At 40.0% G+C, this 72,089-nt stretch overlaps 5 protein-coding genes across 7 annotated transcripts; 2 read left to right on the top strand and 3 right to left on the bottom strand.

Annotated features, from left to right (window-relative positions):
- Nucleotides 1-27,185: 27,185 nt before the first annotated feature.
- Nucleotides 27,186-28,276, bottom strand: LOC108081852 (uncharacterized). The gene has a single exon (XM_017177093.3). It carries the CDS (start codon nucleotides 28,201-28,203, stop codon nucleotides 27,277-27,279), a length of 927 nt encoding a protein of 308 aa, XP_017032582.1. The 5' UTR covers nucleotides 28,204-28,276; the 3' UTR covers nucleotides 27,186-27,276.
- Nucleotides 28,277-29,285: 1,009 nt separating this feature from the next.
- LOC108081863 (uncharacterized) lies at nucleotides 29,286-30,251 on the top strand. Its single transcript, XM_017177103.3, has 4 exons — nucleotides 29,286-29,425; nucleotides 29,487-29,681; nucleotides 29,735-29,887; nucleotides 29,940-30,251. Exons 1-4 carry the CDS (start codon nucleotides 29,384-29,386, stop codon nucleotides 30,228-30,230), a joined length of 681 nt encoding a protein of 226 aa, XP_017032592.1. The 5' UTR covers nucleotides 29,286-29,383; the 3' UTR covers nucleotides 30,231-30,251.
- A 7,805-nt stretch (nucleotides 30,252-38,056) lies between these two features.
- LOC108081841 (uncharacterized) lies at nucleotides 38,057-40,005 on the bottom strand. Its single transcript, XM_017177082.3, has one exon. It carries the CDS (start codon nucleotides 39,909-39,911, stop codon nucleotides 38,091-38,093), a length of 1,821 nt encoding a protein of 606 aa, XP_017032571.2. The 5' UTR covers nucleotides 39,912-40,005; the 3' UTR covers nucleotides 38,057-38,090.
- A 3,497-nt stretch (nucleotides 40,006-43,502) lies between these two features.
- On the bottom strand, nucleotides 43,503-44,416 carry LOC108081854 (uncharacterized). The gene has a single exon (XM_017177095.3). The coding sequence runs from the start codon at nucleotides 44,285-44,287 to the stop codon at nucleotides 43,556-43,558; it is 732 nt and encodes a 243-aa protein (XP_017032584.1). The 5' UTR covers nucleotides 44,288-44,416; the 3' UTR covers nucleotides 43,503-43,555.
- A 7,601-nt stretch (nucleotides 44,417-52,017) lies between these two features.
- Nucleotides 52,018-54,555, top strand: LOC108081858 (uncharacterized). 3 transcript variants are annotated; one of them, XR_011444555.1, is made up of 4 exons: nucleotides 52,018-52,395; nucleotides 52,453-53,537; nucleotides 54,128-54,356; nucleotides 54,412-54,555. XR_011444555.1 is itself a non-coding variant. In XM_017177097.3 (2 exons), the coding sequence occupies exons 1-2, from the start codon at nucleotides 52,018-52,020 to the stop codon at nucleotides 53,949-53,951; spliced, it is 1,560 nt and encodes a 519-aa protein (XP_017032586.2). In that variant the 3' UTR covers nucleotides 53,952-53,996. The 3 variants fall into 3 exon arrangements, 1 of the variants encoding a protein (XP_017032586.2); XR_011444554.1 differs by having other exon boundaries at nucleotides 52,018-53,537; nucleotides 54,412-54,554; XM_017177097.3 differs by lacking the exons at nucleotides 54,128-54,356; nucleotides 54,412-54,555 and adding an exon at nucleotides 53,912-53,996 and having other exon boundaries at nucleotides 52,018-53,537.
- Nucleotides 54,556-72,089: the final 17,534 nt, after the last annotated feature.

The raw sequence follows: 72,089 nt of genomic DNA, 5'->3' as shown, positions 1-72,089 counted from the left end.
GTACTCCGTCAGCATATACTTCACTCCGTTTCCCGTTCCCCGCTCCTGTGTACACATTTCTCTTTGGCCCCGGATTCCTTAAATATTTCCTTGTCCTGTGATGAAGGGTCTTGTCGCCTTTACCCGGTCGGAGTTCGTCACTAGTGAGATTTCGGTTTGACGAACTCCGTCCTCCGCTGCCTGCAGAAACTTCTCAAGCCGCAGGTTCCGTCGGGGCAAAAAAAAAGTTTTTAAATTTTCAGTTAATTGAAATGTTGATTTTTCAGCTGCGGGTCCAACAAATGCCAAAAATTTGACAACAGTCTAAGCATAAATTTGGGGCGATGGAGAGACATCAATGAAACTTAACTATTAACTTACTCGGACGTATTTTTAAAGCTATAGAGGAAGGACACCTTTACCAAAATTATACAATTATAAACAATTAATATTAAAGAATTCTATATAATCTAATCGAAGCTTGTTACCTTCTATGAAATAGCTTCTATAGAAGCTTATAAGCTTATTCAGTATTGAAAGAGCCTTCACAGATCCTAAAAGTTAATGGTATTTAGAAGCCAAAAAGCCTTTCTTAATTACAGTTTCTACAATAAAGGATTCTTGTATTGTCTTAAGTTCTGCTTGATAGACTCCCCCTTATGTGACCTACTTCGCTTATTGGGAAGTGGGTTAGGAAGGAGTGTGTCTGTATTTATTGGACAACGTTGACATTTTGTCCGGTTTCTGGACATCAAGTGTACCGTTACTTTTATATTACACATCAGTGTCAACAGCATCATCCCAGACGAAAGGAAGAATAGGGAAAGGTCTGAAGCATTCAATCTCTTAGTCATTCCATCCGCGGAGGAAGTGGGCAAGGGACAGCCGAGTTGACCTGGCCAACAAGGACCTGCCCCTGCCCAAGGTCTGCTCGACTCGTTCCGCGGGTCGGGCGAATGAGACGTCTGCAACAAAACTAAATACACTTCAAAAGAATAAGTTGACAGCTGACGATGACTTGTCAGAGACAGGTCTCTATCCTTTATGCACATAATGCGGCCTCGGTCCGAACCCAAGCCCACACACTGGCGCACACTGCTGTCTCTAACCGTTGACGGACGTCGGACAAAGGACATGGGACAACGGGCCCTGAACTTTCCCCCACACACTCACACCTCGGGGATAATGATTTTTCAGTCAAGTGAAAATAATTTTTAAAGTAAACAGACAATTCCAACTCTTTGTTGCCGTCGTCCACTCCAGAGTTGCATAAATTTTCAGCAGGGCGCGACGACCGGCGCCGTCTTCGCTTTGGCAGCGGGCAAAGGACTAGGGTTAGAGAGTGGCCTGAGCTTCGGCACTGCCTTCTGCCTTCTCCAGTCGACCAAATAATTGATGTCCTTACAGAAGGTATAAAGATACGGGAAGAAAGGGTAGTCCGCACAAAATCATAAGAAAATGGCGAACGATTAGAGGGCTGGAAGTGCTGAATTTGTGAATTACTTTTACATTAAGGGTTAATTTAGAAGAATTACATTGGATTTAATTAAATTATTTGCAGATTCTTTAAAAATTCCCTTATTATATATTAAAAACCGTTCAGATCAGATGTCTTACAGCTTCAAAGATATATTCTTGTAAAGGCTTATACGCATTAGTGCGACGTAGTTTTAGCGACAATTGACCTCACTTGAAATACTCGAGCCATTCGTGAACTACTCTTCTACCCAACAGCCCAGATGAAATCGGCTTGAACTTATTGGACTTGAATTTCCCGTCCTTGGCCATTTAATGCAATGCAACATGCCAATCCGGGGTTCTGGACTCAAGTTCAAGCACTAAATAGATGGGCGTCTGAATCGGAATGGGTAGTACGTCAATCTGTCCAACTCGTTCACTCATTTGGCCAGACAGGATGTCAGGCCGTCACTCACTCACTCAATTCAAACCATGGCAAACTGAACCATTGGAAACCATTCCATTCTGCCCGGTTACGATTTAGTTTCAGTTTCGGACGAGTCGCTGTCAATTTAAAATAGAAAATTTATAGAGCAGACAAAATGATGGACAGCCATCGGTAGTTACTCCAAGGCACAACGTCTACACAGGAGCATGTCCTGGCGCACAGTGGGCAAATTAAAGTAATTGTGGTTTTGAGAGAAAAGTAGCTTTAGTTTAAGAGATATCCATATAAAATTATTAAATGAAAATAGGTTCCATCACCCGCCATCAGAGCATACAATCCCTTTCATTCCAAGTCCATTTTGAGTATTTTTGACTGTTTTTATTCGAATTCTTTAAATTTTTTAACATTATCTCTGAATTTAAATACAGGGGCTCCGCGCTTTTTCACATATCGCGGTTGAATTCATAGTCAATAAACCTGAAATCTAGAACACATGAAATGGTGTAAACTAACACAACATTTGGTCGCTTATCATATGAATATATTTCCGGATTCTCACGGTTCCTGTCTCTTTAGTTAAAATACAGCATTACCTATTAAGTTTCAAAAAAATACATTTCTAATCTTAAAACCGCCACATAGAGAGGTAATCAAAGTTATCTTCAGATATATTAACTACCCAATTAATAATTACCATTTTTCATCTATTCCTTTCTGATAGTGTTCGTGTTAGAGAATTATATTCAGATCACTTGCTATGTGTATTTTTAAATTGTAATTTTATGCACGAATTTTCTCATTTCTACCACTGTGCTTGGCCAAGTACTGGGCGTAGCTCTTGGGCGGCGACTGACTGACTGAGTGAGTGACTGGCTGGCAAATTGATGGACAGATTGACGGACAGATGAGATTAAATAACTTGTAGAATTATATATAGGAATAAGCAGCTCTGCAGACCCCACAAGTCGAGTCGAGGAGGACAACAACCGCACGTACCAACCGAAGGCTTCCTGGAGGAGGAAAAATAGGGAGCCATGGGGACAACTGCGTGCAAAATGCAATTCAAAAAGTTTTTCCGATCGACCTTCTTTCCAGCGATTTGTCAGGGCGAACTAAGTTTCCGACTGCTGTCGGTGCTCGCCTGTTTCGTCAATCAAAATTACGTGTCCTTTCTTATTCTCCTTTCGTCTTCACTTAGCGCCCATCATAAATCTAAGGGTGCCGGGATAACATACTTTGTCCTGCAGTAAAATGCGTAACGGATGGGATAGGCACGTGTTTCTGACCACCAAATGGTTTCCTCACGAAAAACAAAAGTTTCGAATCAAACGTGTGAGATGACAAGATGAATTTGGTGCTCTTAGTCACTAAGAAACAAACAGGGAACATTTGTCAGCTCTGGACTGATCGTTAAATATTAATATATAAACTTTATATATCAATAAAGAATGTCTGCATTTGACCCCTTTACGAAAATATATATATATATATATAATATATTAATTTTTAGCATCACAAATCATAAAGATTGTAATAAAAAGCCATAGCTTGCACTCGCCTCAGGCGGTTAGTAGAGTATCTACCTTGGTTTTGAACAACGATCAAAAATTTAACTTTTTCTGATTTTAAATATTTTTAAAAATATTTATATCTAAACTAGTTTGTACTACGTTTGGCATGGCAGTAAAAGCAATTTGTCTTTAAATTAATTGCTGAATTGCTTTAATTGCCGGGTATTTCATAGTCGAGCACTTGGCAGATGATTCAGAAAATTGCGACTCTACTATCACACAAATGTTACCGAATGGAAAAAACCATATATTTTTAGATATATTTATTTGAAATTAAAGGATAATGTTAGCTACATATCTGTCAAACATAACATATAACAAAGTGGTGACCCCGTTGATGATGATGATGGGGCGATGGCTACGCATCGATTGTCAAATGACAGTGTAAAATTTTATTACTCAATAACTTCACCGTTATGAGGACTTAATTTATGAGTCGCAACAACAAAGACAAAAGCGCCAGTGACAATGCAACAACAAATGGAAAAAGCAACTGCTGCAGTTTTTGCTACCATGTCCAGGACCTCTCACTTCGTGTCAGTGTCCGTGGCACGGTGTGTGTGATAATGTCCTGTTTAAATGCAATAATTTCAACTGCAATTTTCCGCGGGCCACAACAGAGCTCCGTCCCGTGCCCCGATTACCGTTACCCGTTACTGTTCCGGGTCCTGCAGGACAGTTCCACTGTAAACCATTCCCCTGCAGTTGTGCGCCCGTCCGGTCGTGTGACGACCAAATGACTGCCAGCTTGCATTTATTTATTGCTGACTGACGTGGCCCTGGTTCCCTGGTTGACCTTTGCCAGTGATGTCCGCCTTTTTGGCTTTTCTATCTCAGTTTTCTGACGTTTTTTTTTTAAATGTACCTCATGTGTAGATATAAATTAATTAAATTAATTCTTTAGCGAGTTTTTAAATTTAAATGCTAGTAAAATGCTTTTTAAACTTTGAAAAGATCACGCACTGTGTTCCTTGAATTTTTCAAAAATATAACATATATATGAAGAATAAGGTTCTTACGAATCTTGCTTACTATGTGTATTGCAAAAAATATTATTTTTCAATTTCTCACGCAGCTCAGCATTAAACTTTAGACTAGAATCAGTTTAAAATTATATTATAAGCATTGGTAGAATTTTATTTATATAATATTATTTAGAAAACACAAGTTTCCAAACCTTATACCACGTTATTTTCAATCGTATTTTTTTATACACTTATAAATTACCAATTTTAACATTTAATAGATATTTTATTGTTGATTTGATATAATACAACTATAATATAATAAATATAATATAATATAATTCTTTGTAGATACGTTTTGAAATACCAAAGCAAAGATAAAGCTACATAAAATGGAACTGTAGGAACATAGTAGGATAACCATGTTGCATAAGTGTTAGCAATCTATTCCGAATAGACACATATGTATATCGATAGTAAGCGAGGGAGATCGATAGAAGGATATCGGGGATCTGCGATCTCTACTTGAAAATTCAGGTGTGAAAATAAAATAAAGAACTACAATATAAAAGCCCTATAATACTTTATTTTTAAACGGAAACTACTAATTATATGACTACTAATCTATATGGTTTTAATACATAAAGTTTTTTATTTTTAGAGCTTTGAGTTCCTGAGATTTAAAATTTAATAACGATCAAGATTAAGTAAATGTGTAAATGGAACAACCACTATAGGTCTAATAATTTTTTACGCTCTCCTCTAAAAATAAAAAATATATAAAAATTTAAATCTATTTTTCACATATTCTTATTTTACTTACTTTGACATTTACATGTGATTGTGGTCTTACCTGGCAGCACTGGCTCTGTCTCGATTCGCGGCTGCGGCCCAGGCAGGTGAAGAAGGGTGGAAGGTCCGCGTTCGCGTCACTCTGTCTAGTTGGAGTCATAAAAACGAAAGTTATGGCAACGCTGGCTGGATTTATGGGCATTTTGCAGAATTATTGTTATTTATTTTATTGATGTCTCGGCTTTATGCAATTGCAAAAATATTTTGCTGCATACATTTGAGAGGCCAAGTGAGGAGCAGACCGACCTCAAAGGGGCAGTGCCACTGTGCCGGGGGGTGGAAGTGTGGAAGACAGGGGTTTTGCATCGTCAACGTGAAATGCACATTTGTGCTTTTCACATTTTTCGCTGTCAGCGCAATTTATGTCCCTGACAGCGATAGGCATTTCCTTTGAAGTTTCAAGTGCTCGGCATTTAGTCCTTGCTCCGTTGACTCCGAAGCTGTTTCTTGGATGGATTTTCACGAGTGATTGCACCAAGCGTCAATTGTGCGACGAGGTTCCCTCTTCCGCAGAGGCTCGCAAATCGTGAGTGTTTTAACGGAAGCATGTCATAAATAGCGCCGCATGTGTCCCCATTTTCACCCGATGTCCAACCTTGGCTTGGCTTGGTCATTTTCCAGAGTGTATAATGTGAAAGGAACTCTTAAAAAACTTGCCTTATTTAGAATAATATTAAAATATTTTACAAGCTAGTATGGATTATACAATTATACAATCGTCCTGCTGACTCCTTCAACTCTGTGCTGTTTCCAAGCAATTGGCACATCAAAGGACCAGTAAAAACCCAAATTGATGGATAACAAATTGCAGCCCGATTTGGGAAAGGGGTGATTGCCACGAGGTGGCAAGAGGAGGGTCGCTGGCAGAGATTCCTAATTCCGAAACAAGCAGTGACACATTCGCCTGCCACTTCGAAGGGGGCGAGGGAAAGGGCATGTGGAAATCTGGACGAGCTGGCAATAACTTGCAACTGATAAATGATGCCCCGGGATATGTAGAATTTTTCTCTATTTCGGTCAATCGAATCGCGGACGGGTCCGGGGTGCAAAATGAATGTGCGGGAATTCCATCGGTTGACATTATTGTGTCCTCTGCGACAAGCAAAATATGTGGCCAAGATGTCACTGCCAGCGAAGAGCAAAAAGGAACCAGAGTCCGAGTTGGTCGAGATTTGAAACCCGACCAATATATGTACGTATGTATGGGCAAGGGCGCTCTTACTATATATCGTTTTTGCTCGCCTCTTGATTTTTGCATGTTTTCTGTGGCACTTCTATCGCCTTGACAGCTCGGCGGACTGTCGCCCGTCCTCACTTTGTCTTATATTGTTTGGCCATCCTCCGCTTTTCTCATTTCTCCGGCTGTGACAAGCTGCGAGATTAGGCAGCGGACAGTCCGCGCCACACATTTGAATTTTATTGGCTTGTCTACCAAAAGGGGAGTCCTTGAAAGAAGGAAGTCGAGGAATCTGACTTCCTTTATTGTTAAATTTTTAGTTATTTGAAACATGGAAGAGCAGGCAAAGAGTAGAGAATGTAATCAGCAAGTAAATACTTGATTCAAATTAATTTCCAGACATATCCTCATTTCGATATCCATTAATTGACTGGCAGATCTCTGCAAGAGTCCAAACTCTCTCACGCTGTTGAGCCGCACTAGCAAATGAAGCTGGAAATTATCTGAAAATTGCATTGAGAGATCTCCTCAGAGGCAAAAGGTTTGCCAGGTCGCCTGACAGTGGGTCTCAGTTTCTGCCAACCACCGCAAGGTTTTTTCTTGCCACTTTGTACAACGAAACTTTTGTCACCCGCATTTGCTTGTTTTTCCCCTTTCTGTAGTGTTTTTTTTTTTTTTTTTTTTTTTTTTTTTTTTTGTAACGCGACAATGTCTGCGGGGGAACAAGCTGCAACGTAGGCGTTGCAAAGCCACCGGTTCCTGCCACCGGTGCAAGTGCTGTTCGAATGCAAGTCGAAGCAGCGGCTGCAAATTCGGAGCTTGTATTTCGCTGGCTTATTTATCTTTTTTCCTTAAATTGTTAACAAATTTGGGGGCTGTCATGTCGGTAAGCGGGGAACAACAAAAACAGTGAGTGGATGATATATGTATGTCTCTATAAGAGGTCGCATAGAACCGGAGGAGTGCGGTAAATCAATGAATTAATTTAACCTTTGTCGAGCCAATCAGTACCATTTAATTCTGAGCATTGATACGCTATTATTTAGTTGTCATCATTATATATTCTGGTTGAATTTAAACAAAAACTGCCTTATAGGAATACAATCTTATAAAATTATAATTCAAGAGTATCATAAGTTGTTTAGTCTAACCTTTTAAGTGCTCAAAACGAATAATTGGTAAACTTATAATCTCAAATACAAAAGCAAATACAAACAAGAAAGACTAGCCCAAGGAATCATTATGGAAACTCACCACCAAAGCTTACCGAAAGAACAACTTTTTAATCAAGTTCACACTGTTTGCTGTGAGTCAATTAACTCGAATGATTGAAATCGTTTTCGGTGGAGAAATGCCACTTAAATTGCTTCTAATAAGCACAGCGTTCGAGGCCATACCTTCGGGCGAGATAACCACAACGACAACATCGGAGCCAGCACCCAGAAAGCAACCCCAGGGCCGAGGCATGGAAATTTCGCATCACAGTCATTGTCATTGTCGTCATTGCTGCCGGCTCAGAGTTCCACTGAGTCCACTCCTCCGCACTACACTCCAATCCACTCCACCCTGTATTCTCCATTCAAATCGAGTCGGGATCTGGCTCGGCTGGGGCGTCGCACCCATCAAAGTGTTGTCACTGTCAGTGCAAATGTCAGAGACACATCAGGGATTAACGCGGCGGCGAAGGAAGAAGCCGGGAACCCCGGAACACGGGAACCCCGGAAGCCGGATTTAAGGGTTTATGCGCGGTTGACAAATACGCCGTACCAAAAACCGGGGGGCGGGGAGGGGACGGCGAGCATGGACAGTGGCAGAGGTAGAGGCAGAGGCACCTGCTGCCCATGCGACAGCCCATCACACTGTGAGAAATAAATGGGGAGATAAAAGAGGAAAGTACAATAAGAATGAAGTGAAATATTTTCTTGCTAAAAGCCATTTGCTTGACATTTGCTCGATTTACAAGAATTTTGGGTTTTTTTACTTAAAATAATATGAAAAGAAAAATATAAAATGAATATTATATAATTAAAATATAATTAAAATAAATGTACACTTAAAATTCATTGTGAATAGTGACTAGTGCTACAGTTATAAGTGTAAACTTTCTGCGCAAGGATAATAAATTAATACAATTAAAATTAAAAGAGATGGATCAACCCATAAATTAAACAAATTTTTTAATTATCTTATTTTGCCGTGGAAGGATTGTAAATTTTCCTCTTTCTGAGCATCTTTGACTGGAAAAATACCAAATTTTGGCAACAATAAGCATTCCAATTCCCATTCAAAAAGTGCCCCACCTAATTACCCATTTTCTCACAGTGTTGTCCTGTAGGCAAACAAAATGATGTCAACCGCAATGCAACAACAACAATAATGAGGGCAAACATCAACAACAGACAACTCCGGCGACGTCAAAGGATTGTGGGTCCGAAGGCGCCCCGGAAGTAAGGTGGTGCGTGGCAGAGGTGGATGGGCACCAAGTCTAGTGCCCATTTCGTCATTACTTCAACCGCATTTACATGTGTCAGGACAGGCAGAAGAAGAAGCGGTAGGAAAAGCAGAGAGCAGCAAACCTTTGAAGCATCAAGCCGAGGGGCGACAGCGGGATGGCAACCCCTGTCTGACCAGCGAGAATCCACATCCACCCCGCCTAGTCCTTGTCCATCAAAGTCGATGGAAGTGCTTTCAAGTTGTGAAAAGCCGGGAAGTTTCTTCTCTTGCGATGGCCATGTGACCCGTGGGCTCAGAGCTGGCACCAAACACCCACCGCACCACCCACTCATTACGAATGTCCTGTGGCATTGTCGACATGTCCTACGCATTATAAACGAATTACTGTCGTCTCAGCAGCCATGCCCCTGCCTTCCCTTAGTGAGGCCCGGACCTCGACGGGGGCTGCAGGTCGGCGTTTTGAGTTTTAGCCAAGCCAAGTTGGTTAATCGCCGGTAAATTTAATTAGACACTGGTGTGGGTAAATTACGGTAAATAAATGTCTGACAATATGCAAACCGTAAACGGACGAGTGGGGCCTTGTGGGCACGGTGCACCGGAGAGCATTGTGTGGCGGCGGCCCATCATGTGCCTCGACTTTTAATCTATTCGGAAAGGTAAACATGCCAAAGTGGCGCAACGCAAACGCAAAATGCGAAATGAAAATTGTCTAATAAACATTATTTTTGAACTGGATGAGGAGTTATGCGTCTGTGGAGCGAGTGTTTATATGCAAGCACACGTATTTATAGAATGGTGCTTGAGGATACTGAGTCCTTAAGTGATCTGGATGGATGAAGGAGCTTAATAAAATAAAGGTCAAAGTATATGGGGATTACTATATGGTGTTTAAATAACCTACAAAGTGTATTGTAAGTGTTCAAGGATCTGACTTAAAGATCATTCATTCTGGTTATAAATTTATTTTGATCTTTTAGATTTATGCTTTCTTATGCATATGTAATTTTCCATTCAAAGCAATTCGTTTGCATAGAACTTTTTGCAATTGAACACAAAAAATGGCGCCAACACAGAAAATTAAAATGAGTTCCATTCAGCAGTTCCCTGCCAACCCATTTGAGATAAATAGCCAAACACGAATCCAGTGGCAGATGCGCTTTACAAGATTGAAGATGGCAGGCCAGATCGCAAGGAGGCAGCGGTACAGGGGGAAAACCGATATCATGTAGCGAATTATGAGTTCCCCTCCCACCGAGCTAGTGTTGCGAGTTTAGCTATCTACGATCGATATATTTGGGAAGGAGGAAACTTAAAACCAGTTATCTGCAGGTTTTCAAAGGCTCTAGCAGAATTAGCTGCAGAATTAGTTTAATTGAGTGGAGCATTAATATTAAAATATGGCATATAAAGCAGTTCTTTAAATGTTAAGGGGTAATGATGTGAACCTCGGACATCGGAAAAATCATAACCTTTTCCCAAACGGGGATAGAAAGTTCTGATCTTGTTTGATTATCACTGGAATACCCGGTATTCAAACGTTTCTTTGAGGGACACGTCTTAGCCTTCAGCGAGCATCTTCCCACAACAAGAAATCATTACTACCAAAACAATTAAACAATATTAAAAAAAAAACTTACATTTTTGTTAGCTATATCCATATCCAATTGTACCATCACTGCAGAGGGGGACTTCACACATGCGCCTGGCTGGCTCGCTTTTTATCGACCATTCGGGCACTCAATAATTGAAAAGGAAGCTGCGATCTGCCAGGCCAGGCCGCTAACACACACCACGCAGTTAGTCGAGAGTCTAGACCCAACCCTATCCCTTTCCCCTGCTCGACCCCAATCTCCAGCGCCTTGTTCCGTCGCCTGTCCAAATGTTTGTCGATAAATTTGCGGATGTGCAAGTGTCTTGTGCGTCGCGCTCTTGGCGGATGGCGGATGCCATCACTCGCGAATCGCAATTTCCAGGCGCCGCGCAACAGAGCGCACAGTGGTTCCAGTACAAGAAAGTAATTTGCTCTTTTAAAATACCTATTTACTGTTTAGCTTATCAAAACTAATTTTAGCTTGGGCGCAATTTATTCAATTATTCGGATTACAAGTTAGCTGTTTAAGTTCATCTTTGTAAGATATTTTCAATTAAGCAAGACAGCTTTATGAAATATGTGTATATCGCAAACGGAGAGTACTATATGCCAACGGTTTCCACTACCACCAATCGTATTTCAACGTTAATGACACCTTGTCCTAGAATCATCATCATCTTTTGCTTCCAGAAGACAAATACGTTTGTTTATGACATTAAAAACGATAGTTTTTTCGGGTTTCAAGCGGACAAAACGTCCGATTCAGGCTCATAAACGATAATAAAGTTAATCACCTGTCATGGGTTTTGTGGCAGAAAATTATATAAATTTTGGAATCCGAATAAGATTTCCATTGCGGACCTTTTACATCATCTCTATTGGGTATAATCCTGAGAATTCGCGATACTCATCCCCTATTCGTTCGTTTGCGCGTCCGTTTTTGAGCATTTAGCGAAATTAATGCTAAAAGTCCGATTCTTTGTCCGTATCTAATATTTTTAGCGAACATTTTTCGGATCCTTCCGCATTAAGCTCTTTGTCTACTGGGGTGTGCTTATATTGTGTGATATATCAGTGGCTGATCTTGGTTTTCTCTGATCATTATTTTGGGAAAAAGATTGTTGCGTAACCACTGTGCACAGTCAAGCCCCTACGCTTCCCCTCAGGCTAGTTGCACCGACATCGTCATCAGTTCGGCTGCATTTCTGCATTTTGCGGTTGCTCGTTTGGGAAATTTGAATTTGATTTTGTAATGGGGTGATGGCAGCGGCAGTGGCAGGAGCAGTAGCAGGAGCAGGGGCGGGCAGGGCAATCTGCGCGGCGTAAAAGTTATTGACAATGGGATGTATCTGTCGGGCTGGTGTCATTAATGGCGAATGCTTTATGATCGCATTGCCTGTGCAATTTTCAACACATTTTGTGCTCGTTTTCAGTTGGGCCGATGATTTTCATGTTTATTGAAGTGTAGATATTTTTATCTATTTTAGAGGCGCAAGTGTTTATTTCGACTGATTACTTGCCGCCCCTCATCGCGGCCTCGCTGTGCACTCGGTGGATATTATTCTCGAGAAAATATTCCCGTTTGCGTTCTTTTAAATGGTTGATAAACTTATGCGTTTCGCCGAGGGTTTATGCAAGTCTGCTACCTTGAGTGCAGATGGAAATGGTGGAGACTCAGAGTTGTGGAATTATTTTGTCAAATAAATAAATTCGCCTTCATGGTGGTGCTTTACCTTACATTGCACCCAAAGCGCCTTTGATATTTAAAAATAAAAAAATACTTTCTGTGCAATTTGTTTTCCATTCTGTAAGCTAAAATTGTTGTATTTGCCTTAATAATAGCTAAATTTGCAACCTTGACTTACACGTACACGATTGCTTTTAAATACAAAGGAATATCCTATATACATAATACATACACAATATTTAAAGATTGTTTGGCTTTGAGAATTGATTTTATAATTTAATTCTTTTTTTTTCATCCAAAAGACCCGAACAAGTCTTTCGTCTGCAGCTTTAAGCCGCTGTCTTTAAGCCAGCCCAAGGTGTTCGGACTCGCGGCCATGTGCATTTCAAAAACTTTTAAAGAACTCGTATTATGAGTGGAAGGGTTCTGACTCCCTGGAACCCTTGGCCACCCCCCACTTCCCAGTGTCCACATGACTTTGTTTGAAGTAAGTTTTCCGGGAGCATCCAGTAAACAATTTACGACGGCGCTGATGATGACGTTGCCAAGGGGGATGACGCTGCTCCAGAGCTGATGATGGCGCTGATGATGAAGACGACTGCGAGCTTGGCGCGGAGCAGCTGTTGTGTCCATCGCACTTAGCACCCAAAACACTTTCCACTTGCCGCGGCGTATATCCTTTGCGCATTTCGAAACTATGTCCGGGTATTTGGAAAATCCTGCGGCGCTTTGTGTGAAAATTCGGACTCGTTTCAACGCCTGCGAAACGTCCCCTGTGGGAGTTGTGCAAAAAGCATAAAAGTCAAATGCACTTGCCACTGCCACTGCCGCCGAGCTTTTTGCCATTTCCTTTGCCGAGGGAATCATTTTTCAACACTTTATGCATTTGCCGTCATAATGAAGTGGCCGTCATACGAGATCGGAGCAAAGCAACCAGCCTCATCATCATCCGGATAAATACAATTTTTCTTTGGACTAAAAGGGTATATGCGTTCTTAGTCCATCCATCCATCGGGGTAATGATACACCAAGGTGAGAAGTATAGTCAGGTTTGATATATTATATAAACTTCTTTTTAGATTGAAAAAATCAAATTATAAATCTTTCAAGATCAAGTCTTGGTTGGTTTTAAGCATACTGCATACTGTATTGTATTATTGGAGACCATTTCAAGTACCATTAGAAATTAATATGATTTATTCATGTATTTTAATTACATAGTTAAGTTGTAACAAAGACATTATAAAAGACTAAAACTTAATACTTTAGTAGCTACATATATCAAAACAAGTTTTGGGACATGATCTATTTCTTCAATGGAAAACCAGACGTATCCTTTAGTCGCAACGCTGGACTTTCGCTTTTTCCCTACTTGGCTCTTCGCTCTTAATTCCTAATTCCTTCTATTGTTTTGCTTTGCCCTTGTCATCCGGCGGCTTCATTTTTATTTTTATTACTCAGTCTTGGCGGCATTAGATCATTGCGGTCGGCTGAACTCCCCAGAGCCTAAAGTCTCAGCGCCTGAGAATTTCTTATTCAATATGACATTCCTTTGGGGTGCCGGGTCTTGGTCCTGGCACAATTTCCACAATTGCTTTGTGTTTATTCAGGTTAATCCTTCATTTTTTCCTTGGCTCTGCATAAATCCGCTTTTTATCTTAAATATTTGCACGCTCTTTGTGTATTTTTATGGCGAGCTGAATTTTGCAGCATTTCGAAATGCAATGTACACAAAACCCCAACTATGTTAAAGTTTGAGGAGGATAACTTGCAATTAGTAAACATTTTACAATGATTTGTGCCATGACACTTATGAAAAGTTAACAGAGGCGGAAAACCTTTTCTTAAATGGAAATCCATTTATGATTGGAGTGCATTTGCTTGATTATGGGTGCGTTTGAGAGAAAGTAAATAAAAAGGGATTAGATAGCACTTAAAATACAAAACAATTGAATTTTAAGCTGAAAATAATCTAAATATCCTCGTAATTATATATACTTATCATAGGACTACTCTGATTTAGTTAGTACCATGAGTGGCAGACCTTTAAAGGCCGCTACAACAACATATCGGAAAACCAAGGAAAAGGCGAAGGAAAAAGTGTCAGCTGCAACAAATAAAAGAATAAGCCATGAGCACGAGACAACTCTGACAGTGACACGGACATCACTTACAAAATAGAACCGTCCACCTCCATCCCGGCTCCGTGGCGGAGACACACTGTGTGTATGAGTAAGTGCAACAACCACAGCTAGTGGGGGAGTGTGTGTATGTGTGTGCTGCTGGACACTCTATTTGTATTTCCTCTGAAAATTTATTGTAAAACTTAAAAGTTTTGATGGAAAAATGAAATAAATAGTGACATCACTAAAAGTAAAGAAATTATAAAGTGTCACCGGGGATGATAAGTGGGGCTGCAGCAACAACAACAGCATTGGCAACGTCAACAGGAGCACTGGCGCACTGGCATGGCCAACAGCAGCCAGCCAAGTTGATGCAAGCAGCGCCAGGACTTTAATAAGGACACTGGACCTGGACAAGCCGGCAGGAAGAGGGAGCGGCAGATAGAAGACGTCGACATCAGGTCCTGCTACAGGGACATGGACAGATGGGCCAAGTGGGGAGAGCGACTCCTAGAATGGGGGTCAAATAAAACCAAGTTGTTATGTGACCGACTGCATCTAACCGGCTATTATTGAATAACTAAATTTGGCAGGACTAGAATTGATTTCATAGAAAATCCAATTTAGCTTCATACAAAAATTGTCACTCTAACATTTAATATTTTGTAGGTTTTATTTTAGCACAGCTTAAGATTTGGCTAACTTAGGTATACTCTTAAAGATTTCCAACTAACTGTTTTATATTTTCATATGAATAGACATAGCTTTTCTAATGACGTTGGATACTACTCCGCTCTCAGTTACGCATGGCTTTTCACGATGCTTTCCAAAAATTAAAGAACTAAATAATTAAATGTTTGGATATTTAAACCCCTTTTTTATTAATTTAAAATCAACAGCTATTTGCTAAAAATATCTATCAAATTTTTTAATGATAAAAAACTCATTAAGCCCCTAAAATGAGTACATCAAACCCGCCTTTATTTGTGTTATTTTTGCACTTTTATTTTTGGAACTTCTCTAGAGAGACACAAAATTGACTCTTTAAGAAGCTAAAACAAATTTGGGAAACTTCAAGAAACTATTCTCATTTTTGTTCGTCCAGTTTGCGATTTTATTTCATTTCTTACATTTTTTATCTTTTGAAAGCTCAACTCTTGAAGCATTTCAGCTTTCACATATCCTCAGAGGACGTTAAAACAAAAAATGCTGGACATTCGCTTAAAGTTTTGCCAGAGCTTGTCCCCCTCTTCCCTGATTCCTGATCCATCCTTTTGTACATTCAGTTGTTGCAACGTTTACTTTCCATCATTATTTAACACAAGGAAGAGGCGACAAACCACATGGGAGGGCCATGACGAACGGCGAAGTCTGCCCGGACGAGGAGGAGAAAGAGGTCCAGGATTGCGGAGGACCAGACTCAGAGGTCGAGGGCCTGACATCTCTATTCTGATGGCCAGGCTTTTAAATGTATATATTTAAATGTTTTCTCGTTAGTAAATAAGATCCTATTATTATATAAGGCTAAGCACAGTTGCCTTTACATTGATTTTAATATAATAATTGGGGCTTACTGCATAAAAGTTCAATACAAATTTGGCTGTAGATCGAGAAAATAAAATTTACGGCCTCATATTAACAAACCTTAAAAAGTATTACAAGTGTAAATCGTATGAATAATATATAATAAGATAACTCTAAAAAACTATCTAATGTAAATATCGATAAGAAACTGTGCACTCGATATTGTTATCGACCGTGCATGATCGAAGAGGAGCGATCACTACCTGGAGAAACTACCTAGAGAGAAGACGTATTGAAAGAATCCTGTTGAAAAAAAGATGACGAAATGTGTTATGAAATACAATTGTAACAAGAAAGGAAGCTAACTTCGGCACGCCGAAGTTTGTATACCCTTGCAGATTAGTTTGATGCAGATTAGTTTGATGTTTATATTATAGATTTAAATGCTGAAAACACTCACAAAACAGAGTTTCATTACATTTTACCTAAACTTATTATGTTTACAGTTTGACAGTTACAGTTTTACATTCCCAGCTTTACATATTTTATACATTTACCGATCGCTTCTATGGCAGCTATATGATATAGTTGCCCGATTTTTATAAATTTGTACCAAAATTCTAGAAAATTTTTAAAAAAAAGCTTATATCTCAGAGTAGATAAAAATACGTTGAAAAACAACGAAGCTAAAATTTTTTTCCTATTAATTTCCCAACTGTTCCTATGGCAGCTATATCATATAGTCGTAAAATGGCAATATCTAAAAAATGGTGCAAAAATGTTGAAAAACAGCAAAGTTATAATTTTTTTTCTAAAAATTTATTGAACATTTTTATGGCAGCTATATGATATAGTCGTCCGATCCGGCCCGTTCCGACATATATAGCAGTGAGAGTATATAGAAGACTATACTTAAAGGTTCATTCAGATAGTTTTAAAACTGAGGGACTAGTTTGCGTAGAAACAGACAGACAGACAGACGGACATGGCTAGATCGACTCGGCTGTTGATGCTGATCAATAATATATATACTTTATAGGGTCGGAAACTTCTCCTTCACTGCGTTGCAAACTTCTGACTGAAATTATAATACCTTGCAAGGGTATAAAAAACGCGCAGCTCATCGAATTGTGAAGTTTTAGTTTGACTATAAATATAGATAAAATGTTTATATAAAGTGTGTATATTTCGCAATTATTTCCTGAAATTCATTAGCGCTAAAGACGAAAATAAAAACCTAAAGCATCGAATTCCTTGCCGACGAGAATAGCTCGGAACATTCCGACGATATCGGGCAGGGCAGAGGTATGGTAAGCTTCAGCTTCAGCTCGGACATGTCGTGTGATTGCGATGTGAAAAGTTTAAAAACTGTCCGAGTGGCAGGAGTGAGAAGGGAGAAGGGAAGGCCGGGGCTTCCTTCAAATACATGTCCTAGGACCTAGTCAGCGTCTATGCGACATTTTTCACTTAAGCTGACAGTTATGTACTCGAGCCGCCACCCACCCACGGGCGTCTACACTATTGGAGGTCAGCTCGGTGTTCGCTCAGCTGTCATTCACGAGTTGCCGTTTACCGTTATTAAAAAATTACATACTTTCTGGCGGTGGGGTGAGGTGAGGGGAAAAATAGGAAGGAAAGGAATAAATTCAAAAGTTTCACATGCACTGCACAGCACCGGGGATCGGGACATCGGGGAGTATTGTGACGCTTGACACGTCACAAGTTTATAGTGGCTTTTGACAGCTCGGACATACTTCGTTTCCCAGCCACAGTTCTTATTTTTTCCTCTTTTGACATAACAACGGAAAAAGTTCCTGACTTCTTCTATTTGACGGTTGATTTTTTTATTTTTCTCCCTGTCGCTAGCGAGGGGATCCCTATAGGTGGAGTCTTGCCCCATCACTATGTAAAATGCTTGTGTCCTCGCACACACACACACACACACACACGTGGAGCTAAGAGTTTGCAGCACTTTGCCTCAACTCCTTGATGATGATTTTGCGGTCACTCGTGTTTAATCCTTGGAGACATGTGCCGAACACGAATTTCGTTCGCAGTGAATATAAATAATAATTTCTGCCTGCATAGCCACCGGCCGGACCCAGGCCCAGTGGGTGGCGGTGAGATGAGGAATGTGTGTGTGTGTCCCTGTCGGTCTCCACAGGTCCTGGCCATATTTGCCACAGACAGCTTGTCGATCTTTATAATGTTGTAATTGAAAACTTTTTTCTCTCCCGTTTTTCGTTTTGTTTTTGCCTCTGTTGTTGTTGTCCCCCGTAGAAAAAACATTTCTTTTAAAATATTTTATACTTTTGATATGTCATGCCGGCTGAAAGCTGTCGACTCGGCCCTAGCCAAGTGGACAGCAGCAAAATTTGCCGAAAATGGTTTGTGCAGCAGTCAAACCAGAGGCGGTGGATAGTGGATGTGAGTCGTGGAGGGCTTAGGACATGGCACATCCTATATGTGCGGTACGAGGCTAATGAAAATAATGGTTGAAACGACTTCTTTAGGGCTCAAATTATTTATTAACCAAGCTCATCTGAATAGTTTTATAATTATTGTGCACATTAACCCTCTAACCTGTTTAAAAAAAAAAACGGTAAGTCTGAACCAGATCTTGATCCTGGTTCTTCTCGGCTCCACTGACATTTGCCCAGGGGCATATACCGAGACAAGCTGAGAAGACACTTGGACAAATGAACATTTGCCAAAAAACTGCTCGGTTGAGTGACAGTCGGCAAGACAGCCAACAATGTTCAGTTTTAAAACGTTAAGATGGCAAATGGCAACCCACTCACTGGCCGAGAGCGGCCAACATACTGGCGCACAGCTCTTGTCTAACTGAACATGTTGATATGTCAGAAGTATTTTTAGACTTTAAGCAACAAAAACTGCCAATAAACTATGTTTGCGGATGCAGTTTGGACAAATGACAGAAGATGCAGGCGACGTCGAGGTAAGCTCGAAGGGGTCACAAGGCAAGCAGCACGACGGACCGAAATACATAGAAGTAGATTCGTGAGACCCCTCTTGACCCGAAGCCCTTCGAGAGAGGAAGTTCATTTTGGCCACATTCGAAGGATGTTCATCAATATATGAGGAGTGTGGTATGAAATGAGCAAAGGACTGGTCGAGCTGACAACCAGCAAAAGCTTTTTTGTCATTTCCTTGCTGGCCATGTCCACATAAAATATATTTTATTTTATTTGCGTGCCTCAAGTGGGCCGGCATACAAGTACGCTTCCACTGACTCGATAAAATGCTTTAAGCTCATATAAAATAAATATTTGACATTTTCCTCTCCATTTCTCTTTGTCAACCGATGACAATGACAGGCATACAAATGCATTTAATTGTGGGTCACAAGTTCCTCGGCGTTGTCTTGGCCCAAAGTTACTGGCCAGGTTTCCTCAGATCGCTATCTTCGAGACCCAGCAGCCACTATTGGCCTTTATCATTGACTTATGTGGGCTGCTGTTAACTGATTATTGTTCTTGGGCTGAGGAAAAGAATAAATCGGTAGACGCTTACACTTTTAAGAATTTATTTTTAACTGATTATACTGCAGGGAGTAAGCAAATATAAATATAAATCATAATATTCGTGACTAGTAAACTAACTTATTAGTGCTGGGTCCTGAAATATGTTCGTTAGTAATAAATTAAGTTAAAGCCTTGCACTAAAGACAATTCATAAAATATGTAAACAAATAATACAGATAAGTACAGCCGAAACATATTTGAACATTATCTATAATATTTATTATAATTATTTTCAGCATCTTTAGCATATGAAGTTTGAAGCTGAAAACTGAGGGAGACAGACATGCCTAGATAGACTCGGCTGTTGATCAACATAAAGAAGCTTGCAACGCAGAGGAGGAGATTTCTCCTTCCGACCCTCTAAAGTATAATTCTTGATCAGCATCAACAGCCGAGTCGAGCCATGTGTAATTTATAACAATAATTTCAGACAAAAACAGGTAGTGGTAGTTTTCTTGGAAGTAGTTATATCACCACCTACGAACTATTGCACAGTACTGTAGCTTAGTTAGCTTAAATCTAAAAAGTTTTCAGCTTAGTGTCAAAATAGTGAATATTTTTTTTCGAAATCTAAAATTCTAAATAATAAAATAAATAAAAATAAAATATCTTTGCTTTTATAACTGCAACAAGTTCTCTCAATATTATCTTTATTTCTTGTTACGTTTTGAATTTCCCATGTCTGTATTATGTTTTATATATTTTAAAGTGAGTCTAGGTTCTCGTTGTTTCTTAATTTATGCAAAAAGTATATAAATCACCGGCTAATATTTATGAGCTGCTTAATCCCCCCGCAGACTTTATAATTTGTATCAGAATTTCCGCGCAAATTTCCCCAGTTAAAGCCCCAGAGGTGACTATTAAACAGGAACACTTGGTTATTAGCGCACTAGCCGGTCATTAAATGAGCGACAACTTCGACTGGCGGCATCATTACACCGGCATTAATATATCATACGACCAAAAGTCGGCCCAACCCCTCGACAGGAGCCAGCGCACGCAATTGGGGTCGTGTGTGTGTGTGTGTTTTTTCGCGCTGTCCACCATAATTGGCAAAAATTAATTAAATATTTTCCAAATGAATGATTCAGCGTTACAGCGGCGGCCCCAGAGGGTGTGGTGCCGTGCTGGTTGCCCAGCATCCAGGAAAAACCCAGTCCAGATTCCGGACCCACAGAACAGAATCATCAGATCAACCGAGGAGGGCGCCACTCAAATGCAGAACTGCATTTGAATTATGTCAAATCCATTTTGTTTTAATGAAACGTTGATTGTTTCGCAATTAATTTTCTATTGTTTGACAGTAATTATTATTATATTATAATTTATATTTGCCTCGTTTTGGAGCACAATGTGTACAATAAGCGCTCGTTTAGTATGCACAAAAACATTTCATATTCAGCCCTTGGTTCAAAGTTTCTCAAATGAAAGTGTGGTTTGGACACTAAAAGTAATATTGAAAAGTGAATGGTTAATTTCATGGAAAATAATGTATTCAAAATGTGGCACTTTTCCTATGAGAACATTCCTATCAACATAATATGTACAGCTAAAGGATGTATCTTCCACAACTTTAGCTCCCAAACTCAAACGCAGGTTGGAAATCATAAAAGATTCCTTTAAGAAATTAAATTCCTGAACCGATTTACCTTTTCTCAATTCACTCTCCAATCATCTTTCGGCCCTGTTTATCGACTACTTTTCCCAAACCAAATTCAGACAACAATTTAAGGCCAGAGACGGTCATTGCCACCTACTCCTCCCAGCAGATGTATGTATGTAGGTATGTCTTCATGTATGTTGGCCTGTGAATCTGCTGGCTATTTTGGCCATGTGCTTGGACGCTGGCCATCGCTTCTTGGATGTGGCCCCATAAATCGTTTACATTGGTTCGTCTTCGTCAGTTAATTTAAAACATGTCAGACATCTCCGACAACTTTGGACAATTGATTGACGTTTTAAAAGTTTAGCAGCGGAGGCGTTCTTGTAGCAGCAACAACCACACATGCAGCATGCAGCTGGAAGCAGGTTCCATCTCCCCCCTTGGCCATCGGACGAGACTATCAAGCTGGACAACGACCAACTGTTGGCCGGCTGGCCAGAGTCTGCAGTGCATGGACGGCTCGGAATTGCAAAGAGGCCGTACTCCGGCGAGGCCCGGCCAAAGTAATTTATTTATTTTTCGTTTGTCTTGACGATGAGAAAACGAGCCAAGTGATGGCCCCGGCCACACTTCGACGAATGGCGTTGGCGCTGCCATTGCACTGTGGGCCGAATTTGGGGACATATTAGGAAGGTAAAGAAACATAGTTTGTTACAATTTCATTCAGTAGTTAATGTGATATAGAATTTTAAAATCTAATCAAAATTGAAGTGTAACTGCCAAATATAGCTTTCAGTAAATTTGATTGTAATTGGGTCAAAAATTAAAACTTTCTATTCTCAAAGATGCAACTATGTTTATTTATTTTCATTTAAATTGTAAATTATTATTATTACTTAATGTATAGATTTTAATTTAAATTAGGTGTATGTTTGCCCATAGTACGTAGTCCATGTGGTTTGGTTACCATCGTAGGAGTTTAGTCTTGGATCCACAGTTGATTCACTTGGCTGAATTCGGTCCAATTTGTAGCAGGTTGTTTAGGCAAGTTTTTGTGTAAAACGGTTTCAGAGGAAAACTAATGATGGTGACAGGGCTGCTTACTATAAACTGGTGATTTTCGATTGTACAATTAGCTTTTTTAAAACCGCACGTAATTATTATATATTTTTTATAGCCATAAAAAGGCTTCCTTTAACAGCCAATTTATAAGCAATCTTTCTCGGTGCTTTACGATTTTTTTTAGTTTTATTTCATTATTTTAATTCAAACTTCTTTCCATTAACTAATTTATCTAAAATACAAGGTATTATGCATAACAAAATATAAGTTTAATAGAAAAGACTCTTTTAAAGCCTTCTTTTTTTGTCAAGAGAGAATGATTTGGCTATCTCAAACAATTAAAAGGTACTTAAACATATTGATGAGCTCAATTAACTCCATTTGATGCGATTTTTCTGTTGACTTGTTGTTCTGAAAACTTTTCTTTATTTGAAAATACATTACTTCTTATACATGTTGGCTCTGTTGAAATTATTCTTAGAAATTTTAATATGATATGGAGGGGACAATTTTGTGATAGACATTAAGTTAGTGTTTTGCACACAAGAAAGTCCCTGTGGGGTCGCCTCCGCTCCGATTCCCGACCAAATGTTTGCAGACCCATCCACCCACGTAGAGCGCCCGCTGCCCACTTCATCAAAATCCGAACATTATTGAGCTTGAATACAGTGCAAACTGCGCCTGCTGGAGATCCAGCGCCTGGAGCCATCACACATATGTCCATCCATCGTCGAAGACGACAGCTGCAAGAGATTGCCCGGGCCAGTGGCGAGATAGGAGGAGGGAGATGAGTCCAAGGCCATGCCAAGGCGCTCCACGATGGATTAGGAAGCTTCCGTTCCCTGCAAGGAAGCGCAGGGATGCGAGCGCCATCGTCATCCAGTTGGGAAGCGCATCGCGTTGTTTACTCGAGTCGGACGTTATCCTTTTTTGGCAGTGGCCGCTTTGTTTTGTTATTTTTCATGTCAGTCAAAGAATTGGCAACGAACATGGCCGATGAAATATGCTACACATATATGGGTGCCGAGCCACTAGGGACAAACTTGGTCGTGGTGGACATTGCATCAATATTGAAACGTCAACATCAAACTCGCCAGCGGCCAAATGGCGCTCACATAGACAAAGGACCAAGCAGCTGGATGCTGGATGCTGAATACTGGATGCTGCTCCGACCCGAAAAAGCTGATGAAGAGTTCAAATTTTTCATTGTATGATTTGACGAATGAGCTGTCATCTCGAATTGGAAACTTGCCATCTTCGCCGGACAACTCAGCACAGCACATAGTCTTTCTTAAGAGAAAATGTTGATGGCAAAAAGTTTCCACTATTTCGTTTGACGCTTCGTTAGGAGGAGAAATGAAAAGGCAGATGAGTGTGGTTTGTACGGGTTGAGTGTACATACATTTTTTTTTAAGAAATGCTTACTTTGCTTGTATTTAAATATCAAAGATAAAAATTAAAGATAATCAAATAGAACAAGTCAATAGGGGAAGTCCAACGGCTTTATAGGGTATTTGAAGTGCCTTATTATGCTAGAGATTATAAAAAGTTTATCACAAATTCTCAAAGCTTAAACATTTAACTAAGTTAACGAATTTTTCTGTTAAGAAATTCACAATTTATGGATAAAAACTGCAAAACTTTGACACAAGCTACAATGTCCAACAGAATCCCTTAAAAATGGGCAGCCCCTTCTGTGTAATGTGTTTTCCGACTATTGACGGCTGGGGAAACATTTTATTGATCCCAGGAAATTCATCAAGATTCCTTCGGCCCGGCAGACGCTTCGTATCACTCTCACGTTCTGTCCTTGGAGCTCGCAGCTGACCCCTTTTGCGCCCGCTGATGGCTCCGTAAATGATGCAATAATTTTTAAAACTTCAGACGGGCACAGCACCACCGAGCTCAGGAAAATCAAGAAAAATTTGCCTTAGGGAGTTTTGTTCGTGGGCAAGAAAGGATTTTCGTCGCTGGCATACGTTTTGTTTGAAAAATCCAGAGAACATTACAAGGAGCTTGGCCTTGGTGCCTGGGTGCCGTGATGTATGATGGGTCGCTAAGAGGAGGCGGTGGACAGCATCTAGCCGTCAGCTGCCCCGCCAGTCTGTTGTGTCATGTCCTTGGGGGGGAAGGCAGGAAGGATAGGGCTTTCCTTCTCGTCATCTTTCACAGTCCTTACTGACCGGCGGCCCCGCCTCGGAGCTTTGTTAATGGCTCCGGTCCATTATCTCGTCATGTTTGTTACGAAATTTAATTACTCTTATTTATTTTTCACTGCCCGCCTGCCTCCGCGACTGCGTCCGCGTCCGCGCCCTGTTCTGGTTTATGATTTTCAGCTTCGTCAAAAAATGCCAAGGAAAAAATTAAATGTGAAAAAATTCAATTAAAAACACTTTTTGCATAAAGCGTTCTCGCGGCTTGCCTCGCCCCCATCTCACTTCCTCTCGGCGGTGCCGTATTTATTTTGCCTAATGGTTTCCCACTTGACCATAGAAGCAACCCCTCAAGAGACATGTATGTAGCTGGTCCCAGCGTTTTATTTATATTTTTTGATTTTTTTGGCCCAAATTTCATTTTGTTTTCTGTAATATTTCGAGACTTAATTGATTTTTATTTCCTCGAAGACACTCCTGATTCGGGGGAATATTTAAAGTGGAAAGGAAAGGCTCAGAGCAGTTACGTTCCCATTTTTCAAGTCATTGAGCAATCCTTTTTGAAATTAAATGCCCCACGGTGGTGCCGAGCAAGGAAACTTTCCATTGACCAGCAATGGCACTCCTTGCCTTCTCCAGCAGCCTCGTGCATGTCCATCATTTGCCTTTGTCTTTCGGCTTTGTTTGCGCACGCCATTCTTGCACAAAATCCTTGCAACCTCTAAAACCTGCCACGCCCTCAATAAGAACGCCCCGTCCCGCCCACCGGCATCCCTGCAGCTGTCAGTCAATGTGTCGTGTCACAGTGTCTCTCCATCTGTCTGTCACTTGCATGTCTGTATGTCTATTCTACGTGACACCAGCCGAGCGAATTTCCACTCCTCCCCTCGTAGCCCTCTGCTAGTCTAGCCCGCTTTCTTGCCAGCGTGCTTTCCTGCTTTCTTGCCTTCCTGCGCACTTTCTTCCCAGCTTCCTCAAGTTTTACTTGGCAGAAAAGAACGAGGAAGGCGGCCCAGGGAGCGGAGCGAGGGGCTCCTGTGAAGGATGCTCTGCAACCGATGGATGGATTTTTGGATTCGCAACTTGCACTTGGATTACAAGTCTGATTTTGATGCGTACATGTTTGTCCCGCTCTCGGAACGGAGGATGGGAAGTACACATAGCACTTGGCAAAGCACTGCGAGAAAATGATGTTAATTATCTAAGAAACTGCTTACATTTCAATTTTATTTTCAAGTATATGCAGGGACTACTAAACGTTAAATCGTAGAATATATCATGAAGATCAAAATTGAAGCACTACAACTTGAGGCCTGATGGATTCTCAAGGCTCTATAATTTATCATAAATTTCCAACTAGGATAAGGAGTGACCTTGAAAGTATATGTATATTTTTATTTGAATCGAAACTAGTACAGTTTAATTAAGTTTTCAAGCTTTATTTTCCGTGGTAGTGGCCCCAAACCCTGCCCCTGCTGTGGGTCAACCTCACACACATGTGCGGAAAGTGTGGGGACGCTCGAGTTTTCTTATGCCTTTGTCTGTGTGTCCTTTTATTATTTTATTCCCTGGCCTTATTTTAATTCACAGCGTCTGCTTGCCGCGTCATCCTCCTGGCATTCTTCTGGACCGACTTTGTCTTCGTGGCAGCCGCCTCCTTCGTCTCGGCAACATTGTCTCAGCTCGCATCCTTGCCAAGGATGTTCAGCCGCAGACACACACACAGGCCCATGTGAAAGTGGAAGTGCATGTGCATGTGGGAAACTGAAAGCCAGTGGCTCTTGTTGTTGGGTTGTAAGTGACATTTGCAATTTTCAAAACTATTGAATGAGTGACAAGTTCTGCAGACACGATTGAAACTGACAGTTAACTCGAGACTCGGCAAGGAGTGACTTGCACTGACTGTGGAAATATACATCTTCAAGAGTCCCACCAGCGATCACTGAATATTTTACACTTTCCAGAGCTTAAATGTGAATAATTCAGAGTAATCCTTTGCTATAAACACAATGAAATGAAATGCATGCTAGTTCCTATGACTAATTAAAGCTGCAAACTAAACTGCTGTTCTGCCATTAAATCGAACATTTCTGCCCGCTTAAATGTCATACTTAATAGGGACTGCATTCGGCGGCAAACGGATGCCAATGCAGATGACGAGGAAGGTGCTTCCAACCCGTCGGATCGGTGAATGACTCACTGGCCATTAACAATTTCATTTATTTTGTCGCATCGAATAAGTGTGCAGGGCTCGGTCTGTCGGGGACAGTCGAGGCAGTGTGTCTGTCAATGTCAACATCAATGTCACAGCGTCCTGGCCCAGACATTTTGACAAATAATTCAAACCACATTTTATAATGAATTTCCCCTGGCCACCGGAGCAGGATGGGACGTCGGGACCGGCAGATGGGCGTGACTGCAGCGAGGATGCACCTGATTAGCCCCCCTTAAACATTCTGCGGAAGATTTGTGGGATTCTCCTCAGGGGGAAATATTGCAAAAGCTGATTATCACATTTATTAGCGTTGCTTTATTTTTGGACTCGGGCCTTAAGTGCCAGAAGGCGATGAGTTGGCGTCACTCAGGCACACATCAGCCGCCCATAAAGAGATTGTTTTATTGACCAGATGCAGTAAGGTGTGTTGTGGGTCCGTCCGGCTCTTGGTGACTCTGGGATACTTGGCGGCCATAAATTTACAAGCACCACGGCGGTTTTTAGTTTCCCCAAAGGGTCCCAAGTATTGCCTGGTACTTAATAGGTACAAAATAAAAATTATTCATATTCCTATATGGCATCGAGCGCGTAAAGTTGACACCCGGTTAGTCATGCATCAGTCGACTTGTTTTAAAACCTGAATTTACATAATACGGATTCATAAGGCGACCCCAAAAAATCGATACCCGAGACAAAAGAAATATTGTTATTACCTCTGACAGCTGCCATCATATTCGATCGTATCGTCAATGTCAAATATCATTAAAAAGGCCAAAAATAACTTTTTAAATTTGTACTTTACGAATAATACTCCTGGCTGGGGACTTCGATTTATATTTTGTGTTTTGAGGAGGAAGCAAATCGGACTCTTAAGGGTTCAAGAAGAAGATGGGCGATGGCTTGGCCTCCTCACTATCTAGACTGGGCCAATTTAGCTCTCCAATGGGGAAAACAATAGACTTGAACTGACTGTAGATGTGCAATGTTTCGAAATGATAGCCATTCACAACGGCCACGTAGTTTTGCCGAGTTGAAAGCTGCTTGGAAATCGGCAAGAGCGGCACATGAATGCAGTTCAGGAAGAAGTGACTACAATCGAGGGCCACCACAATCTCATAGCAGCTATCCAGGCTTTCGTTCCAAACGGAGACGGAGTCAAAGGTCAGGGCCTCTCTGTGGCATATTTCGATGGCCTCCAGGTTGTTGCGAAAGGTGTGAAAGGTGGTAACCCCAGTGGGATAGCTCCCTAGATCGGCGTGGGTGCATTCGCAGACGAAAACCGGGGAAGACTGCAGTGGTGCCATGTCGGTGTCGGCAGCCTTGATTAGCTCCAAATTCAAGGCCTTGGCCTTCTCCAGGGACTCTAGGAAACTGGGATGCTCGGTTACCACCTCGTTGAGCGGCTGTAATTTCGGAAGGATGCGCCGCACGATCTCTTCGCGGAGTTTCTCCTCAACCAGGACCATGGCCACTATATTCGGCTTGAAGGGATTGTGAGCCGATTCGATTAGGAAATGCAGGGCGCTGTTGATGTCCCCGTCCTCATAAATAATCATCAGTTGGGGTGCTGAGGAGGAAGACCTTGGGCTTTCTTGTTCAGTGGGACAGAGAGACCTGATGCTTCCCGTGGGATCATCTGGGACATCTTCTGCATCGATATTCAAGGCATCGTCCGTCAGGTTATGAACCATTTCGTGGGTAATGGGATTATCCGGTGGCGTAGGCTCGCTCGCCCCTGACTGGGATGGGTGCTCCGAGTCGATCGATCGTGGAAAATATTTGGTAACATCAAACATGGTTGTCACGGGAATTTCTAGTTCTAGTATACTAATTTTGTTGTTCGATTTTCTATAAAAACTGAAGCAAAGAAGGAGCGATTCTTAATTTTTCACCAGTGCTATTTGAATATTATTTTTGTAAGCACAAGCGAAACGAAAATACTCAAAATGCCCGGCAGCCCCGCGCATTAATATGCGATACCCAATTATTTGGGCGTATCTAAAGCCATTTAATTTAAATTATTTAACACAACTAATCATCCCCCACGGGCTTAGAGAGTCCTTTCAGCAATGTGGGGGCTGCGGGAAAACAGAATTTAGTTAACCAAAACCCACAATGCTTTCTATTTGTTAATCGCCAAATATATGATCAAATGTGACAGTAAAATTAAAATATCACAAACAGATACAAAAAGGCCCAAAACGGGCAAAGTGCTTAGGCGGCGACCGACCAGAAACTGGCGAAACGAATTAGGATTTGTTGAAATTAGAATTAAAATATTATAAATATTTTGCCAAATATTACAAACTTTTTTCGACGGCATTTACAATTGCTCTCATTTTTTGCACAACAGCAATAAAGGGCGTGCGATTATGAAACAACAAAACAGGACTAACAGCGACAATTAAAAACATAGGAAACCACAGAATTATTATTTTTTGTTTGCGGGGGGAGGGCGAGCTGAGCTGCCGGGCACCGCAGAAATTGAATAGTAAATTCCCCTACTGGTTGAGGGACCTGCATGTGGACATCAAGTGCAGCGACAACGGGGGAAACACGCCTATAACTAACGATAATTCTGCCAACGATGACCATTTGCATACATCAGTACTAATTATAATAAAATGCCGAAAATAAAATTAAAATTAATATAGAAAGCCGATTATAAAACCCGGTTTTTACAAACAGACACACTCGTACATTTCGTGTTGTAACAACGACTGTCAAAAATAGCAAATCCCATAAATCAACAATGACCAAAAAAAAAGTAATGAAAATGCAAATAAAAAAGGACACCAACAGGCCTGATTCTGTACACACAACCGAAGACAAATAAATTTAAATTTATTTTCTATGTAAACATAGCTTTTGGTCAGAACAAATCACAGGCAAAACTATGAGATTATTGCCTGAGCATTAACCTTTTTGTTAGCCGGGATTATCCTGTCAAACTCGGCAAATAAATTGATCTCAAAAATGGGAGCCAGCGTAGTCAAGAAAGCTTCTGTGGTATATGGGGTAAGGGTTGATCTGCATTCTTCCTAATGAATTACTATCATTCTGGGTACAATTCCTTCAGCTGGTACTGGCCACAGTTCTGCGGATAATAATACCATTTAGAGTGGGTTCTAATGCCTTGAACGAATGCACAAATTGCACTGCTGCTGTAGTCACTTACTTCTCAGCCGCCAGTAGGGTTTTATTTATCCTCACAACTCTGTTTTTACTGAGCATTAGCTTGGCTGATCTTACTGCGGATTGGATTTCAGTGGCGGTGCGTAAATTAAATTTAATAAAAATTGGTAACTTGAGGTAACTTTTAACCAGTATATACCTCTGCTGATATACATGATGAGCTGGACGTATTACTCGTTATTTGAGCAAATGAAAAACGTGGAGGAAAGCTACGAGGGATTTATGAATGAGTTGGCACATTACTGGTGGAGCAACGACACATATTGGTTTAATCTTGAAAAAAAGGTATGATCTCTGGTCTTATAGAGATTAAAATCTTATCGAGATGTTTACTTAGCTGCAATGTTGTGGATTGGGAGGACCCCGAACCTATATGGAGTATCTGCGAAAAGTTCCCGGGCACTGCTACAATCCCCAACTCATTACTTTGGGCTGTGGGCAAATGGTTCACGACTTGCTAGATCCAATGCTAAGAATCGGACGTCTTATGCGTATTATAACACTAGCAATTGAGCTATACCTACTGTACTTTTATGGTGTTATTGTGTGCAAGAAGCTGGCCAGTTTGATTGCGGAAAGGCATCCCAACAAGAATGTTTCTAAGCCTTTACTAAACAAATCCCGTTGAAAGGGCTTTACATGTTTTTATTTAGTTTTTGTTTTTATCTATTCCACCTACAACAGACAACCTGACCTGGCTGATGACAAACTTAAATGGGTCCCATGAAATAAATTGAAATTAGCTGCCTTTTGTTGCTGTTGACAATTCGAATAAAATTAATATACATTTTCTCACAATTTTAATTAATAAATGTCAAATATTTTGCATATGGGCATTTGTTTGTCCGTTTATTTGTCTGATTTATAAATTACAATTTTTTTTCGCCGTTTTTGTCGACTGTGTCTGCTGTGGCATTTCATGGAAAATTGATTTTGTTGTTGTAGCTGCGACGATAACAAATTTCCCTGGCGCCAAACATAAAAATCGGGAGCTCTGGGTGAGTGAGGTGAAAGAATGGCGGAAACATACTTTGGACTCGCATAGCGGAAACGGAAGTCAATATTAGTAGGCAAAAATGAATATTCACAATCTCGAAACAATTCACATTAAGCAAAACGCGCGCGAATTTTTGACAATTGCGCAAAATTATTAATGGTCAGATTCTGCCGCGTTTTGCAGCCCCGAATTATTGCCGCTGTTTCTTTTTTTTTTAGCTGCAATTTTATTTATATAGATGAAATCAGGAAATCAATTTTGGGAAATTTATGACCAAAAAGTCATGCTTTGCCGGTACTTTCTAAGGTAGATAAATGAAAATTGCTTTCGATTAAACTAACAATTTGGTTTAGGCTATTCGAAAATATGTTTATTGGGGTGGTTTGAAGACTTTTGAATTTAAAATGTTGGGCTTTATGATAAACTCTTTTAATTTAATTACCATAAAAATTAATAACCAAATACCAAGTATCTAAGCATTGTGAGTGTAATGGAATGGACATGGACTGGGCAACTTCACTTTGTCCAATTATTTAAGCTCGTATTTATGAAAAACTTAAATTAAACAGGCCGAAAGAAAAGAGAAAATATTAAAAACTTAAGAAAAACAATAGTTTTTTTTGTAGCTAACAACATTTTCTCAAACTAAAAACCCTTGCAGGGTATAATAATTTCAGTCTGAAGTTTGCAACGCAGTGAAGAAGACATTTCCGACCCCATAAAATATATAGATTCTAGATCAGCATCAACAGCCGAGTCGATCTAGCCAAACTAGTCCCTCAGTTTTAAAGCTATCTAAATGAAACTTTGTATATAGTCTTCTATATACTCTCACTGCTATATGTGTCGGAACGGGCCGGATTGGGCGACTATATCGTATATAACTTGGCTGAGATATGGCAAAATTATATTATTTCAAATTTTCGGTTTCAATTTTATGAAAATCGGACGACTATATCATATAGCTGCCATAGAAACGATTGGTAAATGTAGGGAATATGTAAAGCTGGGAATGTAAAACAGGCAAAATGTTATGAAACTCAGTTTTGTGTGCGTTTTTAGCATTATATTTATGCTATACATATAAATATTTTCTTTTATTTTTTATTTTTAATTATCTAACTAGAATGGCTTGATTCTTAATGATCCAATTGCAATCTGCAAGGGTATACAAACTTCGGCGTGCCAAAGTTAACTGCCTTTCTTCATAATCCCAAAAATAAAGTCATATTAAGCTCATCTTAACACTTTCCTATTTGGTTTGCGGGATCCAAAGTCAAAGTCTGTCGTTAAATATTGTGAACGATACAGCGAAACTTTAACGACTGTGGGTGAGTGTGACGGTGGTGGCTATGAAATCGCTTTGATTGATTGCCTTTCCCGAATTGACGACGATAGGAGGACCGCACGCTTGTTAACTCTGTCAGTGTTAAATTTAAAAATATACACACATCGTGTGCGATAAGTAGGAGCCGGAGTGCCGGGCACCAGCCATAAATACTCGGCCCTGACGAAAGAATTTCTTATGACCTGTTCGAAATTCCCGACTGTAACGGTGGGGATGGGGACGGGGATGGGTGTTTGCAAAATATTTTGTGGCTGGCAAGTGTCAAACATTGGCCATCGCCCAGACAGACAGCCATCAGAGCGGGACTTATCATTCGCTCATAAAAATGTCAAAACTATCACGCTGACATTGACTGATGACGGCCACAGCTCCGAAGGCTGAGACGGAGTGGTGTGGCATTCCACTTGGGCTCCCTGCGCGCAGGATGCCAATGTTAAATGCCTCGGCTCCTCCACTTGTCACATATCCAGCATTGCCATCATTCAGCACGCATCCTCATGTTGAGTGATTCCATTTCATCTTGCCCCCTCGCGCTGCCTTTTTACGGGTGGCACTGCATTCAGCCATCCATCTATCCGTCAGCCGAGTGAGTCAGAGCTGCTCTCGGAGCCATCAGCATAACCTTTCGCCAGACTCCTCTGCTCGACATGATTCATGGCTTCGATTGAATTTTGATTGACAATATCGCAAGCATTTAACGTGTCTGTTTCCGCTTTCCGTGTTCTATGAATATTTTTTGCTCCTTTTCCCAGCCAGTGGAAAGTGACTTTGAGTGCGGATGGCAAGGCTCTTCGAAGTGATTTTTAAAGTCATTTGTCATTTGACAGATGAGCGTTTGATTGACTTCGATGGCTATGAATTCATTTCAGGGAGAGGCTGACTTCTCTTGAGAAAATTTATTGGCCTACTTGGAGTTTTTGGAGTTTTGAGTCCAGTTCAGAAGACAGCTCATGTTCAAATTGTTCTTTGTGTATTCATTAAATTAAATAAATTACCATTTAGTATTCTCAATCTTTTACAATATTCACCTAATTTCTAATAATGAGCCACAATAACTCATTGCTGATAATCGTGAATTGTTTCAGCCATTATGTTGACAATGGGAAAAAACTAGTCCATGTAAATTTATAACCATTAATATGTATGTCACACACTCACCGTTCCCGATATCGATTACAAACCCCATTAGGAGCACCCACTCTTTCGACTTGGACGTGCACATTAATTAGCGATAAGATCGCCTCGGTCCTCCGGCTGTGAAAATATCAATTTCATTTTGACATTGATTGAATTAATTTATGAGCTGTACCTCTCCAGCAATCCGCACGAATCAGCTTATTTATGGCCGCCTCCAATTCAAACCAAATCAGAGCGATTTGAGTGATTACCAATGTGACCAATTCGAGATTTATGCTCCGAGTCGGAACAAAACCTGTTGTGCCAACAGTAAATCTAATCTATTCGTTGGCTCTGATAAGGATGTTTCAAGTTATATCACTGGTAAATCTGGTGAATTTAAAGATACCGAGTTAAACTCAAATTTACCAAAATTTTGCAAATTATTTGATCAGAATAGTTCAAGATTTCACTGTAGCAATATTAATTAAAACAAGAAAGAAAACTAACTTCGGCACGCCAAAGTTTATATACCCTTGCAGTTTGCAATTGGATCGTTAAGAATCGCGATTTACATTCCCAGCTTTACATTTCTCTACATATACAGATCGTTTCTATGGCAGCTATATGATATAGTCGTCCGATCCTGCCCTTTTCGACATATATAGCAGTGAGAGCATTTAGAGGACTATATGCAAAGTTTCATTCAGATAGCTTTAAAACAGGACAGATGGACAGACTTACATGACTAAATCGACCCGGCTGTTGATGCTGATCAAGAATATATACACTTTATAGGGTCGGAAAGGTCTCATTCACTGCGTTGCAAACTTGCAAACAAATTATAATACCCTGCAAGGGTATAACTAGAAAGAAAGCTTGTTTTGGGAAGCCGAATTATGTACCCTTATAGTTTTTAATTAAATCATTAAAACTCTATTAATTTCGATAAAATATACGAAGAAGTTTATTGTTATTATTATTTTATGCTGATTATGCGAAGTTCTTATATAAATTGACAACTCTTACTGTGAGGGACAAAAAGACTACGGAATAAGAACTATAGAGCTTATTAAAACTAAACTCCAAGCTGCAAAGTATTTAGCCTTGAACCTAAAGTCTTTAAATTACTTGTAAATAATTTGTAGTTTATGCTACTATTTTGAGAAGTTTAAATGTGTCATCGTCAGTTTTGTCTTACCTCCTTAAAAGGTGTTTTTGTTCAATAACCAGATCGGAACACTATATCAAAAGAATAAGAAAAGTACATAGAAAGGGGAAAAAAGTTTTCTACCTATCATCTACATTGGTTGACAAAAAATAACTAGAAAACAAGAAAGGAAGCTAACTTCGGCACGCCGAAGTTTGTATACCCTTGCAGATATCATTTCATTACATTTTACCTATACTTATTATGTTTACAGTTTGACAGTTACAGTTTTACATTCCCAGCCTTACATTTTCTCTACATCTATCGATCGTTTCTATGGCAGCTATATGATATAGTTGTCCGATTTTTATGAAATTTATACCAAAATTCTAAAATAATAAAATAAGCTTATATCTCAAATACGTTGAAAAACAACGAAGTTATCATTTTTTTTCCTATTAATTTCCCGATCGTTCCTATGGCAGCTATAAGATATAGTCGTCCGATTTTCGTGAAATTTTTACCAAAATTCAGAAATAATATAAAATGGCCATATCTAAAAAATGGTGCAAAAATGTTAAAAAACATCCAAGTTATAATTTTTTTTCTAAAAATTTATCGATCATTTGTATGGCAGCTATATGATATAGTCGTCCGATCCGGCCCGTTCCGACATATATAGCAGTGAGAGTATATAGAAGACTATGTGCAAAGTTTCATTCAGATAGCTTTAAAACTGAGGGACTAGTTTGCGTAGAAACGGACAGGTGGACAGACGGACAGACGGACAGACGGACAGACGGACATGGCTAGATCGACTCGGCTGTTGATGCTGATCAAGAATATATATACTTTATAGGGTCGGAAACGTCTCCTTCACTGCGTTGCAAACTTCTGACTGAAATTATAATACCCTGCAAGGGTATAACAAGAAAGGAAGCTAACTTCGGCACGCCGAAGTTTGTATACCCTTGCAGATTGGTTTTCATATTTATATTATAGATTTAAATGCTGAAAACACACACAAAACAGAGTTTCATTACATTTTACCTATACTTATTATGTTTACAGTTTGACAGTTACAGTTTTACATTCACAGCTTTACATTTTCTCAACATCTACGGATCGCTTCTATGGCAGCTATATGATATAGTTGTCCGATTTTCAAATTATTGTTCCCAAAATTCTGAAATAATACTAAAAGCTCATGTCTCTAAGTAGATAAAAATACGTTGAAAAACAACGAAGTTCTAATTTTTTCTTTTACTTTCCCTATCGTTCCTATAGCAGCTATAAGATATAGTCGTCCGATTTTCATAAAATTTATACCAAAATTCTGAAATAATACCAGAAGCTCATGTCTTAAAGTAGATTAAAATACGTTGAAAAACAACGAAGTTATAATTTTTTTCGATTAATTTTCCGATCGTTCCTATGGCAGCTATAAGATATAGTGGTCCGATTTTCATAAAATTTTTACCAAAATTCTGGAATAATATAAAATGGCTATATCTCAAAAATGATTCAATAATATTGAAAAACAGCCAAGTTATAATTTTTTTCTAAAAATTTATCGAACATTTGTATGGCAGCTATATGATATAGTCGTCCGATCCGGCCCGTTCCGACATATATAGCAGTGAGAGTATATAGAAGACTATATGCAAAGTTTCATTCAGATAGCTTTAAAACTGAGGGACTAGTTTGCGTAGAAACGGACAGACGGACAGACGGACAGACGGACGGACAGACGGACAGACGGACAGACGGACAGACGGACATGGCTAGATCAACTCGGCTGTTGATGCTGATCAAGAATATATATACTTTATAGGGTCGGGTCTCCTTCACTGTGTTGCAAACTTCTGACTGAAATTATAATACCCTGCAAGGGTATAAAAATGTATTAAATATTTTATTTTATTTGACATAGTCGTCCCTTTTAAAATTTTTTTAATTTTCTGATTTTTGTTAAGGCAGCTACATATGTATGTATATGATATAGTGGTCCGACATACATACATATACATACTATACACATATACACACAAAACTATCTGAAAAATTCCATTCAGGTGCCTTCCAAGCTGAGGGACTAGTGTGGTAGAGACGGAACGACGCACATGGCTAGATCCACTCGACTGTTGATGCTGATCAATTATATTTACAGGCCTGCTCCGGTTATGGCTTTTCTTTTGCCATTTTCGTTATAGCCAGATTCATGTGCTGTCGGTTTTAGCTGCTCCGGTTTTCATTTACTTTTTAATTTAACTGATCCGATACCGGTCCTAGTTGTGTAAAATATAATTAGCAGAAAAGTTAAAATGTGTTCTAATTGTTATTTTGTGTGCTTAGGAGCAAAGCTAATGCTTATTTATTTTATTTGTTTACAAGAAGGTTCTCCCAACTTGTATGCAGTTTTAATTCCAGTGGTCTAAATTCAATTGAATTGCTCTTTATGAGTTTTTTTTACTAAAATGATACAGATATAATTATAAAACCCGTAATTGTAGCTTACTTTTACATTATTAATGGGCTCCTTTGCATTGTCTGTTTACCTTGAGAATTGTGTTGGTAAACGAAATTTGTTGTTGCCATCCCGACAGAAAATTTTTAATGTTAAATGCAAGGTAGGGTTAAAAAAAAATGATTTATGAAATAACTAGGTGCCAGATTGATCTAGTGATGATGTGGAATGAACACCAATAGACCAATGAATAAAGTATTTTTATCCCTTACCAAATAAGTTTAGATTTAATATAGAAAAAGGCACTTCATTTTCATTTCGACAAGACAAGAGTGAAAATCGGAGCAGGTACAAAAAATCTATCATTTATAGGTTAAATTTTTATTTGACCGAATTGAATCCATGCTTAATAATCCAATTTTATACTAAAAGGGTAAACAAGCTTCGGCTTCTCGAAGTGAGTTTTATTTCTTATTATTATTATTTTTATACGTGACCTTTAGCATTTGTTTTATGCTTTCTACGTTAGGTAACGTTTTACAAAGTTTACCCACATTCAATACAATATTTTTAAATACATTTGTATATATACCACACATATCCCTCAAGATTATAAACAATTTTTCTATTTTTCGAAAACGTAATACAACATTATTATTCATTTTAGTAGAAAATATACTATACAATTCACAAATGAAAAGCATAAAAAATCCAATGATCAACTGAATCAAGTATTGCATTTTTTGGCACCAATATTTTCCTCTGTATGCTGAATGGGCGACATGCTGGTGGGTGATCAGGAGGAGGACGTATTTCAATTTACTCATTGCACCGCTGACAGCGGAGAAGGTTTTGGACCTGTCCCAAGCTGAGGCCTGACAACAATCGCCAGCAATCAGCGGGAAATTCATTCATTTTAGGACACTTTGCAATAATTGAAAGCGACAAATGGTTTTTAATTATTTTTTAAAACTTATAACTGTGGCGTTGGTCCCCACTCCTGTGCGACCAGAAGCTCACTCACATGCGAATAAATTGAAAATTATTACGATTTTTTTCGCTTTGGCACTCGCATATTTTTTAATTTTAATTCAATTGCACTGACTCTCCGAATAAACTGACATTTTGACGCAAATTATCTCCTGTGAGCCCATGGGCTATTGCTGATTGTCTTTGAGCTTATTTGTTTGATTAATGAAAAGGATTTTCGCACTGTGTTTCACACCTCCACTTGTGCCACGTAAATTTGGCTTTCGTTGGGAGATAGTTTGAAACTTATATCTTTAAATTAAGAGGTGTTCTAACTGGTAGAACGGGAAGTTACTTTACTTTCAACCTTAAAAAAAATACCATAATTATCGAAATTAAATAGGTATTTTATTTCATTACAAAGTAGTTCGAATCCACAGTTCAGGTACAGAAGCAAAGAACTTTGATCCGGGGATCGCTGACACAGTGGGACTGCGCCTGATATGGGTTGACGCGGCTAATGGAGCTGGTCAACTTTAGGGCGTCCGATACACGGACGGTGGCCTCGAACTCTCCGTGCCCAGGAAGCGTCATCACCCGCAGCCTCAGCTCATGGTCGAAGGACTCCTCGCCAAAGTCCATGAAATACGCCATGACCACAGAGTGCAGCTTCAGTTCGGCACATTGAGAATGTGGCTTCGTCAACTGGTTGATGGACTTCACCAAGAAGCGACTGCAGCGGAGGACCAATCCATCGTCAAGGGGTATTTCGGTGTGCTTACGGCAGAAGCAAAAGAGTGAGGGGATGTGGGCCAACTCGCAGGTTCTGTATTCAGGAATCGGCAGGAAGAGACTAATACCTCGGGGCAAGTTCTCCGGGAGATGCGACTGGAGAGTTTTGTTCCGCTGCTCTATCTGGGAGTTTTGCAGCTGGTCCAGGCAAGTGATATCCCTCAGGGTTTGGTGAAGGTCGTAGGGCGTGACCAGGCTATGCGAGTTCCTCTCAAAATTCTCCATGGCCTGGGGATACTTGACCTTCAGCCAGTCGGGATATATGGCCAGCAGCAGGGGCTGCGACTCCTCCTCCATGCCCTGAAAGCTCGAGCGATAGTCACCGGCACGAAGTCCATGATCTGACATGAGAAACAAAATGGTATTGTTTAGTATATCAGCCTCCTGGAGGCTCTTCAAGAGCATCATATAGGGCTGATCCAACTGCGTTGCGAACTCATAGTACTCTTGAACGCCCTGCGACTCCCAGAAGAAGGAGAAAAAGGGTCGCTGCCGCATGTGGGGCACCAGCTTGGCAATGAAGTCCCTCAGGACCTCTTGGAACTGACGTCCAGCCGTGCAGTAAATCATCTCTCTGAGATCCAGGCTATAGCGCGAGTGACTGTGCATCTCGAGCAACACTGGAGGCAAGTAGAATTCGGTGGGTTCGCTGGGAAATTGTTTCTTTTCATTCCTTGTTGTGAAGAGGACCTCGGCACTATCTTCGCCGTAGGCTGTGCCGTAGCCTTGGGCCCGGAATCTCTCCCAGAGCCAGGCTTCCGTCTGGGACTCCGCTTCATCACTGCTAAATCCACTCAAGAACGGCATCAAATTGGCACGGGCATCTTGGCCCACGCGACTGTAGCCAAAGAACTTGGTGTGCACATTCTCCAGGAAGCCATTCAATTGGGGGAAGCTACGCACGAAGTGCATTTGGGAAATTGAGTCAATACCCAGCACCATCACAGACAGTTTTTCGGTTTCATTTGGCTTCAGCTTTCGCAATGGAGGTGGCAGGAAGAAGTGAACATCGTGATATATTGTGTCATTCGTCTGGTTCTTGCATTTGACCCGAACTATCTGCTGACCCTCGCCGATCGGAATGTCCGCGTTCGCTCCACGCTTCAGACTGAAGTGTCCTTCCAGCAACACTTTGTTGGATTGAAAGTCCTTGGCAGCCAGCACCCAGTATGTGCACTGCAAGTTCTCCAGCATTGCTTTGGGCACCAGGAAATTGGCACCCTTTCTGGTCCTTGCAGACATCAGCTGAGGTTTTCGGCACCGCAAAAGGTTGATCGGTTCCCCCGCCGGGGAATACCTAGCTGGACTCTGTCGGGCACTCAGGAAACATCCCGAATTGTTGACGAATATAATGTCTTCGGGTATCGCGATGGCCGGCCTTTCAAACATATCCATGTAGGGCTCGAGGCTGAAGTACAACAAGAAGAATATTCCGGTGAGAAGCATCAGTAGTCGCATAGACGTAGACATCTTGAGAGATTTAATTGTATAATTTCGGTTTGAGGTTTTGCTCAGGACTGAGTTTCCGAAAAGTTGAAGTCTCCTGTCAAACTGACTGGCCTACTAGAGCAGCCTGAAATTAATTACAACATATTTCTCTGATATTCTGCTGGCACTCATTGAATAATATCGAAAGATAAAAATATTTTCACAACCGCTCCGGGAAATTAATTAAAAGTGGAAACTAGAATGAATAAAAAATAAAGGAAAAATAAATCGAATATGTTGGCGATTGCTGATCCCACATTTTGATAATGGCAGTGCCAAAATAAAAAAGGAATTAAAATAAAGCCACTAATAAATAAGGAAGCAACACAACACAATTCCAAAATACTTTTTCCATTGTTCTAAATAAATAATGAGCACAACTGTACTGCCCCGAGCTCGGCTTAGTGATGTAAATGTGTGCGTGTGTCCATTTAAATTATAAAATCTAATCACCTTTGTTTAAAATTTAATGAACGCAATAATTTTAGAGGATTTCCATCCACATGCGGGGTCGGGGGCGGGGGCAGGGCTAAATCCAGGCGGGTAATTGGCGACAGCCCACAAAAGCGCGGGCGAAAAGTAAAAAGTGACCAGCAGACAGCATAAAAATAAAACATTTTCAAAAAACAAATAAAACCGATTCGTATTTATCGACGGCTGAACGAAACAAAAGAGATTATGGAAAAGCATGACAAAGGATTTTTTATTTTTATTTATTATTGCATGCAAATAAGCAGTTTACACACACCCGCCGCCAAATATTTGAAATGGCTTGTATAAAAATCTAGCAATTTATTTAACAAATTATCCATTTTAGCGCTGCTCGCTTTGTTTTGTCAAATGAGGTTAATTTGTGTTTAACCTCACGTGTACAGGTTCTAAGTGTGGGTAGTTTGCTGGCTCTGCCCACGGTTTCCACTGTGGGCCAATGCAGTAAGATGTGTCAACACAGCGCTCTTTCACAAATTGTTGGCATCACGGATGGAAAGTCCAATGGATGAAAATGAACAGTGGCTGCGTTCAGCAGAAAAAGTGAGCTCTGGTTCGGTAAGCCATCGTATAAATAATCGGCTTGAAACCTATCGATATATTAGAACTTCCTGCCAACACTCAACTAAATTTTTTATAAGGGTACGTTTGAAAACCTCAAAAACCACTCGGGAAATTCTAAAATGTTTCCTAAATTTTGGAATTATTTTTAATTATTGAAGAATAACTACCCAGCAGACAAAAACATTCGTTTTTGATATTGAAAACGATAGTTTTGCGGGTTTTAAGTGGACAAAACGTCCGATTTAGGCTCATAAACGATAATAAATTTAATCACTTGCCATGGGTTTTGTGGCAGAAAGTGCTAAATATTCGAAATCCGAATAAGATTTCGGTTGCGGACCTTTTACAACATCATCGTGTATAATCCTGAGAATTAGCGAAACTTGTCCGCTATTTGTCCGTTTGCGTGTCCTTTTTTGAGCATTTAGCGAAACTAATGCGAAAAGTCAGATTCTTTGTCTGTATATAATATTATAAGTGGACACTTTTTGGATCCATCCACACTTAGTCCGCTCTTTGTCTGCTAGGTAAGGAGTAACTAAAACCATTGAAGCCGCTTGCATGATCACGGGGTTGATGTCAATTGAAAACGCCACTTGGTTATCGATAACAAGTACGATTGCGTTTTATTCTGTAGAATAAATCGGTTAACTTAACAACAAATACACTTCATTTAGCTTTAGTTACATACTGCAGTTGCTCTTCCCACTCTCTGCGGATCTTTCAATCCACCAAAACTAGGCTTAACTTTACCCAAATTAGTGTGACCTTCCTCGATAAGTCCTTCACACAAATAATACTAGCTCTGAGGACGCATAATTCAAACATAACTAACTATCAATAGCCTTAATCCATGATTACCTATTTATATTTCCAAACAAATCAGGTTTTTCTTTTGATTAGTTTTTAAGCCGATGTTTAAACCATCGATTCCAGCCATACATGTTCAGCAGAACTATCATATGAAATCGATCAGTGATCAGTAATCATGCTCTAGCAACCAGTGACTTCTGTTTTACGAGATAAGTACTTTTATGAATATGTGCTGCTTACAGCACAATGTAGTGCTCAACAGACAATTTAAAGCACTCTGTTAATCTTTCATGTTAAGATATATAAAAGAATACTGGGAAATAGATTTATCATTTATAGCAATCACAGATCTTGTAAGATTCCAACGCTTAATTTTTATTTTTGAACCACAGTTCTTAAAGACGAATTTTCTTATTCAATGTGGTAGCGACTTTATAATTTCACAACTTCTGTATTCTTAGAGATGCGCTTACAGATTATTGTTATTTTACATAGGCTTCACAGAATAAGTATCGGTGTTGTACAAGTATCGGTATGAGCGTTAAGTTATCGGTATGGCCGTTAAAGTATCGGTGTAGCCTACTACACGAGTAATAATATATTTACAAAAAGTATTTTCCAGGTATGATATTCGTGCTTAATCAGGAAATAACTTCAGTCCTGTGAGATCCTGACACTACATATGAACATATATCCATAGGCACGACCGAACTCATTCGAATGCATCCAATCCAATATACATAATGGCAGAGGACATGCCAAAAAGCACCCCAGAGAGTGCGTTTGGAGAAGACGGTGATGGTGCGCTGACGTTGTCATCAAAATAAAAATTAATTATGCATTCTATGCGCTGCATTTGAATTGCTTTTGTTGTTTGTTACTGTCATTCCCATTTTGAGTGCGATTGTTGTGGCATTGTTGTAATTGCCGCGTTGTATCTGGCATTCATTCGCATTGTTTTTGTGCGGGATTAATGTGGCATTAAAGCGCCGCGCACACTTTTTAGCATTTGGATCTGATAACTGCGGGGCAAATAAATTACAAATATAATAATTAAGCAGCATTATTTTTGACAAAATAAATGCACACACACATCCCACATCTCGCGTCTAACCCCAGGCGGGGCGGGGCGGGGCGGTGCGGTGGTTATCGGACACACAGCTAGATGGCGCCACTTTGGGCGCGCTGCGTTGTTCCACTAAAAGTGCATTTGTGCATAGGAATTAATTACGCATAATGACAATTTGATAAAATTGAAAAATTACATTTTATTTAAATTGATTTATTGTAATTAAAAATTCTATAATGGCATCCTGGGTCCGAGTGCGCCGTCCATGCCAGAAATATGTACATTTGCGAACAATGCGAGTTTAATTTTATCAGCGTCCAACATGGTTGGTTATTGGATGATTTTACCACTGATTAGTTGAACAAAAGTATTCAAATAATTAGCAGCAGCATTGTAAGCGAATTAGATATATGGCTTAAGTGGTGCACAGATATTTCCTTTCCCATTAAGTGTGTACCACATTTAACAGGGATGTGTTTTTACACCATCGATGGTACTGATCTATATCACCTCTAATAGGGAATTCCTTTTAAATAATATATAGAATATTGGAGTACGTAAACCCATTATTACACATCACCTATATCTGAGACCTAACTTGCTATCCAAACTCAGCTTTCAGTTTATAATTATTAAATTATTTTAATTAGCAAGTTCGAATATACAAAAATGAAGACCAATAAGGGCAAATCTAATAAAAATAGAACATATAGGACAGCTTCTCCCTGAACCACTGCATAATGCCGACTCTTTTTCGTATAATCTCAAAATGATTTGCTTGTCCAATTTCCACTTGATGTGCATTTGATTTGACAACACTCTGATCCCTATTCTCCTCTACATCCATTGTAACAGTTGTACTTGTGCTTGTTGTTCGTTGTATGTTGACATTGTCATGTGAGCATTCTTCCAGAGCCTCGATAATGGCGCTTTCAGTCACGGGATTTTCAGGCTTTACCTTCACAGTGATGTCGCCGCCGTAGCCTATTTTTTGGCCATTATAGCTCAAGGCTATTTGGCAGTCTAGCAGGCTAAAGTATTTCAGATACATCAAGTTGGTCTCGGTGAAGCATTTGCCCACAATGTGGCCGATGTCGCAGAAGAACCTGTAAACTATATAGGCCCTGGCATACTCATAGCCGCTCACTGATATCCAAAATGTGTTTCTAGTCTCTTGATCTTTATCCTGAGCCGTATTTCCTTTAACGGGAATCTGGATCAATGTCTCCTTAGATGTTGCATCCTTGTCCTTGGTATTGTTCTTAACATCCTCGGATGCAAATTTTCGGCATGTACCAAAGAATTGTTCTCCATAGGCCTCCTCCAGAGGTTCACGCAAGTCCTTCGGCGAGGATTCTTCAGCGGAAGCAATGGAAGGCCACCGCTGGTCGGAGTTCATCGAATAACCCGCCAAGTGGTTCATCTCTCCCTCGTTTCAGGTGTTTATTTAATTTTTCAGTTCGAGGTAAGGTTAATTTTTAATAGTTGATAGTGACAGCTTTGTGCCATATTTAATTTTGACAAATTTAGAAAAGATGTAAAGGCTGAAACAGATGAAGTCGTTAAAATACGAGACCACTTGCATCATGATAGAATTATATAATTCTGTCATGACTTGCACCATGATAGATTCCGCACAATATAAATATTCTCATTCTGTGAGATATTCTGAGTGAAACACTCTTTGTTCCATATCAATAGCCTTGTTTACCTGCCCGCCAAATATAGCTTTGCAATATCTTTAAATTAAATTTCCATATTTTTCAGAACCTTGATAGATGAACCCAACGGCTGCTTATTTATAGACAATATGTGAATCATTTCGGTTCCTGAGGAAATACCAAGTATGATTTAGGTCGCGCCATGACCCCACCGCACTCTAGCCTCATCCAACCGAAATCATCCGACTAATCCGGGCAGGAGAACCGGCCAACATCAAACGGGCCGTGCACGCAGTTTTGCTTTATTTACGCATAATTTCGTACAATTTATGAGCTAGGTATTCGGCTTCCACACACATCAATTTGGACTCCTCGCGGGGCAGGGGCAGGAGCGGATCGGAACGGAACGGGACGAGTTCAAAGCGTTTCGCCCAGCCCCAGTCAATAAAATATTAAACAATTAGCTGATACAAATATAACTAATACTTGCCGGCGCCAACGCTGAAGTGGCCAAGAGCGGCTGAGAGTGGCAAAGTGGATGGGTGGCAGGGTGGCAGCAGTGGTTGCCACCCACAAAGAACCACAAAAAAGCCGCCGCGGAAGTGTCTTTCTCTTGGAGCCATTTTGGGTGCCATTAGCCGGGTCAGAGATTAAAGGCGGCTGCTTCCGTGGGCCAGGTCAGACGAACTTCAAACGGAGCAACCTTGCTAGCTCTCTCATCATAATTCCAGCAATCGAAGAGCTCCAATTGTTTATTTTTGGTGTGCAGTAGCAGCAGCATTTCTTTGAAGCAACCGCCTCTATCGAGCTCAGGTGCGATCTGACGGATCAACCAGGCACAGTCTGTGGTGTGTTATTTGCCCTTCTGCGTGTTCATAAACCTTCAGGCTGGCGAGGGGCTATTCCACGCGTTAATCATCCGCGAATCGGTGGGCTTATGATTGAAACTGCCTCAGATCAAAGACGAATCTCCCTTCTTGACCCTATAAAATCCAATGAGCTATTCGCCAGTCCACTGTGATCTATCGGTTAGACCAAAGGAACACTTTTCTCGGGCTGCCATTTACACGTTCTTTATCAGGTATTTTTCTGGTGTGATGTTATCAAAGCGCTGAGCACTGTAAATAATAATATATGATAATTTTTAGATCGGAAATGTGAAATCAGTGAAGATTCATGTACTTCATGTACCAGAAAGCAGGGAGCATAGCTATACCAGATATTTACTTAATCAAAAGGAAGCTTTTCGTGCCTTGTAAAGCATACACTAGTCGGCACAATTATTTTGACAAAACCTAGGTATGACTATTGAGCATAGCCCTGCTCAAAGTCTTCATATAACGGTGATAAAATTATGCGCAAAATTAAGAAGGTATATTTAGCTTTATGCATGCCAAATTTTATGCATTTTACTGTTGCCGTTCACTTTCTGCTAATTAAAATGCATGCAGACATCGAATTTTAACGCGGCATAAGTATTTTGACAAACCTATAGAGGACATTTTCTGAGGGAGTTGAGCGCGTGAACTCAAAGAACGCTTTATTATTTAATAATTTAATTATTTATAAATAAAAAAAAACTAAGATTTGTTAAAATTTATCTAAATTATGTGTAGAACGAGCGAAATGAATTTGTTTATTAAGTCTTTAATATTAGTAAAGTTTAACGAAGAAATTTAAGTAGAAGAAATTTCAAATGAGTTCAATGTGTTGCGTCAAACTGTTGATTATCAGATTTACAAGTTCAAAAAACATAATGACGTAAAGAACTTGAAAAGAACAAGCCCTAAGCGCAAAACAACTCTCAATGAAGACAGAATTTCCCTATGGGAATTAAAGAAAAATATTTTTCTGAAGCCTAATTCCGATGCAAATCAGTGGAATTACACCGCATATGATCTTAAAAGTGAGTGAAAAACAGTAAGTGGAACCAGAGTCCGTCGACGCATAAGGGAACAGGACCTTCAGATACTAAGAGCTAAGGATATGCCACATATTCCAAAGGCCAATAACCTTAAAGGGTGGAAAAAGCAGAAAAAGTTCTGGAGAGATGATTTATAACAAAGTCTTTATATTTTAAAGGTACAGAGGCCAAAAAAGTGCCAAAAGTGACCAAAGGTGAGCCATGGAGACGGCTTTGTCACGCTGTAGATATGCGTTGCCTATAGTGGGCATCTAGACCACTTGTTTTTGGTTCCCACTACCGTTTTGATGAACCAAGGATAATATTTTGAGACTCTGAATGCTTAAGCCTATGCTTTGCTATCTCTGGAAGGAAAGGCTAAACAATTATCATCATTTATTCTGCAACAGGATAATGCACTATGCCACAAACCCCATATGGTTATCAGTTGTTTAAAGGATGATGGCGTTACCGTCTTGAACTGGCTGTTCCAAAGTCTAGACTTTAATATTATTAGGATCATCTGGCCTCTTTTAAAACTCAAAATAAAGAATTCGTTGAAAAGAACCCAAAGGGAGGCCACATCTGAGGTAATTTCCCTTCGGAAAGAGATATCCATAAAGATCCTTCAAAATTTGGTAAATCCAAGGCCGAGACGACTTAAAAAGTTGTCCAAGCGAATGAAGAATACAAACTTTACCAATTACCTCATTATTACATTTTTTTCTTCTTAAACTTCTTTGCATTTTAATTTCTAAGTATTTGTCAAAATACTTATGCCACATTAAAATTCGATGTCTGCATGCATTTTAATTAGCAGAAAGAGATCGGTAACAGTAAAATGCATAAAATTTGGCATGCATAAAGCTAAATATACCTTCTTAATTTTGCGCATAATTTTATCGCCGTTATATGAAGACTTTGAGCAGGGCTATGCTCAATAGTCATCTCTAGGTTTTGTCAAAATAATTGTGCCGACTAGTGTAGATGTGCTCCAGATGTTAAGACGAAGTCCTGGAGGCAAAGCCTACCTTCCTAGCTATCTCTATAATATATAATATATAATATATACAGTAACGAGCAAAAGTGATTCCATGATCAACGTTTAACGTAAATAAGGTAAATTTTTTACTATTAAGCATATGTAGCAAAATGTTGGAACAACAAATTAAATCAAAAAGAAAAACAAGCCGCTTGTACTCAGTTCTTCATATTTTTGCTCTTCTTACTTTCTTATTAGCTTTTCACCTGCAGATTTACCGTTAAATGTCTTTTGCATTTATTATTCGTTGTCAGAATTCAGAAAATCACTCTTCCCCAAGTTTATAGTTGATTGTTGAACTTGCAACTTAGTCTGTAACTATTTGCTTAAAAATGAAGAAGCTGTCTTCTGATAAAGAAAATACTTGACAATACAATAGTACGTCTCCCTTACTAAAAGTGAGTGTACGACACGCACTATTGCTGAGAAGCTGAGTGAGCTGTCAAATAAGAATTCAACTAAACACTAATTGCCAGTGGATCTCCAACGTCTTATAAGACCCTTACAGATTCCTGTCCTAATTAGTATGAAAACATTCCAGTTGGAATTCCCAATTGGCAGCAATTCAGAGATCTTGTTTTCTCAATGGTTTTCCGCTTTTCGAATAACAGTGTTTAGTTCTGTTGTTTTTCTTTAGGTTTGCAGCGCCTGGTGGGAGGGGGCCTTGGAGGTCGGGTGGCGACGTTGACGTCGCTGCCCGCAGAAGTGCCGGTAGAGCTTTGCACATGCAGCTCTTCTTTGAATGTGTGTGTAAAAATGAAACAAATGCGTTCGCTCTCGTCTCGCGGTGTTTTATCCTCTCTCGACTTTACGCTCTCAACGCAGCTCTGTTTCGGTTCCAATCAGAGAGAAAGAGCGCCTAAGAGAGAGAGAGAGAGCTCTGCAAATTGGGTTCTCTCCGATGGTTCCCCTCGCTTGCAGAGACAGCTGCGGCCACGTTCCATTTCAAGCGTTTCGCATTACCCCGCCATTGCCCCTTAAACAGCGGGACCGTTCTCCCTCTATGTCTGTCTCTTTTTTGTTGCCTCTTTTAGTTTGTTTGCTATTTCCCCTTTTTCTGAGCAGCAGCGCATTGTGCTATCTCGCTTCTGCACCCAATCGAAGTGGGCTAGTTAGAGGTCTTGCTTTTTTTCCGCTCCAAATTCGCTTTAAGTTTTTGCGCTTGGCTTTTTTTTTTTTACTTTTAAGCATGTGCATGAGCGTTTGCAAGTGTGAGTGTTAATTGTTGTTGCGCCAACGTAGAGCGCTCAGGCAAAGGTGAGGGTGCATTGTCATATTCCATTTCGCTTTATTTTCGCAATCTTCAACTTGACGTTTATTTTTCTGTCCGCCCTCCTTCCTGCGCGTCATGTGCTTGTCCTCCAGTTCGATTCGATAGACTGTTGGGAGCGGGGACCGTGGAACATTTACATACATAAATATGTATGTATGTACGTACCTACATATGTACATATGTATGTATAATCGCTGTTCCACTGAATTGAAAAATTGCACAAAAATCTGATTAAGAAATCAATACAAACACAAGCCGGGTTGTAAATACATCATACATACATACATATGAGTTCATACACATATGTACATACATAAAACATAATAAAGATGTTGCACATCGAGAGGAAATCCCAAAAATAAATGTATAAATATCGCTTTTAATATATATATGTATATATATATGATATATCATATCGAACTTTAAAATTGGAAAATATCGAATTTAACTTTAAAATATGGATTTTATCGGAAGACAACGAAGAAAGCTATAGTCGGTAAAAGTTTTAAATGGACATTTATACAGAAATGTCAACCACTGCCAGAATATCCATACATAATTTTTTAAAATTTTTGTTTCCAGTATAGTCACATTAATTTTAATTGATCCAATTTGAAGGAATTTAGCAAATTCTAAAACTGATTTCGAAATATATGTACATATGTATGTACATATGTATGTACATATGTATGTACATACGAATGTAAATTCGCACACACACGATTTTTTTTTTTTTTAATGAAAAACATAAACAAGAAAGGAAGAAGAAGAATTAATACATAAATTTTTGGTTTTAATGAAACTTAAACAACATTGAAGTGATCGTAACCACAGTTGCTACTTGTCTATTGACAAGTTCTTTTTAAACTGAAGCCGACAGTTACTATTCACAGCTTAACATGCTTTTTTACATCTGTCCATCGTTTCTATGGTGCACATATGTACAATGTACATTGTATGTACATTGTATGTACATTGTATATACACTACTGGCCGAAAAAATAAGTACATATGTACATATATGAGGTTTGTTTCAAGTCCTATAAAATTTAGGAAGAATGTCTGTACTTATTATTTCGGCCAACCCATTTTCATGCTTTTTGGAGAAAATTGATATCTGTCTTTAAATTTAAAATGTAAATTCCTTTTGACAGTTATTTTTATTATCTAGAATAAGTACGAAAACTAAAAATAAAGTGAAGTTTATTAAACAAATTTAATAAGACTTAAAACAAAGCTCTACGCATGTAGTTATTTTTTCGGCCAGTAGTGTATATGATATGGTCGTCTGATTTTCATATAATTTAAAAAAGAAAGACTGACACAATACAAAATGGCCATATCTCAAATTAGTAAAATATATTAAAAATCAGAGAAGTTAAAATTATGTTCCTACAAATTTTGCGATTGTTTCTATGACAGCTATATACATATAATATAGATATCACATTATAATAAATAAACAAATGTTTTTATTATTATCTCATTCTCTTAATTTCGTGTTTGTACAAAAATTTAAAACATAACTAAAATAAAACTTATTTTTAAAATGTTTCAAATAACAAATTATTTAATATACAATAACTTTTTATTTATTTTTTTTCTTTAAAAAAATTTAGATTTAATTAGGATAAGATTAAAAAGTCTATAAGTTGTATCAAGGAAGAGTATAAAGTGTAGATTGTAATGTTTTTATTAGAATTGTTATGTCAAGACCCGTTCAGGGACGTAGACTTAAAAAAGGTTTTTTTCTAATTACATATGTCACTAGCAACACCCATATCTGTGTTGACCAGCACCATTGGATGTTGCTTAACATGTACTTAGCAACATTTGACTTTATTTGTGTGTTGCGCAACATGTTGCTTAGACACGACTGTAGTTTCTGTCTTGGAATGTTTCTGAAACATTAGTAGATAAAGTACGCAAATTTGTTATGATCACCACAACATTTTGATATTTTAATATATTAATGTTTTTCACTGTTAAACGAAGAGAGATTTATATATATATAAGAGAGATTTATATATATATATATATATATATGTATATATTAATGTTTTTCACTGTTAAACGAAGAGAGATTTACTGCGAAATTAGCCAAGCTTTAGTTTAATAATTTAAATTCTGTAATCGATTATTTATTATTACATTATTTTTTAATATTTTATGAATGTACGACGAGAGGAATAACCTACAGCTAAAATTTATACATATATGTATGCATGTGTCCTGGCATACATATGATTTTTTAACTGCATTTAATCAATTTACCCAACCAATTTCTAGATAGCTACAAACCCAAATTCTTAGTTCGACAACCCTATAAAAATGTGGTAAAAATAAAAAAGATGCGGTTTTGACCAAATTATTATAAGAATTAGCATCTTTCCTTTGACTGATATATGATACGATACTTATTTAATTTAAACTGACTTTGTCCACCCAACGATGGATCCATTTCCGTGATCAAAATCAACAACCGAGTCGATCTAGTCCACCAGTCTATAGCAGTCATCATAATTTTCGTGGCTTCTGTTTTCCTTACGTTTTTCGTTAACTGTCCACTGCTATATAGGCAGCCCCGAAGCAGCAGTCATACCGATTTTACCAAATTTCAGGCTTAGTGCCTATTTTAATAAAATTCTTGTAAATTACACTCCTGTATCAGTATTCTTCAAAATGGAGGGCAGGCATCTTTCGAAGTGTGTTTTCCATTCTGGAAAGTGCCTTTACGGGCTGCTGGCCTGCGCTTGCCGGAACTCGGTCTCGATCCCGAAGGTCTGCTGCCTGAGCAACGTGGGCAACGGGGGAAAGTTCTTGCATGGCCATTACGAGTTGGGAAGCAGAATTCTATTGGTAGAGAAGATTCAGCCCCTTTGCCAGCAAAGAGGTACATGGATGTCCCACGGAGATATGCAGTCCTGCGGTCCCAGTACAGTTCTTAAGCTCGAGGAGAAGATACTTAGCATGACCCAGTATATTAGAAAGCTTCTCTGCCCCGTAACGCTGCAGACCGTACTCAAAATTCTGAATCCGTTTGGGCATTCCTGGAACATGCTCGAAGACCTAGACCAGGTCGAAGGCCTGGACACCTACGATGAGGATCACATGCAACTGGGACCCATAGCCGATTGAGTTCCCCATACGTGGTTGTTCAGAAGATGACCCAAATGAGTCCTGAGACGTTTTGCTCGAGATGCCATTTAAAAATCCCGTATGACAGTTGTATCTAAATTTGGTATAAATATACATTCCTAAAGAAGTATCGAAAATGTTCAGATTGATGAGTGGGATCTTCGCCAATAGTCTGCACGGCAGAGAATTTTGCTTTGAACGACTTTCCGCGTGCAGATGTCGGTCACCGCGAAAGTCTCCGCCGAGGGACTATGTGAAGAAGCCACTCGCAGTCGATTTGGGTAAGAGTTCGACACAGAAGAGTCGATTATTGGAACTAATGACGCAAGGATGTCCGTGTCCAAAGAACACGGCCAAGGAGCGATGGTTCTTCACCAACCAGCACATCATTTTGGGCTTAGCCAAAGTTTTGGAGCGTCCGCCCAACGCAGTGTCTGACTTTTTGTACCTGCTAACCCTGCAGAATTTTAGCCAGATCATGAAACCCGTGATGCCACCTGGAAATCATTGCAAAGTGCCGCTTGTTTTTCCGAACTCTTGCGAAGACTACATGCGCCTTTTTGACACGCAGGGAAACATCAGGAGTCGCTTCAGCCATGACAGCCTGATGCTTTTGATGCGTGTCATGCAGGCCTGGCTAAGAAAGGGAGCCCATAGTAACATAAAGCCGTTCGATCCCTGTTTCGAAGGCACACAATGCAGGCAACGCAACGGCATAAAGACCAGGAAAGTGGGCATCGATCGTGATTCTATGGCTCATCGAAATGGCAGGAGGCGGTTGCAAGAGTCGGACGCTAGAGCCTGTTTGGTCCGGTCTAAGCTAATAGGTTACTCCGCAAATGGTTGTGACTATTCTGTGGCCCAAGGAAGTTCCTTGCAGGGAAAGTTGTCGAGCGGCGATCCTGGCTATGTCTTCGGAACACACTTTTCGCCCAGGGATTCGAACGGCTGGCATCAGGACGACCCACCTAGCCACCTAAGAAAACTCGATGGCCCCGAGGATGAGCTGGCAGCAGAGCGAGCCAGGCGTCTTGAAGCCCTGCTCGTTCAGCTCAATGAAAGGACTTACCTCACTCGCGACGCAGGTGCACTGATAAGAGCAATCAAGGATATTAAAGTAGGAATACCGGCACGAAAAAAAGTCAAGTCTGCTATTGACAACAGCGTCAAGCTAATATCCGATAGCTACTACAAAATGCTTAGGGAATCTGCCACAAAATCACGCCTGAAGAATGCCTTAGTGCAAGGGAAGGACTCCTCGCAAGAAAGGCATAAGAAATCAAGCCCTAAACATGAACCAGAAGATAAGTCGGACGTACCCAGCGATCCCACTAACAAGGTATACTACGGTGCTCAGATCCCCGTGCTCATGCATGAGCCCTACAGCCAGGACAAGCCTTGGACCTATATGCGTCGGCACCCGCACCAGATGCGAATGGACTACAAGGGCAGCATTGTAGAAGGCAAAAACATTCGTCGCTACCGGCGCTCCACCATTGCTGGGCAGATGGAGCAGGCCCGGGCCCTAGGCGCAATATACTCCACTTATTCCTTGGAAAAGGACATCAATGCCAGCGCGACTGATGTGCCCATGTTCGGTAGAAGGAGCGTAGTCAGAAAATCCCTAGCCTCTGTAAAGAGTGAAAGCAATCGGCGGTAACTTTTCTCTTAGATTCGATAACAGCTAATTATTGCATCTCAATTCCATTCAGAAGAATATCAAAATTGTAATCGATAAAGTAATGTCATGGCCATCTCAAGTAATAAGTATTATTAAGAGTTGTAAAATAACTTGTCATTAAGCAAAATACTCAAACTAATTTTATTTCTAAGTTGATAAAGTGTTTCCAGAAAGTATGCTATGATTTGAAATGCAATTCCGACTTCTATGCAGTATTAGTGCTGGAAAAACATCTATGCTTACATCGATGTTTGTGATTACTTTCATAAAAACAATCGATTAAGAATCGATGTTTAAAAAAAAAAGGAAATCTATTTTATTCTGCCTAATTTTATTTGATATCATTCAGGAAATGGTGTTGTCTGCTCTTCGCTGGAGTGTTTGGATAAATAAATACTCATAAAGCTTGAACTCCAATTTAACATCGATGTTGGCCGATTTTTTTGAAACATCGATTTTATCAAATAAACATCGATGTTTGTTCCAGTACTACTGTATATAGTATCTATTGGTATATCTTAAATTAAACTTAGGAAGTTCAACCGATTAACAAATAATTTTCCAGCTTTTCTCTCAGACTTCCTTATGTAAATATGCACAAAGATTTCCACCAAACGGCAACGGACTCACCCCCAGGCATTGGCATTGGAATATCCGCTTAAGGCCGCCGCAACTGTGCTTTTAAATCATTTTGATAATGACACCCGATGGCAGTGGTCCCCAAGACCCTATTCGAGGGCGCTACAGGAGTATTATTTTTAGACAGCCACGTCGGCAAGTCGCGCCGTGTTTTGGTATACTTTTGTGATTTGATTTTTATGGCGTGTAGTAATTTGTTGGCTCGTTAAGTTTCTTTAATAGGCCTCCCTCTCTGGGAAGGGATTGGGAGCGATGCAACCAGTTCGGTGCGTATCGAAATTATCTTGCATTCTACCGGACTCTCGGCCCAATAAAACTCCACAATTTTTTACGAGCAGCCGAAGGGAAATCCAACCGAAATGTTTTTTATTGCACCAGAAACACTCAATAAAAGCGAATTATTAGTGTTGGATTGCTGTTTTCTGTTTTTGTACGGTGGCTCGCTCCTCGAATTCTATTCCATATTTTTATCCGTCTTTTTTTCGAGCTTTTGTTGCTTTTCATAATATTTTTTTCTGGGTGAGGTGTAAATTCTTTTTTATTACAACAAAATTTAAAACCAACACCTAATAGTTTCGGGTGTTCTTTTTCCTTGATTTTTAAGTTGTATATGTGTGGCAAGCTCTGTGTTTTTTTCTATTTGCTCTTTTTAATTGGTAATCTGTTGTTTATGAATATAGATACATATTTATTATGGCTTTCATATTTCAAGAATAAAGCCATTTGATTAATGGTTTTAATGGGACCAGTACTTGGTTAGAAGGGTCTTTAATTCTAGCACTAGGAATATTGTAACTATTAAATTGTAAAACCCCTGAACCTTGATGGATACCAGGTCTAACAAGACCATAAAACAAGGAGCACTGCGATCCTGAATGTGAATGACTATGTCCCTTGTCAGACACTGACATCATAATAGTGTCATCGTCATCAGGCCAATTTCACCCGGGGGCAGGGACTCAAAATGCCAAAAATGAATGCCAAAAGCGAGGCCAAAGCACCAGAGTCATAAATCAAAAGCGCCACATGACGAGCTAAACAAACAAAAACAATTAGAAATAAGCGCAAAAACTAAACGGATCCAGAGGAAGGGCTCCATATGCGGGGAATAAATAAACAATGCAGGCCAGGACAAGCAGGACACACGAGGACACCGAGCAGGACGAGAACGACAACGACAACGACAACATTTCATCAACGCAAACGAGCGAAACGTTTATCAACTGCTCAAATGGCCATTAAACGTGTGTGTGCACCGACATCAACGCCCCGAAACAGCAGTGGGATGCCAGGACTATCTGCCAGGACATTCATCAAACGATAAATTGAGTGAATGACTTCATGATGGCGATGCAAAAGGGGCGCACTTCCTCACTTCCTCGCAACACGCACGGACAATTGGCCATGTTGCAGTATTTGGCCCCGTCGGCAGGAGGCGGCAGGAGGCGGCAGGCGGGTGTGTTTGCCACGCCCCCTCGCCACCATGGCGAAAAGCAGATGGAAAACCCGGGCAAAAACCATTTTGAGTGACTGTCTGACTTAAATTGCCATCGCATCCTGTTTGCCAGAGGACGACGGCTCGCCAATTGTTTCTCTGATTGGTATTCATCCACGGACAGTTGGTGCAACCGGCCAGCTCCTCGTCCCGTGCCCTCGCCAACCATTTTTGGGTGATTTTCGACTGCGCTCTTGTCTTCGTCCTTAGGCCACATCCATCACCCGGCGCCTGACGTGACGTTAGTGTTTTAATGGACTCCACTTGTCTGCCTTGATCACAGGACTCCAGAGTCCAGAGCCGAGTCCAGTCCGGTCCCACGTCCTTTTGCTGCATTGTTTGTCTACGTGTTGGCAGCCGAGTTTGTCCGTCGGAGTGAGACTTTTTTATTGCAGCCCAGCTCGGAGTCATTTGCATCTTTATTTGAGTCAGAAGCGTATTTATCTTTCGCCTTGACACTGGCCTGTCGAGCACACAGAGGATCTTAAAAGGGGAGAAAGGAGAGCTATCATCGGAATAAAGACAAATCGATTTCCATCACAGAGGCACCAAATTTGCCTTTCTTTAAATATACAAAAATGTTAAGTTACGTAAATAAATTATAGCATTTGTTACCTACTTAGTTAGCCTCTCTAAGACTGTGCAAACCAGTGATGCTAGTAACTTGCAAGTCTTTAAAATTTCACTTTACCTTAATGAAAAGCCCATTTAGTCCCTATGTCTGTTAAAGAAGAAAGAAGTAATAATAATTTAATCTTTTATCTTTGTAAACCGCTAGATCAGGCAAATAATAATACAACCTATAAAGACCCTTTGTACACGTTAATATCTTATAATGTTAGCTCTTCTTAAAGACACCCACCCATAGATATTTTCCCAGCCTTGTCAAGTGATCGATACAAAAACGGAAATATTGGCAACTTTCTTGCAAACTTAAGGAGCTTACAGTGCTCCCAGAGATTGAAAGCTAGTCCACCAGCCTGGCGGTTTATGTGAGTCGACTTCCTGACGCTAATCGGGACGACGAGTTTTGAGACGATTTTAATCGCTGCTAATATGAACTAATTAGCATACTTAGCCTGCGATGAGTGCGATAGTGTGCGGTAGTGTGCGGTAGTGCGCCTCACAAGCTCCCATCAAGAGGCGACACGGCCTGAAATTATCTAATGAATTTTCACTTAATCCAAATCAAAAGTGGCGATCAAGATGCGGCATCCGTTTGCATCTGTTGACATCGTCAGCCTTGCAAATCTCATGCCTTGTGTTGTGCTGTGTTGTGTCGCTGGTTGTCATAATCCGATCAGTAGGCGAATCCGAGTGGCAAGGCCCCAGATCCCCGATCCCAGATCCCAAGAGCAGAAGCCACGCGGAGCCCGCGACGCTGCGCCAGCACCTAAGATATGATCGGTGGGGTCGTCAGCACGCAGTCCATCTCCCCTCCATTCCGCCACGCTGATCCGGCGAGTCGTCGCGTTGATTTTCATTTCATTCTCGCTAATAATTCGCTTGGCAGATATTCAGGCATAATTAGAGATTAATTGTTCTATTCATAATTGGACTTGGCGCGGTATTTTTGGACATTGGACAGGAAGGCGAAAACTACATCAACGTGGGGTCTCTGGCCTGTCACACCGTGCTAAATGGCAGGGACTGGGGACAGATGTGTGCATAGAGGGAACCGAATGACAGCAACAGTTGCCATAGCCCATGCGGAATCATATTTGAATATGACGAGCTGTATCAGTAGCAGCTCTCTAACGAAGGGTATGGGGAAAAATCTATTACTGTTCTAGGGGCTTCGAAAGCTGTACTGAAATAAGCTGTGAACTTGGTAACCTGTGGCATTTGGAAACTTAGAAAAATATTAGTTTCTTTAAAAGAGTTAAATTTCAAAATAATGTCTTCAGGAAGCTATATAATCTTATATATTATACAATTATAAATAGTAATTTTACTATGTATTCTGACCTACGTTTTTGCATTGTTATGTTAATGTTACTTATTCATGCTTTAATTAATAGTAAATGTTCTACTAAACCTAAAATGGTTCTTATTAAGATATTAATACTAACCTCAAGAGTATTCATTGATTAGTGCCACTCTGAATATGACATGCTCTTCATCAATCAGCAGACTTTTGTGGCCCATAGATTACAGGCAGCTGCTACCATCACTTATAAAATATGTTTTGGTAATTTACAAAAAATTTTATAATTATTAATATATCGATTAAATGAGATTATTTTTTACCTAATATATATGTATGCACTGTGGAAATTTCAACAGTACTGGTTAATAATATGTACAAAGGATGCTGATAAATGACCTGCTAATGGTCGAAAATTACTGTAAAGCCACGAATGGTGCTACAAGGCGCAAGTAGCCATGTGGCTTTTGGATATTGCAACCTCTTTAAACTGTTTTGAGACCCCTCTTCTTCATTTCGCTATCGAAAATAAGCCGAAAAAGATTTGCCAAAGATTGTGAGCTGATGTGAATGCAGGTTATCACATTTATACGAAAGAAAATAAAGTGTTCTTAACCTTTATCTGACCGCTAAATTTAGACACTGTCAAGTACAATACTGAGGTCTCTACCATTCTAAAATGGTTCCTAGCGTTTTTAAATGAAAACTTAAAGTAAGATTCTTGAATATTTGAAATTTTCTACTCCTTTAATTAACAAAGTTTCTGGTTATTAAGTCCGAATCTATTTTTTTCCAACAGAGTTGGGCCTTCCAATTTATCTCGTACAATCGCATCAAGAAAATTTGTTAAGCCTTTTCTCAACGGAAATTGACAAGAAGTGCTTGTGTTCTGACCAATTTTCTTGAATTTCTCTTGTCTTGGCTCGTGTAATTTTTTTTTATTTGCACATAAAGTTGATGGTTGGCTCGTTTGTTTGACATTCCGCAGGACATGGCCGAAACGGAGGACTCGCAAAGTGAAAGCAGCAGCATATTTTACTTCTCCTAATGACAGCGCGCACAAAATGTCTCCAAGGACCCCAGGACCAAGGAGCAGACCCAAAACAGAAAGAGAAGCAGAAGCAGAAGCCAAGCCAAAGTGGCCAGGCCAAGGAGAGAGCACTCATAAAATGTGAAATTTATGCTTTGGCTTTCCTTTGTTTTTACTCAAATCGTACATAGATTATACAGAATTATGACGAGCGCGTGTCTATCCATCGAGCAGGACAATGGACGAATACTGCCCTCAGATTGGGGTGGACTCGAGTCGAGTCTGTTGTTGTTGTTGTCGTCGTTATCGTTGTACTGTGCAAATAGTTTTCATAAATTAATTTTATTTCGGTGGAGGAGAACCTTCGTCCTGCGTCCAATATCCAGACAGTTACATATTTCTTTCCTAATTGTCCCACATTTTCGTTTCGTTTCGTCTTCTTGGCAAAAATGGACGTAAATTACACCACTTTGCGACGATTTGCCACGATTTGGGGTACGAAACTTGTATCGCAAATCCATAAATATTTATATTCATGGTGTAGGGAATGATATAAATGGCAAGGAACGTTTGGTAAATACACGATTATGTTTGGGGAATGCTATTTTATCTACAGCATGTCTGCGACTGATGCGTCAGTATTTTTGTTTAATCGTCGACTCGGTGTATTCTCGAGATATTGAACTCGATTTTAGGAATGAAATTGTATACACATCCTAAAAAAGGACTTTGAAGCAGTAGGAAATACTTTCAGCTTAAACAAAATTGATATGAAACATTTGAAATACTCTATTTTTCAGGAATAAGCAGATGTAAAATGATTTCGGGGCAGGAATCAGTTTTTCAGCGCTTGTGTTACATAGTCATTCGCCAGGATTAGGTGACAAGCCAAATCCCCATTTGGTTACCAATCTTGTTTGTTTTCTCCAAAGACGAACCCTCCCACCTCCCACAGTTCGCTTAAATCCGCAAACTGAAATCGTAAAAATGAATTTTTAATGCCTGACATAGCTGGGCAGACCAGACCGGAACGATAGACGAGAGTACATGTGGATATTGGAGGAGATATCCCCACGGAAGCAGATAGCAGGGAGGGACCGGGACTTTGACCAGGCCAACCATCATTTCAAAATAACGTATCGTAAATTTCCAAGTTAACATCAAAATTGTGAAAATTATGTACAATTCCCAGGAACAGCAACGCAGGCAGACCAAGAACATTCATAACCAAATTTATTGCAAATAAGAAAAATGTCCGCCAACCGATAGACGGACAGAGACGGAATGAAAGTGTGTGAGAGAGAAGGAGGGCTGGTTGGTGGGAAAACCAACAGATAGACAGAAGTGTAAGCGGGCTGAGTGGAAAGCTGGAATGGCAGGCCAGGCGAGCTGTGAACGTAGTAAAAGTGGCCACAGGACAACTACAAGGATGCTCCTCTGCTCTCCCCCTCACCCGGTGCCTGCCCTCTGCGGTCAGCAGAAAATGTAGAAAAATAGATGAAAAGCAAAGCGTTACACACATTAAGTCCACACACAAAAAAGGAGACACAGGAAAAACAAGAGACAAAAAAAAAAAAACAAAATGATGAAAGACAAACACTCGCCACAAGGATAATGGACAGGGGCCGAGAGCGAGGCGGAAAATCTGGGAATACTTTCTGTACGGTATTGCGCGTACTCAGAACAATCTTTTTTTTTTTGCCCAAGTGGGCGGGAATCTAGGTATATATGTATACTCATATATCGGGAGTAGGTTATTGGGATGGCAGGACAACGGGTAGCTGCTGTCAATTTATGTAAATAGGAATTTGCAAAACTTTTAAGAGTTCACTTGAAAAGTGGAAAGTGTTAGAGGATACTACTGTGTTAAGACTATAGTTCATATAAAATAAATACATATATAAAATTTACCTATAGGTACATACATATGTAAGTACAAAAGCCGCTCAAGGCGGAGGGGGTAAATTGAAAACAATTTTGTTTTACATTTGTTAATAACTTTAGAGAACAGGGATATTATCACAGTGCTTAGTGCTAACCGAATTTAAGTAATAAATAGAAGACGGCATCACCGACCACATAAAGTATATTCACATGTTGTTGATCAGCATCACCAGTCGAGTCGATTTAGCCATTTAGCCAGACAAAAAAGTACTGGGAACTACCAAATTCGGTGATAACATTTATAACTTTTGAATCCAAATTACTATTAAGATAATTAAGAATTAATAATAAGTCTGTGGATATTAAACTTTGTCAACATTTACCTATGTGTAAGCAACACCAATCGAAGTTGCTCAACATGTGCCTAGCAACATTTGTGGGTGTTGGGCAATATGTGTCTACCAATTGGCAACATTTGTCTGAATTTACAATTATTTTCTTATCCAATTCAACCTGTTTAATTTAATTTTTATAAGCTTGAGAATAATTAGAAAAAATTGACTTTAATTTCAACCCCCATTCTTTTGGGTACCGGGTATCTCACAGTCGGTCACACGCAACTTTAGCTTTCCTTCTTGTTTAATAACATTCCCTTTCCTCTTCTGTTTGTCTCTTAGCCTTTATTTCACGACTGCCCTCCCATTCCGAAATCAGGCCAGATGAAGTGTCAAATTAAAAACCGAAAATCCCTCAACAACAATGCGAATTATCCACCCCCTCCCTAAGTGGCCTTGAGCAAAAGGGGGACCCAACCCTGTGAAGGGAGTAAAACATGAAGTGCCGACCGTAATTACTCCTGCCACGCCCACTCGCATGTCTAAACAACAAAAAGTTGAAGGCCCGAAAATGAAATCCCCCTTCTACCACCGGAATTGCTATTTTAGAAACAAAACACAAAAAAGTCAAAATTTGTGCAGATTTTTCAGCTGTGTCAAGGAATTGTCAGCACGGAGTAAATGGCAGTCTATGTTAAACTGTCCTTCCAAAGCCCCATCCCATCCCGCCCCTCTGGCCACATTTCGTATGTGTCACGGCAGATGTTCTGCTGCAAAAATTTGACACTTGATATTTTGAAAATTGTGTGCCAGGAAACGAATCGGAACAAAAAAGAAGAGCAGTCAACTAGACCGAAATGAAACTGAAATGGCAATGGGATTGGGAAAAGGGAAAGGGAATGGGAATGGCTTTTGAAATTGAGGGGCAGTGCCATCAAAACAATCCACGAATGGCAAACATTTCCGATTTATTTCTAATTAGAGACAGTTTTTAGTTGTTGTTGCTGCTTTCGATTTGTTCATTTTGCTTAATGAGTTTCAACATTTACCCGCAGCTGAAAACATTTGACAGTTGAAGCCAAAAAGTGGAATAAAATGTTGTGAAAATACTAGACACCGACGCTGGCTTACTCTTATTAAGTGACTTTTCTTATTTGGAGATACACAATAAGTTAACAAGCTTAAAATACATTCTTGAAAATAAACATTCATTTAGTACAAAATTGCATCTTTTAAAAATCTTAAAGTTAGGGTATTATCCGGATCTCATGTACCATTGCCTCTTTTGTGTTGGTCCTACTGATAACTTGCGATCTTTTTGACAAAAGCGCCGAAAATCCCATTAAACATGTTGTACCCCATTAAGAGAATTCAAATTAATTAACTTGTTGTTCTTAGCGACAACAATTACGGGCGAGTGAAAAGAACGCTTCCATCATCATAAAATATTCTCCGATGAGGCGTGAAAATTGTTAAAAATTATACAAAAGATGTGTCCGACTCTGGAACACACATACAGACGTACTCTTGACTGTTTTATTTTTCGGCGGACCTGCCATTAAATCATAATAAAGAATTATAATTGCGATTTTCACCCGACAAGCTGTAAATTAAGGCCGGGCATGCGAGGGAGACAAGTGTAAGTCGTGATTCAAACTGACGTGCCGGCAATTAACATAACTCGCGGCCCCGGCCCACGCATTTGAATTTCCGCATCTTGGGTCTCCGGGTCCGAGTTCGAAACCAACGGCATTCGTCAATATCTCTGTCCTCGCCGTCATAAATCGGACCCGGCCAGCAGCTGCATCGTCATGGTATATTCTGGCCGGGACTGTCGCTGGTCAAACGCTCCGAAGGCACTTTCCGTTGACATCGCGGATTTGCCGTTCCGCGGGGCCCCTTCCCAGCGCTCATCCGATGCGTGGGCCGCCTCAGCTTTCTTCTGTGTTGTGAAAGATCTTCGCTAAGGAGGAAAATCTTTGGAAGATAAATAAACTAATAAATCATTATGTCAAATTGGCATAACACTTATATTATCGCCTTGATTTTGTCGGCTTGCGCTCCCCATATTTAAATAGAATGCTAACATGTGTTATGTGGGAAATGCTCATGGCATGTTTAACTGTCAGTCTGTTTAAAGTTTACATGGGCTTCGTTGGATAGACAGCTGACTATGGTGGATCTCCTGAGAGTATTTCGAAAAATATAAACTGAATTTGACTTTGCTTTGAGTAAGAAATGCCACAGGCTCAGCAAAGCAAACGTAAAATGACGTTGAGAATTTCGATAATGCTTGTATTAAGTTATAGTTAAACAAATAGCTTCCTTTAATACCATTCATACAGTTTAGATACACTGTTCACAATTATTTTCTCTCCAAAATATAACCCCTGGCCAGCCAGATTCTGTCATTATCCTGTTTCAGTGGCAGCGATCCAACGTGCTGAATGGTCTTTTCCCACTCAAGAAGGGCAGGGTTTTTATGTGCTGAATTCTGCATGTGGAAATGCCAAATTTAATGTTATACTTCAATAAAAACTTCTCGGAGGCAGACAGACGTCGGCCGCTTGGGGCAGCGAGTGCTGCCAGCACTGGCATGTGTGCGAGCACTCGCATTTTTCCGCAACGTCCGCATTCCGGCATCGAACATTAATTTACAAAATATTAACAACATGAAACACCAACAAGATGCAACAACAGCGCGAACTTTTTATTAATTGCAGCCGAGCGACAAAAAATATACTTGCAACTTGCAACCGCAGCCACCAACAGCAGCACGATCGAGGGGGTCAGGGAACATATGCTAATTTCGCAAAGTCAGTGACAAGTGCTTGTCAAATAGAAACTCAGCCCATGCGATTCCAAAGGATCTGCCACAAGAAGTGAAGAGCATGATTGCCTAGACTATCAGATACCGTCGGATAATCACTGAAATGATTATTTCATTGAGTTCATCGATTATATATCGATATATATCTATAAATAAAATATACTTTTTAGTCCCAAAAAATCTTCCTTTCCATCATACATGTATATTTAAACGACTGCAACATACCCCTTGACTCTAGGGACATCGTGTTTTATAAATGGAAAATATTAAAAACTGACGGATGCATGCGTTTGTCAGTGTCGCGTGTTTGTTGGCAGTCGGGGGGAGAAGAGGCAGGCTCCATTGGGCTGGGAGGGTGGCACTGGGCATTAGGGGCAGGCAACGGGGCAGGGCTGGGCATAAAACAAAAGCGAACGAGCAAAGACAAATGAGAACAAGCTGTGCCACCCAAGGCACAGTGGAGCAAAGTAGAGTGGAAAGCAGTGAAATTTTATACGTCAAAATATGTTTATTTGGCATACAAATTATACGCGAATTTGGAAATTACTTTATTTTTTAGATATAGTATATTTATTAACTTTATTTTGATATACTTCACAACTTGTAGCACTTAAACTTATTTTACAATATATCAATATATATTTTACACTGATAATCCCTATTGCCTTGTCTTCTGCCGTTCTTTTTATATACTTTTTCTTAGAGTATAAATGAAAAATAGCTTCTAACAAAATATTGAAAGCTTTAAAGCCAAAGTTTGCAAGAAGTGTGGATCATAAATTTTGATGAAGTGCAATTTTTGCAAACTGTAAATTTATTTTAAATTTAATACTTTTTTTTTTAATGGATACTTTTACATTACAGAATGAATTATATATTCGCTTAAAAAAAAAATTGACTTGGAACTATTTGTACTTGAAGGTAGGTGTAAAATACTGAAAAGACTGAAATTATTTTAATTTAAGGTGTACAATTCTTAAAATTGAGAGTTTTTATCCTCTTACCTAACATTAATTGTCGTTGTTTAGGCATTATAAATGTATTTATATAAACTATTCAATACTTTTTTTGTACGTTTGTTTTTTTTTTTTTTTTTTTTTTTTTTTTTTTGGTATTAGAAAAAGTTTGCTGCTTCAGCTTCTACTATTCCATTATTTATTAACAACTTGTAGTAGAGTTAGTATATATAAACCAGAATTCAATTCAGAAACTTGAACTGTCGAATAAATTCGACCACCTCACACTTTCAACCCGTAATCCTAGTTTTTGCCCCACTGTTAACACTAGGCAAACATTTTCTTTTCGCTTTCTTCACAATTAATTTTGCATGCAATTGAGGAAAATATCGTGAATGGCTTTATTAGTGCAACATGGTAGGGCCGGGACCTGCCAGCCGAAGAGTCGTGCAGGAGAGGCCGGAGCAGCCGGAGGAGCCGGAGAAGCGACCGAGTGCAGGAGGCGCCGACTTCAGGCTCGTGTCGATGCCTCGATGTTTGATTGCTGCATATTTGAATGCTGATGAGCCCGCGTTGATGGGCCGTGAAAGGCATTTTACATAATAAAACGAACATAAACAGATCGGCCCGTCCGACTACAGATTGCTCATATGTATGCGGCGGAGAAATTTGAATAAATATCCGAACTGCTGTAAATCACAATCAAGCCAATCGAATCGGTTAAGCGGGACACCCACTATTTATAAAATATCTCTCGACGAGTTGTCGCCGCCGTTTGTCGCCGGTCGTCTCTGCCTCGGATTTCGTCATTGGGCCTCTGCTTCGGGGCCGAAATAAAACTAAAACTTAGCATATTTATGGCCGCGAATCTGTCATAAATTTCTTTTATAGAAGGCAGCATTATCAAATTGACCGAAAAACATTTCATTATGGGAATGAGAGCACGAAACAAACTAAAAACCGAGCCCTAGTGCTGCGAGACACAAATATCGCCGGCAATTAGTTATAGCATCTTCTATAGCAGTATCTAGCAGTCTCCTAGCCGCGGATATACATTCCGAGATTGATTGGTTGTGGAGCAGGCAGATGCAAGAGATCGGGGGTAAAGTCATCTCTGACATGGTCGACACCGCTGGGCATTTGTTTATTTCGATTGTCGTTCGGGGACTTCCTCCAACCTGCCTCGTGCCCCTTGCCCCTGGTTTTGTGCACCATAAATAATCGCCAAAAATGAATGCGACGACACAATTTTTGTTTAAATTAAAACAACTCATAAATAATGAAGCTTTTGCTTTTAAGAATTCATCAAAATGTTAGGAAAAAAATTCTGGGGAAATTTTGTCTTGAATTGAGAGAGGGGCTATTTTATTTCCCGATCTATCTATTTATATTCGAGATGTAGAAGTAAAACACAACTGATATTATTTATGTATACAATAATGTATATAATGTATAATTTTTAATCTTCTTAGTATCAAGCTTGACGTAGTTATAATTCAAAATAAAAGTATTTCTATGCAAGTATTTGATTTACATTGATTTAAATTTCTAGTAAATATAGAAACAAAGAAAAGTCAGAATATGAGATATAGATTTAATATATTTTAGTTGAGTTGGAAATATAATTAATATTATTTCAACTTTTATGGTTTTTTACGGGACTTACTTCAGTCCATTGAAGTGAAGTTGAAAGATTGTAATCAGATCAACATATGTAGTTTGTTTTCCCTATATGATAGTTTATAATACTGTAAGCTTTTAATGGTCCTGAATAAAATAGAATTACCCAAAGCAAGCGAAAGTTGGAAATGTTATGACGATCCATGATCATCCTATGACACAATTCCATTTCACCATTTTCGATTGTAATGACTTTTCAGGAAGTTCGATCTAATGCATCATTATAGAGTCTCCAATGCCGACAAACTGCCCAGTCAATTATCAAATTAATTGATTAATAAATTATCAAAGCCTATTTTAAAGTCAGTCAAGTACGCCTTGCTAATTGCAACTGCCACATGAGCGTCCAAGTAGATGGTCTCTTCGACCTGGACGTGGCATCAAATCAAGTGCACAAAATGATTGGAGTGACTGCAGAGAAAGAAGGAAGGATTACATATTGGTAAGGGGTGGGGGGTTCCGGGGCTCTGAGCTCCATCAAAAGTGCAATCGCACCGACAGCACCTAGCGATCTCACGATTTATAATCACGCATCACGGCCTGAGCGACAAAACCTGACAGCTTGAGCTGCTAATGAATGATTGATGTGTGTGGCGATTGCGAAAAAAATGTTGGATATTGCGGAAAGACGATTGCACACAGAGAAATACATAGAAAATGTATTAATAATTAAAACTACATATCTAACCAGTCGTAAATTTAGCACAATAAACACTAAATAAAAGTAATCTAAATCAAAACGTCTTTAAATCCTTCTTGTGGCTATGCAAAAGCAAGTTCACAATCTTACATGAAAATTCAAAATCCCCTTTTTTATAATAGAACATTATTTCCCTTATTTTATAGTCAATTTTAAATTAATTAATTTAAATTCTCCGAGTGCATGAAAGCGCAAGATTGTGCAATTTGTTGACCTTGCATTTGCATTAATCATCATTGATTGATCGTTGGACTTGGCTAAGTACGAGCCTCTAGAGAGAGAGAGCCGTAGCTTTTGCGGTAGCAGCTCGAACGAGAATTTGATATCAGTCCTCCGACTGACTGACTGAATGGCCGGGTGACTAATTAGCGCGACGAGAACAGAAGGAGCGGATCCAGCACGGATAGCACTCGGCCTACGTGGCCAGCATCCGATCCGCCTTGATTGATGGCACCGCGAAATTCAAGAACACAGCTGCTGTCAAGTCATCGCGAAAAGGATTAGTTCGGTGCGATGCTGCCGCGGGATGCGATCCGGATCCGATGCGATGCGATGCGATCAAATGGTGCCGACACATCAGCTTCCAGTATAAAGTTGACACTGCAAAGTTCGCGCTGCGGGCTTGATGGATCAGATCAGGGGCCTTTGGAGGGACCCAACTCCAGAGCATATTCCATCAGCTGTCACAAAATATGTCACTGTCAGTCCAAATGAGATTTGCGCAGAATTCTCCGCTCCGTTGCGGGCTTTTCTGCAGTTTCTTCTTAGTTTCGGGGCGAAATTCACCCGCCGCCCCTCCCTCGTTCGCTCATCTTCTCTTTTCGGGAAGATTGACAAGGGAACGCTGCTAATCCAATTTAATTTGAATGTCAGTTCGTCTGGAAGACAAGACTCAACTCCAGTCGAGTTGATCCGATTCCGGGGCCCCGACCGGAGATGAAGATTCATGGGTATTAAGGAACTTCTTCATCTGATTTGCCTTTCACTCTTACTACTAATTTTATTGTTTTTGCTTTTGTGGCCGCTGCTGTGGCGGCATTTCAAATTTGTTTCCCAGACATATGTTCGACTTAATTTGGTTCACTGAGTTTTTGGAACTGAGCAGAAAAGCCCCGCTTGAACGGCGAATTCGCAACAGGCAACAGAAGCTGAAGAGAAATTAATTTGTATGAAATTTGATATGATTTGGATAAGCACAGTAGTTTGTTTGGGCTTATATATCATTCAAAATAATCACGATGTGATAGTCGAATACAGCACAAGGGTACAGTCAATTCTAAAAATTTGGAGAAGAAAGGGGACACCTATCTACATCAGGATCAATAATATTGTAGAATCCTTAAGAACACGAATGATCTAGGTAATTGATTGAAATACAATAGTAAATAAAACATAAACTTGATTAATCGAGAGTATTTATTTCTAAATGGTATTATTTGTTGATGCTTTTTAATATTGAACATTGATTGAATTCGCCAAGAAAATGTGATCCCTGTATGACTTATGCATAATGAATTTGGCAAATAATGGATGTTATTTATTTAGCCAAGTTCAATACAATTTACATATTTAAATTAAAAAATATAATAAAAATCAAAGGCTTGCCTTTCTTGCCCTGCTGCCATGCTTCATAAGCCTGACTTATCCTTCTGGCTTGATTTATCCATTGTGCACAGGAAAGATCTCAGGTCCTGTGTATTGTCCCATCATTTCAGAACCCCTTTTCGGATTTCCCATCCATAATATTGAAGATCTCGCCCGGCATCGCAGTTCGCTGCTTGCTGTGACATTTTTGGCCAGCAACGTCAGGAGTAGGTGCCCTTATTTATAGCTTATGAGGCACGACGACACTGCATTGCATTAGCTGGAAGTGGAGCTACAGGCAGGGACATCTTTTGTCCAACTCCAGCTCCAGCTTCAGCTCCAGCCTGTTCCAGATGCCATTGCACGAGGGAGAAAAATAATGGCGCACAATGTGATTTTTTCGCTGACATTTTGGAATTTGTTAAGCGCGCGCGTTCTTGTCTCATCAGCTTGTTAGGGAGTTGCATTATACTCCAGGCTTTGAGTATGGTCTCTAGAGGAGGGAAACCTGGTTTAAAAGATTCAAGACTAAACACTACATATAAATATTAATAAAATATAAATGTAATTTCCAATGTTAGTTTATATAGGAATAATTTTACTGATATGTTACGAGTTCAGATCCTTAAATTTATTATAAGGCGCTCTTATACTTCGAATCTGTACACAGAAAGAATAAAACTAAAGTTAAGCACGAGTTAGTATCTCACGAGACCATCTCTAGCCAGGGCTCCGAGTAATCCGATCGATTGAGACCAAATAAAACGGAATACGAGAGCGACAGGGAGAGGTAGCAAGAGAGATGTCCATCGCAATTGCCTGGTGGTAACTGAGTTAGTAGCTGGTCCTCCGGCCCGGCCAGCACAGTCACTGCCGAAAGTCCGCATCACCCGATCGTTGTTCGATCCTCGACAACGACAGCGCGACAACGGCTACGAGGACGAGGCCCGAGATGGGGATGGTGATCGGGAGGAGTTAGGGTCCCAGCCGCAGCGGCTGCTCCTCGCACGCGTGCGCATTTAACGATATTTATTGGAGTCTTTGCTCTGGAATTTTGGGCTTGTGTTCTCTGTCTGTCTGTCACTCGCTAGCTGGCTTGGCTTGGCCTTTGCCTGGCCGGGCAGGAGACGATGCAGAAGCTGGCCCAGAGCTGCTCGTCCATTGTTTTTGGCTCTTTTGATGCGATCGATTCACGAAGCAATCGCATTGCCAACGGAGAGCACAAAGTGGCTAGTTTTTGCTGCCGACCTGGCCTCTCGATTCTGGCCGCTGTCATCGGCTCAGGCATCCCAGGGGCAGAGTAGTTTTTTAAATATTTTATCAGTTGAGCAGAGTTTGGTGGAAAACGCTGATAAAGATCGTGCCACTTATTTGCCGCAACCAGCCTGCGTAATGAGTTTGTTTCACAGCCTCTCGGGACAAAAAGGAACGAGCTCGAAAAAACTGCTAAGAAAATGTCAGCAGGGCCATGTGACAATGTGATTAGTGAAAAGAATTTGTTTGGAAATCAGGCATTAGTTATCTAGTTTCGCAAGAAAAACTTTTAAGGTTGTGTTCGTCGCTATATAGTATAACCAATATATAACCAATTGAACAAAATGATTTTGTTTAGTCTCTTATTTTTATTGTATACCTACCATGTAGTTATATACTTTGCCAATTATTTATCACAGAATATTATTAATAGTAAAACTAAGGAAAAGGTAACAGCGCAACAAGTTTAACGACTAAAAATGGCTAGGTAATCGTAGTTCTCCCAGCTTAATCCTCGTAAGATACACATGATTTCACATATGAACACAATTTACTAGACCTAGACTTTGTCAAGTTAAGTAAATAACTTTAGTAGATCTAAAGACGAATGTTTTCGAGCTTTTGTATTATTTTATTTAGTTCCCAGCAGTAATCCAAAAAATCTTTTGCTTAAAAATTAGTAAAGCACAAGCTGTCGCAGGAACATAGGAAATATAACTAGGCACAAGTCGAGCTCACCCGCCATTTTTCGGATAGGATTTTAATTTATGAAGTTATTTCGAAATGATTTTAAAAGTTCTTCGAAACAGGGTCTTATACATAGAATAACGACTTCTATCAATGTCTTCCCCCCATAAAATCAGTTCTCGTTGTGTGATTTGGAGCCCAGACACTTCCTGGGACTAGTATTTACGAGCCTAAGGTTTGACTAAAGAAACTTGTAAATTGGACTCCGCGCCTGCCATCGCGTCGATCGAATGATGAATCTGTTTATTAGCTCTGTATAGCTCCAGAGATTGCTAGGATAGCTGCCTCATGGCCGGCTTCCACATACTAATTCCACAGCAGAACAATCCTCTATTTGGAGCGGACATCTTCCGGGTATCTGTCCGAAGATCTCGGCCCAAAGGCTTCTGTACAATGACCAAAGCGCAAGAAAAAGTGTCGCCATTCCATTTTGGACTTGTAAAAGTTGATCGGGGCCTGAAACACGAATGCCTATATAGTATGCCAAACGTATGCAGTGCTGTTGTCTCCGTCCGTCCTTTGATGGCCAGGCCGAGCTGAAAGCCGGCACAAGTCCGCAGTCGTCGGCGTGGCAGTTCAAAGTTTTGAGGGCCCACTGCCACTGCCTCTGGGTAACAAGGAACACAGAACCAAACCGGCAACTCCTCGATCCGCACAGCCATGACGACAACGACCAGATCTCAAATCTCTCGGAGGAGCTGCAAGTTTTTGCTGCCGTCCGACTGTTTTGCCTACACTTCGAGGCCATCAACATCGCTCGGTCGCAGCGCGTTGAACAAAAAGCGTTCGGCACCGATCAAATTGGATTTACATTGCTGACTGGTTGCGATATCGGTATTGGGAAGGGTATTGCAGCATTGTACTGCTATCAATTGGAAGACGAACTACTCTTCGTTTTATTTTTTCATCCTAAAATGTATTGTGTTCATTGTGAATTAATTATTATCCTTATAGAAATACACTTTCTCATCAAAAGAAAGCTCTTGCAAAACCAAAGTCCAGTCTGAAGTTCTTATAAAAATCGTATTCTTCCAAATATTGAGCTGCTTAAAGTGGAGAAACGAAGAGTATTTCGCATTCATCGCATCCCGATGTTCACCTTCACGTTGGGCCGAGAGTCTACAACAGCCTTCGACATTGGCGATCGATCGCATTTGATATATTTGCTCCTCGAGCTCTGCGACTGTTTGCCAACTGCAGTTTCGGACGTGGTGGCAATGGCGTCCCCCTCCCGGCCTCCTCCTGCAGAGGCTTTGTTGTCCAACCGCTGGCGATTGTTGCATGCTGCCGAGATGCTTTTGCATTTGCTTTTGATTCTGCTGCTGCTGATGCTGCTGCTGCAACTGCCACTGTTGCTGCTGCTGACTACACCTTCGCAACAGTCGCGGTGCAGACGGTCATCGCCTGGCACAGGACTCTTCGCCGTGCTTATGTCGTTTATGTGAAATATCAGCTGCTCATGTTGA

Source organism: Drosophila kikkawai, chromosome 2R (genome assembly GCF_030179895.1).
Source record: "Drosophila kikkawai strain 14028-0561.14 chromosome 2R, DkikHiC1v2, whole genome shotgun sequence".
NCBI lineage: Eukaryota > Metazoa > Arthropoda > Insecta > Diptera > Drosophilidae > Drosophila > Drosophila kikkawai.
This window is presented reverse-complemented; position numbering and strand designations above follow the sequence as displayed.

What these genes read in the sequence shown, in the direction of transcription:
- LOC108081841 (XM_017177082.3), bottom strand. Translation starts at nt 39,911, where the DNA reads ATGTCTACGTCTATGCGACTACTGATGCTTCTCACCGGAATATTCTTC.
- LOC108081858 (XM_017177097.3), top strand. Translation starts at nt 52,018, where the DNA reads ATGTTCAGATTGATGAGTGGGATCTTCGCCAATAGTCTGCACGGCAGA. An exon ending in AAGAGTGAAAGCAATCGGCG is followed by an intron (nt 53,538 to 53,911) that starts GTAACTTTTCTC and finishes GATATCATTCAG; the next exon opens with GAAATGGTGTTGTCTGCTCT.
- LOC108081852 (XM_017177093.3), bottom strand. Translation starts at nt 28,203, where the DNA reads ATGTTTGATGTTACCAAATATTTTCCACGATCGATCGACTCGGAGCAC.
- LOC108081854 (XM_017177095.3), bottom strand. Translation starts at nt 44,287, where the DNA reads ATGAACCACTTGGCGGGTTATTCGATGAACTCCGACCAGCGGTGGCCT.
- LOC108081863 (XM_017177103.3), top strand. Translation starts at nt 29,384, where the DNA reads ATGGGAGCCAGCGTAGTCAAGAAAGCTTCTGTGGTATATGGG. An exon ending in CGGATTGGATTTCAGTGGCG is followed by an intron (nt 29,682 to 29,734) that starts GTGCGTAAATTA and finishes ACTTTTAACCAG; the next exon opens with TATATACCTCTGCTGATATA. An exon ending in GGTTTAATCTTGAAAAAAAG is followed by an intron (nt 29,888 to 29,939) that starts GTATGATCTCTG and finishes ATGTTTACTTAG; the next exon opens with CTGCAATGTTGTGGATTGGG.